Source organism: Oncorhynchus kisutch, linkage group LG6 (genome assembly GCF_002021735.2).
Source record: "Oncorhynchus kisutch isolate 150728-3 linkage group LG6, Okis_V2, whole genome shotgun sequence".
Lineage (NCBI taxonomy): Eukaryota > Metazoa > Chordata > Actinopteri > Salmoniformes > Salmonidae > Oncorhynchus > Oncorhynchus kisutch.
In genome coordinates this window covers 76,213,522-76,285,337 of record NC_034179.2, presented here as the reverse complement: position 1 = coordinate 76,285,337, position 71,816 = coordinate 76,213,522, and the positions used below count along the sequence as shown (strand labels likewise).

Sequence of the window (71,816 nt, the reverse complement as noted above, 5' to 3'; positions counted from 1 at the left end):
ATCAAAGGCATAATTTCCCCCTCAGTGTTCTGCTTCTTCATGTTGGGGTATGTTACTGTGAATGCCTCTCGGCGCTGCCTTTGAACTTTAGCCACACTGAATAACGTCTTTCATGCTGTTTATTTCTCTGGTTCTCATCTCAAGTTATCCCCTTATATACTCTCTCTCTCTCTCTCTCTCTCTCACTCCCACTTAGTCGTCGTCCGTCTCTCTCTCTCTCTCTGTCTCTCAATTCAATTCAAGGGGCTTTATTGGCATGGGAAACGTGTTATAGTTTTTCTCAAATGCTAAAACACAATTTCTGAAACCTTGCTCCATTTCCTGAAAACATTAAACACAAAACCTCATCTTCAAGCACTATTTACATAATCTCTAACTCCTCTTGCAAAATGAAACATTCGCCTCAAAACAGTTTTACCTGTGTTCAAAATCAAACACTGCTCTCAAATCATAAACAAAGTGATCAGGGCCTCCCGGGTGGCGCAGTGGTTAAGGGCGCTGTACTACCAGAGACTCTGGGTTCGCGCCCAGGCTCTGTCGCAACCGGCCGCGACCCGGAGGTCCGTGGGGCGATGCACAATTGGCCTAGCATCGTCCAGGTTAGGGAGGGTTTGGCCGGTAGGGATATCTTTGTCTCATCGCACACCAGCGACTCCTGTGGCGGGCCGGGCGCAGTGCACGCTAACCAAGGTTGCCAGGTGCACGGTGTTTCCTCTGACACATTGGTGCGGCTGGCTTCCGGGTTGGATGCGCGCTGTGTTAAGAAGCAGTGCGGCTTGGTTAGGTTGTGTATCGATAGTAGCTACTAAAACAATTGGATACCACGAAATTGGGGAGAAAAAGGGTTCAAATTAAAAATATATATATTTTTTAAGTGATCAAAAGCAGTCAGTAAACAATACACCGAAAAATAGAAAACACATTGTTCAAAACATACAATTCTCAGGGAGAAGTACATTTTTAATCTAAAAATATATTCATATTTTTCCGTCATTGTCTTTTGATGAACGAAAACATGTTAGAAAACACATTGTTCAAAACATACAATTCTCAGGGAGATGTACATTTTTTATCTAAAAATATATTTATATTTTTCCGTCATTGTCTTTTGATGAATGAAAACATGCAGTCAGTACTGTATCATAGTAGCTCAAAATTGATCAGAAATTACTACTCTGCTTTGCTCTTTGCAATTTTGTTTTTTGTTCTTCCTCCTCCTTGTACCCCTATTTTTAAAGTACTGTACCCTGCATCTCACTAACTTGTCCTTTGTCTCTGGAATACTGTAATTCTTGTTCTTTGTTGATATGAACCAGCAACCAGTCAAAATCTACTGAGCAGTCAGTACTGTTAATAAATGGAAAGCACAATGTTCAGGGCCATATAATTCATCCATTGTACAGTTTACAGCCTACAATGCACTGTACTACAGTATCCATTCTCAGAATTTCTCCTTCCCACCTTCAACAACCTGTTTGCTCTCTGAACTGGCTTATATTGGTTGTGTCGCATCATTTGTTCAATCAATGACATATGTTCTCTATTTGTATTTGATTGTTGCCACTTGTGTTTACCAGTATGGATGACATGTGCATTAGAGTGCAGAATGTGTTTTGAGAATGAGAATGTCTTTAGAGTTTTGCTGAAAGTCTAAGAGAGATCTACAAATTGTGTTTTATCATGTGAAATGGTTTAAGGTATTGACAACAGACTGCATAATTAGCTAAATGAGTCCAGGCAACTGAGAACTTTGTTCAGCCAATGGGTTTTAGTGTTTTAGCAATTGAGAAAAACTGTAACATTGCCAAAGCAAGTGAGGTAGATAATATACAAATAGTGAAATAAACAATAAAAATTAATAGTAAACATTACACATACAGAAGTTTCAAAACAATAAAGACATTATAAATATCATATTATGTATATATACCGTGTTGTAACAATGTACAAATGGTTAAAGGGGAAATAAATAAGCATAAATATGGGTTGTATTTACAATGGTGTTTGTTCTTCACTAGTTCACCTTTTCTTGTGGCAACAGGTCACAAATCTTGCTGCTCTGATGGCACACTGTGGAATTTCACCCAGTAGATATGGGAGTTTATCCAAATTGGGTTTGTTTTCAAATTCTTTGTGGATCTGTGTAATCTGAGGGAAATACGTGTCTCTATTATGGTCATACATTGGGCAGGAGGTCTCTCTCTGTCTCACTCTGTTTCATTCTTTCTATCTCTATTCTCTCTTTCTCCTCTCTCATAAATACCTACTATATTTGTTACAGCCAATGAACCAATTTACAAGGCACATGCAGTGTTAGTGTTGTTCACCTTGAATGTTCTTTGCTCTGCAGAGAGCCGTTAATTGAATTAACATGAATGCATACCTTCACCCATGCACACACAAGCGAACACACATACACACACACACACACACACACACACACACACACACACACATACGCACACACAAGCGAACACACATACACACACACACACACACACACACACACACGCACACACAAGCGAACACACATACACACAGAGACACCTTTTCCCTCATATCCTTCTCAAAGCTTGGATTCAGAGCCTATTTGTGTCTAGAAAGCATCATTAGCTCACCGTGTATACATGGCTTGGCATTGTTGCCATATGGTGTGTACGCCATCCCTCTGTCACAGGTCCAGGCTCTCAGACACAGGGGTATAAAGTAAAAATACTTGAAAGTATTACTTAAGTCGTTTTTGGTTTTTTTTGACAACTTTTACTTTACTACATTCTTAAAGAAAATTATGTACCTTTTACTCCATACATTTTCCCTGACATGCAAATGTACTCACTACATTTTTAATGCTTAGCAGGACAGGAAATTGTCAAATTGGTGCATTTAAAGAGAAAATCCCTGGTCATCCCTACTGCATCTGATCTGGTGGACTGACTAGACACTAAACCTTTGTTTGTAAATTATGTCTGTGTTGGAGTGTGCCTCTGGCTATCCGTAAATTTAAAAAAACAAGAAAATCAAGGCATCTGGTATTCTTAATTAAAATAATTTGAAATTATTTATACTTTTACTTTTACTTTTGATAGTTAAGTATAATTTAACAATTACATTTACTTTTGATACTTAAGTATATTTCAAACAACATACTTTTAGACCTTTACTCAAGTAGTATTTTACTGGGTGACTTTCACTTTTACTTGAGTCTTTTTTTATTTAATTTTTTTACAATTGGGTACTTTTTCCACCGTTGCTCTGACTTCAGGGCCCTGATTTTGTCATATCCAATTAGTGCCTGCGCTGAGGGGAAACACTCAGTCCAATCTAATAAGTGTCCTGGCTTTAATACCCATAGAAAGCCTTAAAGCCTAGATTACAACTACTGCTCTCTATCTATTCTTCTCTATCTCATCTCTTCAACTTGACCTTTTCAAACTTCAACCCTCCCTCACGCTTTCTTTCTCTTCAATTCTCTTCCTTTCTCTCTCTTTCTGTCCCCTTGTCCATGTTTCTAGAATCGACACGTTTCTGTGCTGCCTCATCCATGCACTGTGTGACTTCTCTTGAGATTAGGGTCACACTGATTTCCTAAGTATTGTGCACCCCAATCTGTTCAACCAGTCATGGTTACCATGTTGCTAAGAAGTGGTTCTTGTTATTGTGGTAGTGTAGGAGATGGATTGGGCGTTGAATGATAAGACAGTCCCCTTGTGAAGTGCCCTTTAAAACAAGCATGCTATCAGATCCCAAGCTGATCCAAACGGCATACTGCAGTGACTCACTCCTCTCATCTTCTCCCTCTGTATCTTTAATCCCAAGCTGATCCAAATGGCATACTGCAGTGACTCACTCCTATCTATTTCTCATCTTCTCCCTCTGTATCTTTAATCCCAAGCTGATCCAAACGGCATACTGCAGTGACTCACTCCTATCTATTTCTCATCTTCTCCCTCTGTATCTTTAATCTCCCGCTTCTTCCCTCTCTCATTTTTTTTCACAATTTGTGGTTGATTTCTAACTTCAAAGCCAAGGTCACGTTCAGGAAATCTCACTCTCTGTGTATGACATCCTGAATCTCAATGTAGATTTCCCTGTTTGTAATTCCGAATGTTGGTAGCAGCACAGCTATTTGCCAACCCTCACGTTGCTGCACACAAATGAACATGTCACACACGTCCACTCTCACTGGAGAGTTAAAAACCCAACAGGATTCTGTGACTCCAAGTACCTAGTAGCTATAATTGGTCAGAGAAAGGTGGTATTTATACATCAGGTGAATCTCTTCTGCCAGGCCTTCAATGTGGTAAGAAGGAGACAAAGTAGGATCTGAAGACACAATGTGAATCACAATGGCAACTGCAAGGCTATACAGTACCTTAAAATCACAGCCAGAAACCGTTTCCAATTTCAATCTAAATTGATGATATAAAAACATTGTATGTGAAACAATCTATTTGCATATATTCCTTTTATAGGTTGTGTTGAGGTATTTCTATTGTTCCAGTGTATCTTGTATCATTCACAGTAGGGCTATTTCTATTGATCCAGTGTATCTTGTATCATTCACAGTAGGGCTATTTCCATTGATCCAGTGTATCTTGTATCATTCACAGTAGGTGTAACGGTCATCGATGGTGGAAGAAGAGGAGGACCAAGGTGCAGTGTGCTATGTGTCCATATTTATTATGTGAACACGGAAATAACAAAAATAGCAAAGAGAAACGACCGAAAACAGTTCTGGCTGGTGCAGACACACAACAGAAAACAGAAAATAATAACCACGAAACACAATAGAAAACAGGCTCCCTAAATATGGTTCTCAATCAGGGACAACGATTGACAGCTGCCTCTGATTGAGAACCATACCAGGCCAAACACAGAAATAGCAAATCATAGAAAAACTAACATAGACAACCCACCCAACTCACGCCCTGACCATACTAAAACAAAGATATAACAAAAGAACTAAGGTCAGAACGTGACAGTAGGGCTATTTCTATTGTTCCAGTGTATCTTGTATCATTCACAGTAGGGGTATTTCTATTGTTCCAGTGTATCTTGTATCATTCACAGTAGGGGTATTTCTATTGTTCCAGTGTATCTTGTATCATTCACAGTAGGGCTATTTCTATTGTTCCAGTGTATCTTGTATCATTCACAGTAGGGCTATTTCTATTGTTCCAGTGTATCTTGTATCATTCACAGTAGGGCTATTTCTATTGTTCCAGTGTATCTTGTATCATTCACAGTAGGGCTATTTCTATTGTTCCAGTGTATCTTGTATCATTCACAGTAGGGCTATTTCTATTGTTCCAGTGTATCTTGTATCATTCACAGTAGGGGTATTTCTATTGTTCTAGTGTATCTTGTATCATTCACAGTAAGGGTATTTCTATTGTTCCAGTGTATCTTGTATCATTCACAGTAGGGCTATTTCTATTGTTCCAGTGTATCTTGTATCATTCACAGTAGATCTATGTCTTTGTCATTCTGTAATATGAGCAACAGGGGCTGCAGATCAAAATGAGCTTGCGCTAAATCCAGTGTAATGTATGAAATTTGTGCACCTTTGTGAAAACAGTCACATGCTCCCTCACAAATGAATGAATTCAATATTGTAGTTGTCATTCACACAGCCTAACATGGACATTAACACAACTGGCACATAACAACTTAAGTTCAGAATTTTGCCAAATACAGTTTTAGTCTAATTAAATATTTTTGAATGACCATTCAGTAAATAATTAGTGATATTGTCATTAATTAATTATTGTGATTCTCCCATAGAGTCAACTTGTTACACTGGTGTCTGAACTGGTTCAATGACACAATTAAGAATTACGTAACGACAAGACGCATACATTTGGGGGGATTATTGACACTATAGTGATAACTTATATTGATACTATAGCTTCATAATCAACGTAAGCTAAATGATAACTCTAACAGTGGCTTTTAAAGCTGCAATATGTCACTTTTTGGGCAACCTGACCAAATTCACATAGAACTGTAAGTTATAGAGCTGTCATTCTCTTTGAAAGCAAGTCTCAGAAGTGATTTAACTGTTTGTAATTCAAAATGTTGGTAGCAGCACATCTATTTGCTGTTCTATGTGCACTATTTCTTTGCTTCCCACTCTTAAATTTTGTTTTCACTTCTTTTACTTTGGGTTTGTACACCAGCTTCAAACTGCTGAAAAGACAATATTTTTGGTAATGGAAAATATATTTTACAGCGGTTTAGATTGTACAATGATTCTCTACACTATACTTGCTTGTTTTGTCACAAACTGAAATTAGGCGGACTATTAGAATTTTAGCAACCAGGAAATGCCGGAGCGATTTCTGCATAGTGCATCTTTAATTTTTCAATTATATATATTTTTTAAATACAGACCAATGGGGTTAAAGCATTGGTGACTTGTATCTAGCATGTTTGTAGTGATTTTAAATTGGATACAATTATGTTGATTAGCCTACTACTGACAAACTATAGGCAACACAATATCTGATCCACGCCCACATACAAATCAGTCCGATATTGTGAAAAGGATGAAAAAGATGTGAAGACGCTGTCTGCGCGACAATTCATTTTTAACAACAATGTGTATAATTCCGGAGCTGTGGTGCACTGCAGTGTTTCAAATTCTAATGCAAACAAATGACATATAATCCATGAGCCAGGGGGGTCGGTCAGGCTCCCTTGGATTGACGATATCTCATAGTGATTTTCTTGAAATGTCCTTTGAGTTGTAAAATGTGTGATAGCAGTGCAGCAATGGGAGCTTTCTCTGTGTTATCCCTCTTTCTTTCATCCCTCCATCCCATTCATTTCTCCCATAGGGATTTTAACCCATGACAATGTCAGTATACAACAAGTTCTTGCTCACGTATACCCTTTAATCATATATCATTGGAAAGTTTAGATCCACAGTTATCCATCAGACACCTTTTTCTGTGCCATTGACATTAGGATGCTGAAACCTTAGCTTATATCTGCCTCACTAGATGGAATTCTTTCAAATTACATATGATTTAAGGGTTTATGTGAGGAATAACTTGTTCTATACGGACATAGTTTGTCATAGGTTAAAATCCCTATTGGACAAATGTATAGGATTGAGGAATGAAAGAAAGAGCTCTCATTGCTGCACTGTTGCACATTTTTCCAACTCTAGGGACATATACAGTGCCTTGCGAAAGTATTCGGCCCCCTTGAACTTTGCGACCTTTTGCCACATTTCAGGCTTCAAACATAAAGATATAAAACTGTATTTTTTTCTGAAGAATCAACAACAAGTGGGACACAATCATGAAGTGGAACGACATTTATTGGATATTTCAAACTTTTTTAACAAATCAAAAACTGAAAAATTGGCCGTGCAAAATTATTCAGCCCCTTTACTTTCAGTGCAGCAAACTCTCTCCAGAAGTTCAGTGAGGATCTCTGAATGATCCAATGTTGACCTAAATGATAAATACAATCCACCTGTGTGTAATCAAGTCTCCGTATAAATGCACCTGCACTGTGATAGTCTCAGAGGTCCGTTAAAAGCGCAGAGAGCATCATGAAGAACAAGGAACACACCAGGCAGGTCCGAGATACTGTTGTGAAGAAGTTTAAAGCCGGATTTGGATACAAAAAGATTTCCCAAGCTTTAAACATCCCAAGGAGCACTGTGCAAGCGATAATATTGAAATGGAAGGAGTATCAGACCACTGCAAATCTACCAAGACCTGGCCGTCCCTCTAAACTTTCAGCTCATACAAGGAGAAGACTGATCAGAGATGCAGCCAAGAGGCCCATGATCACTCTGGATGAACTGCAGAGATCTACAGCTGAGGTGGGAGACTCTGTCCATAGGACAACAATCAGTCGTATGTTGCACAAATCTGGCCTTTATGGAAGAGTGGCAAGAAGAAAGCCATTTCTTAAAGATATCCATAAAAAGTGTTGTTTAAAGTTTGCCACAAGCCACCTGGGAGACACACCAAACATGTGGAAGAAGGTGCTCTGGTCAGATGAAACCAAAATTGAACTTTTTGGCAACAATGCAAAACGTTATGTTTGGCGTAAAAGCAACACAGCTCATCACCCTGAACACACCATCCCCACTGTCAAACATGGTGGTGGCAGCATCATGGTTTGGGCCTGCTTTTCTTCAGCAGGGACAGGGAAGATGGTTAAAATTGATGGGAAGATGGATGGAGCCAAATACAGGACCATTCTGGAAGAAAACCTGATGGAGTCTGCAAAAGACCTGAGACTGGGACGGAGATTTGTCTTCCAACAAGACAATGATCCAGTTTTTGAATTGTTAAAAAAGTTTGAAATATCCAATAAATGTCATTCCACTTCATGATTGTGTCCCACTTGTTGTTGATTCTTCACAAAAAAATACAGTTTTATATCTTTATGTTTGAAGCCTGAAATGTGGCAAAAGGTCGCAAAGTTCAAGGGGGCCGAATACTTTCGCAAGGCACTGTACCTTTAGAAAGTGTTCACACCCCTTACCTTTCTCCACATTGGTTGTGTTACAGCCTGAATTTGAAATGGATTCAATTGAGATGCTGTGTCACTTATCTACACACAATAACCCATAATCTCAAAGTGGAATTATATTTTTGGAAATATTTATAAATGAATAAAAAATGAAAAGCTAAAATGTCTTGAGTCAATAAATATTCAATTCCGTTGTTATGGCAAGCCTTAATAAGTTCAGTAGTAAACGTTTGCTTAACAAGTCACATAATACATTGCATGGACTCACGCTATGTGCAATATGTGTTTAACATGATTTACAACCTTATCTCTGTACCCCACACATACATTTATCTAGAAGGTCCCTCAGTCGAGCAGTTTTCCAATACCTCGCAAAGAAGGGCACCTATTGGTAGATGATGAAGTTATTCATTACACTTTGGATGGCGTATCAATACACCCAGTCACTACAAAGATACAGGTGTCATTCCTAACTCAGTCGCCAGAGAGGAAGGAAACCGCTCAGGGATTTCACCATTAGGCCAATGGTAACTTTAAAACAGTTACAGAGTTAGGAGAAAACTGAGGATGGATCAATAACATTGTAGTTACTCCACAATACTAAAATAATTGACATTCAACAGAAGGAAGCCTGTACAAAAGAATCCTGTTTGCAACAATGCCCTTAGCAATAGTGCTAAAAATGTGGCAATGCAACACATTACTTTTCATGAATTCACCTTTCAGCAGGACAATAACCATAAACACAAGGCCAAATCTACACAGGGTTGCTTACTAAGAAGACAGTGAATGTCCGAGTTACAGTTTTGACTTAAATCTACTTAAAAATCTATGACAAGACCTGAAAATTGTGGTCTAGCAATGATCAACAACCAATTTGACAGAGCTTGAAGAATTTGAGAAGAATAATGGGCAAATGTTGCACAATCTAGGTGTGGAAAGCTCTTAGAGACTTATCCAGAAAGACTCACGGCTGTAAATGCTTCCTAAGTTGCTTCTACAAAGTATTGACTCAGGGGTGGGAATACTTATGTAAATGCAATATTTATGTATTTCATTATTTGCTAACATTTCTAAAAACATGTTTTTCACTTTGTAATAATGGCGTGTAAGATGGGTGAGAAAAAAACTATTTAATCCATTTTGAATTTAGGCTGTAATACAACAAAATGTGGAATAAGTCAAGGTGTATAAATACTTTCTGAAGGCACTGTATTAAATTCCTTTTTATATGAGAAGAAAATTCAGAATTATTAAAGGCAATTCTCTCTTTCTCTCTCTAGGAAGTGTGCCAGTTACTAAATGTGTCAATAAAGTGACAGGTCAGTGTTGGAATTCTATTTCATGGTTGCTTGGCGATGGCAATTAAGGGGGATACGAAGGATTGTATGCAGTGTCACACATCTCACATGGTCTATCTGTCCAGACACCTTTGGTCTAGAACTGGGTGAGCTGAAACAAAGCTCCTCTCTTCCAGACAGTCCCATATGTTGATATTGGTTGATACAGTTGAAGTTGGAAGTTTGCATACACTTAGGTTGGTGTCATTAAAACTCGTTTTTAAACCACTCAACACATTTCTTGTTAACAAACTATAGTTTGGCAAGTCGGTTAGGACATCTACTTTGTGCATGACACAAGTCATTTTTCAACAATTGCTAACAGACAGATTATTTAACTTATAATTCAATATATCACAATTCCAGTGGGTCAGAAGTTTACATTCACTAAGTTGACTGTGCGTTTAAATAGCTTGGAAAATTCCAGAAAATGATGTCATGGCTTTAGAAGCTTCTGATAGGCTAATTTACATCATTTGAGTCAATTGGAGGTGTACCTGTGGATGTATATCAAGGCCTACCTTCAAACTCTGTGCCTATTTGCTTGACATCATGGGGAAATCAAAAGAAATCAGCCAGGACCTCGGAAACAGAATTGTAGACCTCCACAAGTCTGGTTCATCCTTGGGAGAAATTTCCAAACGCATGAAGGTACCACGCTCATCTGTACAAACAATAGTACGCAAGTATAAACACCATGGGACCACACAGCCATCATACCGCTCAGGAAGGAGAAGCGTTCCGTCTCCTAGAGATGAACGTACTTTGGTGCGAAAAGTGCAAATCAATCCCAGAACAACTCAAAATACCTTGTGAAGATGCTGGAGGAAACAGGTACAAAAGTATCTATATCCACAGTAAAACGAGTCCTATATCGACATAACCTGAAAGGCCGCTCAGCAAGGAAGAAGCCACTGCTCCAAAACTGGCATAAAAAAGCCAAACTACGGTTTGCAACTGCACATGGGGACAAAGATCGTACTTTTTGGAGAAATGTCCTTTGGTCTGATGAAACTAAAATAGAACTGTTTGGCCATAATGACCATCGTTATGTTTGGAGGAAAAATGGGAAACTGAAGGACACCATCCCAACCGTGATGCACGGGGGTGGCAGCATCATGTTGTGGGGATGCTTTGCTGCAGGAGGTACTGGTGCACTTTACAAAATAGATGGCATCATGAGGAAAGAAAGTTATGTGGATATATTGAAGCAACATCTCAAGACATCAGTCAGGAAGTTAAAGCTTGGTCGTAAATGGGTCTTCCAAATGGACAATGACCACAAGCATACTTCCAAAGTTGTGTCGAAATGGCTTAAGGACAGCAAAGTCAAGGTATTGGAGTGGCCATCACAAAGCCCTGACCTCAATCCTATAGAAAATGTGTGGACAGAACTGAAAAAGCATGTGCGAGCAAAGATCCTACAAACGTGACTCAGTTACACCAGCTCTGTCGGGAGGAATGGGCCAAAATTCACCCAAACTTATTGTGGGAAGCTTGTGGAAGGCTATCCGAAATGTTTGACCCATGTTAAACAATTTAAAGGCAATGCTACCAAATACTAATTAAGTGTATGTAAACTTCTGACCCACTGGGAATGTGATGAAAGAAATAAAAGCTGAAATAAATCATTCTCTCAACTATTATTCTGCAATTTCACATTAAAATAAAGTGGGGATCCTAACTGACCCAAAACAGGGCATTTTTACTAGGATTAAATGTCAGGAATTGTGAAAAACTGTGTTTAAATGTATTTGGCTAAGGTGTATGTAAACTTCCCACTTCAACTGTACCTATTGAATACAAGGCTTACTTAAAAGGCATAATCCATGTCGGTTCTCTGTCCCATTTGGCAATGTTATAAACTACACACATAATGAACCTGAGACTAAATAAAAACAAACCAGTGCACCCAGTTCCTCTTCTTCATTTGTTTTGTGCGGCAGGTAGCGCCAACACTGTCTTCCATAAAAAAGATTCCACTAAAGAGGAACAGTGGCATAAGATTCCAGCCTTATAATGAACTAGTGCCATTTAAATTGGTGTATAGGATAATGGATATCAAGAGTATAAATTGGTTGACTATACTAGATCTATGTCAGCAGATGAATTAGAGACACCTGTGACTGCTTTTAAATGTTAGCTTGTGTTCAGGTTAGGGCTGGGCAATATCGCTTAAAAACTCATATCTCTGTGTTTTCAAACTTATGGGCGATTAACGATATACAATACCAGTCAAAGGCTTGGACATACCTACTCATTCTATAGTTTTTCTTCATTTTTACTATTTTCTACATTGTAGAATAATAGTGAAGACATCAAAACTATGAAATAACACATATGGAATCATGTAGTAACCAAAAAAGGGTCAAACAATTCAAAATATGTTATATTTGACATTCTTCAAAAAGCCACCCTTTGCCTTGATGACAGCTTTGCACACTCTCTGCATTCTCTCAACCAGATTCATGAGGTAGTCACTTGAAATGCATTTCAGTTAACAGGTGTGACTTGTTAAAAGTTCATTTATGGAATTTCTTTCCTTCTTAATACGTTTGAGTCAATCAGTTTTGTTATGACAAGGTATATTTGGTAAAAGACCAAGTCCATATTATGGCAAGAACAGCTCAAATAAGCAAAGATAAATGACAGTCCATCATTATTCTTAGACATGAAGGTTAGTCAATCCAGAAAACTTTGAACGTTTCTTCAAGTACAGTCGCAAAAACTACCATCAAGCGCTATGATAAAACTGGCTCTCATGAGGACCGCCACAGGAAAGGAAGACCCAGAGTTACCTCTGCTGCAGAGGATAAGTTCATTAGAGTTAACTGCACCTCAGATTGCAGCCCAAAAAATGCTTCACAGAGTTCAAGTAACAAACACATCTCAACATTAACTGTTCAGATGAGACTGCATGAATCAGGCCTTCATGGTCAAATTGCTGAAAAGAAACCACTACTAAAGGACAGCAATAAGAAGAAGAGACTATCTTGAGCCAAGAAACACAAGCAATGGACATTAGACCGGTGAAAATCTGGCCTTTGGTCTGATGAGTCCAAATTTGAGATAAACTCAGCTAAAAAATATAATTTGTAAAAATCTAAATAACTTCACAGATCTTCATTGTAAAGGGTTTAAACACGGTTTCCCATGTTTGTTCAATGAACCATAAACAATTAATGAACATGCACCTGTGGAACAGTCATTAAAACACTAACAGCTTACAGACGGTAGGCAATTAAGGTCACAGTTCTGAAAACGTAGGACACTAAAGAGGCCTTTCTACTGACTGAAAAACACCAAAAGAAAGATGCCCAGGGTCCCTGCTCATCTGCGTTAACGTGCCTTAGACATGCTGCAAGGAGGCATGAGGACTGCAGATGTGGTCAGGGCAATACATTTCAATGTCTGTACACTGAGACACCTAAGACAGCGCTACAGGGAGACAGGACGGACAGCTGATCATCCTCGCAGTGGCAGACCACGTGTAACAACACCTGCACAGGATCGGTACATCCAAACATCACACCTGCGGGACAAGTACAGGACGGCAACAACAACTGTCCGAGGTAAACCAGGAACGCACAATCCCTCCATCTGTGCTCAGACTCTCCACAATTGACTGAAAGAGGCTGGACTGAGGCCTTGTAGGTCTGTTGTAAGGCATGTCCTCACCAGACATCACCGGCAACAACGTCGCATATGGGCACAAACCCACCATCGCTGGACCAGACAAGACTGGCAAAAATTGCTCTTCACTGACGAGTCGCAGTTTTGTCTCACCAGGGGTGATGGTCGGATTCACACTTATCATTGAAGGAATGAGCGTTACACCGAGGCCTGTACTCTGGAGTGGGATCGATTTGGAGGTGGAGGGTCCGTCATGGTCTGGGGCGGTGTGTCACAGCATCATCGGACATAGCTTGTTGTCATTGCAGGCAATCTCAACGCTGTGCGTTCCAGGGAAGACATCTTTCTCCCTCATGTGGTACCCTTCCTGCAGGCTCATTCTGACATGACCCTCCAGCATCCCAATGCCACCAGCCATACTGCTCGTTCTGTGCATGATTTCCTGCAAGACAGGAATGTCAGTGTTCTGCCATGGCCAGCGACGAGCCCAGATCTCAATCCTATTGAGCACGTCTGGGACCTGTTGGATCAGAGGGTGAGGGCTAGGGCCATTCCCCCAAGAAATGTCCGGGAACTTGCAGGTGCCTTGGTGGAAGAGTGGGGGAACATCTCACAGCAAGAACGGGCAAATCTGGTGTAGTCCATGAGGAGGAGATGCACTGCAGTACTTAATACAGCTGGTGGCCATACCAGATAATGACTGTTACTTTTGATTTTGACCCCCCTTTGTTCAGGGTCACATTATTCCATTTCTGTTTGTCACATGTCTGTGGAACTTGTTCAGCTTATGTCTCAGTTGTTGAATATTGTTATGTTCATACAAATATTTACACATGTTTAATTGCTGAAAATAAACACAGTTGACAGTGAGAAGACGTTTCTTTTTTTGCTGAGTTTATTTGGTTCCAACCACTATGTCTTTGTGAAACGCAGAGTAGATGAACGGATGATCTCCGCATGTGTGGTTCCCACCGTGAAGCATGGAGGAGGAAGTGTGATGGTGCTTTGCTGGTGACACTGTCTGTGATTTATTTTGAATTCAAGGCACACTTAACCAGCATGGCTACCAGAGCATTCTGCAGCGATAGGCCATCCCATCTGGTTTGTGCTTAGTGAGGCTATCATTTGTTTTTTTCGACAGGACAATGACCCAACACACCTCCAGACTGTGTAAGGGCTATTTGACCAAGGAGGAGAGTGATGGAGTTCTGCACCAAATTACCTGGCCTCCACAATCACCTGACCTCAACCCAATTGAGATGGTTTGGGATTAGATGGACTGTAGAATGAAGGAAAAGCGGCCAACAAGTGCTCAGCAAATGTGGGAACTCCTTCAAGACTGTTGGAATAGCATTCCAGGTGAAGTTGGTTGAGAGAATGCCAAGCGTGTGCAAAGCTGTCATCAAGGCAAAGGGTGGCTACGTTGAAGGATCTAAAATATATTTTGATTTGCTTAACACTTTTTTGCTTACTACATAATTCCATATGTGTTATTCCATTGTTTTGATGTCTTCACTATTATTCTACAAAAACCCTTGAATGAGTAGGTGTCCAAACTTTTGACTGGTACTGTATATCTACATTTAAAAAAAGGTTTTCTCTAAATAAGCTTTGTTGTACACTTAAAAGGTCAAATAGACTGCATTTAAAACAGTCAGCAATAATGTTCAAATTCAGAGCTTGTAAAATTATACATAGGCTGAATATATGCCTTCCACAGCCATAAGACACACTAATAATTTTATAATTTTATCAAAATATTTGTACGTGCTTTTTTTGTGCAATAATCACTGATCTGGTTTTCAGGTCTGTCTATAAAAAGTGCCTCTTTGTTACATTCACTAATAATGTAGCAGGCATTATAGATAATTAACACCGATCTCATAAACAATCTCTCAAGCAAAAGCCCACGCGCTAATATTTGTATTTCTAGTTTAGCCAAATCGGATCTAGGTATAATCACAAGATTTGAATTCAGCTAAACAAGGCAAAACAGTTTAATTGTTATGAACACAACCTTCTGTCCGTCTCCAACTGTTTCAACAGCATGCTTGCCTGTCCAGTTTGTTCAGATGTTGAAATCAAGTGGCCTACCATATTTCTCAGAATGAGAACGAGTTGCCAATTCATAATATAATTGTTTGATGCGTATTGTACATTTATAAAACACAGACTAAACAACTAACATAACAATCTTTATTTGATTAAAATGCTGCTAGCGATACCTCCGTGCTCTGCTCGAAATTTGAGGAGTTGAAACAGTGTGTGGTTCGAAAGGTTAACTTCTCAATTATTACAGTAAAATAATAATGCCACGTGTTTCGGTGTCCATATGATTGGACCAAACCTCAAATGCAAATAGCGAGTTGAACCTGTTTCTCAGAGTAAGAAGTGATCTCTCATATTCGTTGCTTTGAGTGAGAGAAAGAGGCGAAGCGAGAGGTTTCACTCTCTCCATAATCTGTCCAAAATAAGTCCATTGCGTTTCTATGCGCTTATTTTTTATTAACAAACAGTGTGTTCTTCTCAGTGTCTGGGAGACACTCTCCAGACGTCCATCAAAACTATGAGGGAGGATAAACATATTGAACGAATGCATGCAATGTACTCAATGCAGCACAGCACAGAGGGCTTTAACACAACACACAATCTGTATACATATACACAACAAGACAGTTCATGTATATGTATACATATACAGTTCACATATACAGACAGTTCATGTAGAATGCATACTGTGTGTTTGTCTGTCTATGTACTGCCTATAGTAAAGTCAAACCCCATCGAGGTAAATCAGTGCTAATTTCTTAACCCCTGTGTAATCCAATTATCCAAGTATTACTGTGAGCACACATACAGAAAAGGCTGGGCCTGTGACTCTTAAAAGATTTACATATTGACCTACTAATACTAACACCATGCTTTGACTTTCTGTTGCTTTTAAAGTTAAATGTCCGTGTTGTTTATGGAAAAATGGTTGTCAACAGTTAATTGTCTTTTAACTGTCTGTCAGACAGGTTATCACTAGGAGATCCCTAATCACATCAACTGTACTTAAAGAACCTCTTGAACTATAGCTTCCTGACGTAGACTAATGCAATTTCTATTCTAGACATTTCGTCGACATTGATTTCATCTGTGCACAGACAACAAAGTGAAAGACCAAGTGGCGTCTTCACAGTGTATCAACAGAAAATGCAATATTCTGTTTTCCAATGTTCTGTATGTAGTTACAGGATATTAGCTGTTTTTGTCACAGGTCAATAATTGAACATAGAATCCAGATCTCTCTAAAGGGGTCAAGAAATGACCCAGTCCTAGCCTCATCAACCCAGGTACTGTCTGAGAGGCTGATCCATATCCATGCTTCTGAGTCTTTCACATAAGGGTTTCTATAACTGGCCTGCCCTCAAAACCAGACCAGACCAGGGGTCTGGGTCAACATATCCAAGACTCAACTTGAGGAGCAATACGTATGACTACTTTTTTCCTCAGTAAAATCATTCATGTCAAAAAAGATCCAAATTATATGAAATATCTCTTATGAGACAAGGGCATATTGTCAACTTTGCTACCAATTCACCAATTATTGAAGTACTCATCCCCAGACCTCCATTATCAGGTACGTGATGAAGTACTGTATATGAAATAGCTTCCTTTAAGGGCTCTTGGTCTGTCCTGTACCAAAGGGTCCTAAATCTCTAATCCAGAATGTCCCCATTAACTGCAGGTCCATATTTGGCCACTTCACCATGCCAAGGTCAAGGTCAATGTCCTTGCACGTCAGAGCTCTGTGCTTAGACAGTCACGGTTAATTTACATTGACATTTTATGCATTTAGCAAATGCTCTTATCCAGAGTGACTTACAGTTAGTGCATCTTAAGATAGCTAGGTGGGAAATGCATATCACAGTCGTAGTAAGTACATTTCCCCATTAAATGGGCACCTTCCCATCTAATTATTCCCCATGGACATTAACATTTTTAACACATATTCAACAAGGAAAAGTCAAATAGAACACTACACCCTCCCCCCATACAGAGGTTTTGATTCATGCTGCTAATCATTACTAATACAAATAGCACTGGAGAAATGGATGGGGTAAAAAGAGTTTGATGTTGTATAATGATCTTCAGTGGTGCTACACTTAAACTGTACTGTCTAGAGTATAAACTATAGGGATTTGGGAATTATCTACTGTTACAGTTTGTTGTATTTGATCTAAAACAAATTTCAGAACTATGACACAGTCTTTAAAGACAGTCTTTCAAGACTCATCACATGGACCAGGAACGCAACCACATACAGACAATGTCGACTCCTTTGACAAGCTTGACACAGGTGTGCCAAGGCTTAATTGTATAAGTTAGTTAAAAACACCATATTGACCTGCCTCACTGATGTCCCCACCCCCTCTGATGTCCAGGAATGGAGGTGGGGGGAGGGTGGTGAAGGAGCTGGCTGACCTTTTTGGAGACCATGTGACTGGAAACCAGGAGACTGCAGGATTAAGAATCAGGGGTATTTAAACGAAGGCCGGATCCTTGTGTTCATTTTGCTCTTGGACTGACATGCAGCAGTAGCTCTCATTTCGAGACAGAAGCTCCTTGGAACGTTTGTGAAATTAGGTGAGGCAGAGACTTTTTATGCATTTATTTATTTAACCCTTATTTTCCAGGTAAGTTGACTGAGAACACATTCTCATTTACCACAACGACCTGGGGAATAGTTACGGAGGGGGGGGGGGCTCCTTATTGCTACTTTTCTTTATTATTCCTTAGAAATAATACATTATTACTACTTAATGACTTATTGCTAATATAGATGAATACATTAGTGCTACAGTATGAGTACACATAACTTGTAAAAGAAGTGTAAAGGAAGATTTCCAAGAGTATCAAGCAGGAACATCTAAGATTGTGATTGATTGACTCATGCAAATCTAACACCTGTAGCCATGATGCAGAATGTACATGCATATGTAATTGTAGCTCACCTGCTCAATTGAGAATTCTAGCATGATAGCAATGAGTGTGCTTTCAGATTGGGAAGTGAAATGTGGAATCCATGTGTGTGGTAGACAGAAGTCCACATAGCTACAAACGTGTGCATCTTGACTCTAAAATCATTGGCACATTAGAAGCAGCAAGTTCCAATGTCCATACTAGAGTACCATTAAGGCATGCCCAATGCATTGCTTCCCACTCAGTGGTATGCTAGTGTTGATATTGGAACAGCTGAGATGTGTTTTATAATAGTGCAGTGGGAACTAGGTGGGGAAACATTTGTTCCAATCAATTGATAAATGATGTGACTGTAGAAACAGTTGACCTGCAGAAATCAAATTCTGCTCCTTTAGGGGGAAATTTGAAAACTGCAGTGCAACATCAAAAAAGTTGTAAAACAATGACAGGATTTTCAATGTGCATCCAAAACGTCCAGTGGAAGGCAGATATCTGAGAGAGAGCAGACACCACATTCCTAGAGAGAGAGGCTAGACTTACCTGTTAGAAGCAGAGACTGAAATCACAACAACAGATGCTTTTGCACAGCTTTACAGATCTCTATCCACTCTGGATGGGTATTAGGCAGCAGCATAGGGAGAGCCAGATCTGTGATCTCATGAAGGTGCAGCATCTGTTGAGTTACACACCGTGTCCTGCTAAAGTGAGCTCCATCCACGTCATTATGTTAACAGGATTATGGAGCGCCCAGGTTCAGGGAAGGGGGTACTCAGGAGACAGATTAGGAGGATACTGCTTAAACGGATGAAGAAGAACAGGAACAAGGACAGAGTGTGGCCTCACCTGTTGTCCAGTATAGTGTCTGAGCCACTAAAGAGATTGGCAGGCCAGCCACTGCCGATCTCAATACCATCATTTACTGACGCCCGTCCCAACATCCTTACTAAGTCATAAGGATCAACCTTTTTTTCCCTGACGACATCAAAGGCCAATGGGATCTTAAATCAGATGCACAGTAGTGAAGATTTAATTTACATTAGTGTTACAATGTTATATGCATGTATATACATTTAGTGGGGGCTAGTCAATTCAATACTTTTGTAAAAATCAGACATCCAAAAAGAAGATGTCCATGCTAAGAAAGGAGTGTATCCAGAGTCAAGACAAAGTACCAACCCAAATGGGAAAGATGTTTTGAAAAATATATTATGGGACTGAGAAATTAAGGAGTTGATTTCCCCCCTCCCTTCGTGATCTAAGCAATTGCGTGTGACACAGAGGACATTCCTGGGATTTAAGAAGGGCAATTCATCAAATTGGGTTTTATATGGAATCAGAGATAATCTGGCTGTTTAGCCAAATCCCCCTAATCTATCCTGATTACCAGTAAGGTGGCTGGAGGGAGCCTGGCAGAGAGATAGAGATTAGCAGAAAGACAGCAGTAGAGAAGAAGAGGGGGGGGGTGGACAGACCTGAAGTGAAGTTAAACTAGCCAGGATAGACGTAGAAAATGGGAGTGAGGATAATACAAAATTGAGGGAAATTATAGATTTTCTGGCCAACACTATAACAGCGCACTCTCTCTCTTTCTAATGGGATTTATTGGCTTGGGAAACATGTTTACATTACCAAAGCAAGTGAAATAAACAAAAATTAGATAAATAATCAGAAATTAATTAAGAGTAATCATTATACTCACAAAAATGTCAAAAGAATAGAGACATTTCAAATGTTATATTATGTACAGTCTTGTAACAATCTCTGTTTCTCTCTGTGTCAGACCTCAGCAGAAATGAACACAGCTCCCCCTGCAGGAAGCGCCCTGGCAACGCCCGCCGGAACAGCTGGCCCCACCACCCCCAAGAAGGGACCCCCCAAGTTCAAGCAGAGGCAAACCCGTACATTCAAGAGCAAGGCCCCCAAGCCTGGCCAGAAAGGGTGAGAATCTCTCTCTGTCATCACACATTCACAGATACACACAAACTCCACACTCAACAGTTCCACATATTCACACGAACAAGCACTCAATTTTCTCACATTCTCATTCTCATGCATCATTTATAAATGCAGACAGACACATTCTAGAATCTGTAAGACACTAACATGTTTCCTTGTCAATTGCAGATTTGGTGATGACATCCCAGGCATGGAGGGTCTTGGCACAGGTAACTTTGATATTCCATCTGCAATCATCAGTAGTCATGTTTGTTCATCTATATATTTGTATTTCTACTTTCAGTATACAGCGCCTTCAGAAAGTCTTCATACCCCTTGAATTATCCCACATTTAGTTGTTACAGCCTGAATTCAAATAAATAAAACATTCTCACACATCTACATACAATACCCCACAATGACAAAGAGAAAACATATTTCGAGACATTTTTGCAAATGTAATGAAAATAAGTATAAGTACATAAGTTTTCACTCCCCTGAGTCAATTACATGTTCGAATCACCTTTGGCAGCAATAACAGCTGTGAGGTTTTCTTGGTAAGTCTCAGAGTTTTGCACAATATTTTCCAATTATTCTTTTCAAAATTAAGCTCTGTCAAATTGGTTGTTGATCATTGCTAGACAACCATTTTCAAGCAGATTTAAGTCAAAACTGTAACTCGGACACTTAGGAACATACACTGTCTTCTTGGTAAGCAACTCCAGTGTAAGTTATTGTCCTGATGAAATGTGAATTCATCTCCCAGTGTCTGGTGGAAGCAGACTGAACCAGGTTTTCCCCTAGGATTTTTCCTGTTCTCCATTCCGTTTCCTTTTTACCCTGTAAACTCCCCAGTCCTTAATGATTACAAGCATACCCATAACATGATGCAACAACGACTATACTTGAAAATATGGAGAGTGGTACTCAGTAATTGTTGTATTGGTTTTGCCCCAAACATAACACTTTGTATTCAGGACAAAAAGTGAACTGCTTTGCCACATTTTTTGCAGTTTTACTTTAGCGCCTTGTTGCAGATAGGATGCATGTTTTGGAATATTTTTTATTCTGTACAGAGGTCGTTCTTTTCACTCTGTCAATTAGGTTAGTATTGTGGAGTAAGTACAATGTTGTTGATCCATCCTCAGTTTTTAAAGTCACAATTGGCCTCATGGTGAAATCCCTGAGCGGTTTCCTTCCTCTCCGGCAGCTGAGTTAGGAAGGACGCCTGTATCTTTGTAAAGACTGGGGGTATTGACACACCATCCAAAGTTAAATTAATAACTTCACCATGCTCAAAGGGATACTCAATGTCTGCTTTTATAATTTTATAGGTGCCTTCTTTGTGATGACGAATCGGAAAACCTCACTGTTCGACTGAGGGACCATACAGATAATTTTATGTGTGGGGTACAGAGATGAGGGGTACAGAGATGAGGTAGAATGATGTTAAACACTATTATTGCACACAGAGTGAGTCCATCCAAGAAAATGTATTGACTCAAGACATTTCAGATTTAAATTTTTTATTAATTAGTAAAAAATTTGAAAAACATAATTCCACTTTGTCATTATGGGGTATTGTGTGTTTTAATCCATTTTCAATTCAGGCTGTAACACAACAAAATGTGGAATTCCTTCTGAAGGCACTATATATCGACAACCAAGACAACCAACAAGTGTACCTTGCCCTTTTTAATCAACTGGACAATCAATAGTAATTATTTCTCCCTCTCTCATTTTCTCTAGACATAGCAGTGGTCTGCCCATGGGAGGCCTATGGCGACATGGAGCTCAGTGATCTGGCCAAATATGGAATCATCTAAGACTGCTGTCTCCTGCCTTCCCTTAACCTCTACGCTCTTGACCCTTTCCTTCTGTGTTAGTCTGGCGCGCCACCATAAGGCCATCCCCCTAAAGTCGTCTCGTCACTCCACGCTGTTCTTAAGTCTGTTGTGGTCAGGCACTGCGGCCTGAAAGACCACATATGGTAGGCAGACGGAACACTGAACTGTTTATTTTTATTATTATCATATAATAGTATTATACTGTATTTTATACAGGACATAAGAGATACTTGATGTGATACAACAAGACCACCCCCACCCCTCTCTACATTAGCCTACCTCGGCTCCCCCTTCCCTCTATCCTTTTGTAATCACTCAGATCCCGTTAGTCCCCCAATTCCTCTGTGAACCATCAACCACAGAAATGGACGCAAGCAAAGACTAGCTATGACTAGCTTGTACTTGCTTATAGTCTACTACAGAACTGTAAATATGTCTCTGTTTCCAATGCAACCTCTACCTTCGTTACCCTCCCTTTTTACCCCAATCTCTTTTTTTTGCATTGTGTTTTTTACTTGTTGTTGATAAGGCGTGCTACTGTGAACACACAGGAAACGAAAGGGATGAGACCAGGGAGGAGGGTGTGTGATGCTTTGTCATAGATCATTATGGTGAAGGCATTCCCTGTTATCCCTGTGGTGCTACAACACCGCCCCCTTCTTAGTGTACGGTATGCCACCAAACAAAATATAAATATATTGATGTGTTACAAACACATTTATATTACGGAATGTGTATGTGTGATTGTATGTCCTGATAGATCCATTAAAGTTTTTATTTTCAATAATCATGTTGTCCTTTTTTTCTTCTGACATCTCTGAGAAAATATGAGAAAATACAACCCCTTCCATGATGGGGTATAAAATGAAAATCTGAGTATGTTATAATTTTCACTAACATCTAACATTCTTTTGAAGAACATTCATTAAGAACAGCAATGAACATTCATAAGCATATAATTCAAGCATATTTTTTCTACATTGCTCCACCATAACATACTGTAGTTTGAAACTTTAACAAATGTACAGTACCAATCAAAAGTTTGGACACACCCACTCATTCAAGGATTTTCCTTTATTTTTACTATTTTCTACATTGTAGAATAACAGTGAAGACATCAAAACGATGAAATAACACATATGGAATCATGTAGTAACCAAAAAAGTGTTAAACAAATCAAAATCTATTTTATATTTGAGATTCTTCAAAAAGCCACCCTTTGCCTAGATGACAGCTTTGCACACTGTTGGCATTCTTGCAACCAGCTTCATGAGGTAGTCACCTGGAATGCATTTCATTTAACAGGTGTGCCTAATTTGTGGAATTTCTTTCCTTCTTAATGTGTTTGAGCCAATCAGTTGTGTTGTGACAAGGTAGGGGTGGTATACAGAAGATAGCCCTATTTGGTAAAAGACCAAGTCCATATTATGGCAAGAACAGCTCAAATAAGCAAAGAGAAATGTCAATCCATCATTAATTTAAGGCATGAAGGTCAGTCAATATGGAAAATGTCAAGAACTTTAAAAGTTTCTTCAAGTTCTGTCACAGATGTCGTCTGGAGATAGAGAGGAGGCCCAAGATGCGGCGTGGTAAGTGTTCGTCTAATGGAAAAACTGAACACTACAAAACAACAAAGTGACAACCGTGACGCTAAAGAAACACTGTGCTAACAAGCAACATAACATAGACAATCACCCACAACCCACAATGACAAAACAGGCTACCTAAATATGGTTCCCAATCAGAGACAATGACTAACACCTGCCTCTGATTTAGAACCATATCAGGCCAAACACAGAAACAGACAAACTAGACATACAACATAGAATGCCCACTCAGATCACACCCTGACCAAACCAAACATACAAAGCAAACTATGGTCAGAGGCTTTGGACAGGCGGGCGGCTCAGGCGGCGCAGGACAGACGGGCGGCTCAGGCGGCGCTGAACAGACGGGCGGCTCAGGCGGTGCTGGACAGACGGGCGGCTCAGGCGGTGCTGGACAGACGGGAGCACCTGTAGGGAGGAGACAGAGAGACAGCCTGGTGCGTGGGGCTGCCACAGGACTGGGGAGACTTCCAGGAGGCTTGGTGTAAGGAGGAGGCACCTGAAGGACCGGGCTGTGGGGGAGCACTGGAGCTCTGGTGCGCAGCCTTGGCACCACTCCCCCAGTCTGGATAACTACTCTAGCCCGGACCCTCCAAAGTGCAGGCACAGGTTGAACCGGGCTGTGGGTAAGCACTGGAGATCTAGTGCCTACTACGCGCACCTCTCCCTTAGGCTCCACTCCCACATTTGCCCGGCATGAGCGGAGCGCAGGCATAGGACGCACTGCACCCTCCCAGCGCCCCGGAGACACAGCATGCAGAGCCGGCGCAGGATACCCTGGACCGAAACGGCGTACTGGCGACCAGACACGCTGAGCAGGCACCATACACCCTGGCTGGATGCCCACACTCGCATGACACTTTCGGGGGGCTGCGCTATAGCACACCGGGCTATGGGCACATAATGGCGACACTGTGCGCTTAACCGCATAACACGGTGCCTGACCAGTAACGCGCTGCTTATAATAAGCACGAGGAGTGAGCTCAGGTCTGCTACCTGGCTTAGCCACATTCCCCGTGTTCCCCCCCCCCCCCATTTTTTTGGGGGGGGGGGCTGCCTCTCGTACCTGTCGCGCTGCCGTGCTGCCTCCTCATATCGCCGCCGCTCAGCTTTCGCTGCCTCCAGCTCTGCTTTGGGGCGGCGATATTCCCCAGCCTGTGCCCAGGGTCCTTCTCCGTTTAAAATCCCCTCCCATGTCCAGGAGTCCTGAAATTTCGGCTGCTTTTGCTGCCCGTTACCACGCCGCTTGGTCCCTTTGTGGTGGGTGTTTGTTTCCGTGTGAGTGTTTGTCGCCACACGGTACTGTTTCGGTTTTTTGTTTTCATCACATCGTTTATTATTTTATATTTCAGTGTTCAGTTAGTTTTTAATAAATCGTCATGAACACTTACCATGCTGCATCTTGGTCCGATCCTTACTCCTCTTCAGACGAAGAGGACGAAGAGGAAATCTGCCGTTACAGGTGCAGTGATGAAAGCGCAATGATGAAACTGGCTCTCATGAGGCCCGCCACAGGAAAGGAAGACCTAGAGTTACCTCTGCAGCAGAGGGTAAATTCATTAGAGTTAACTGCACCTCAGATTGCAGCCCCAAAAATGCTTCACAGAGTTCAAGTAACAGACACATCTCAACATCAACTGTTCAGAGGATACTGCGTGAATCACGCCTTCATGGTCAAATTGCTGCAAAGAAGCCACTACTAAAGGACACCAATAATAAGAAGAGACTTGCTTGGGCCAAGAAACATGAGCAAGAAACACGAGCAATTGGATACCACGAAAAAGGGGTAAAAAAGACTGGTGGAAATCTGTGCTTTGTCTGATGACTCCAAATTTGAGATTTATGGTTTTGAGACGCAAATTAGGTGAACGGATGATTTCCGTGTGTGTAGTTCCCACTGTGAAGCATGGAGGAGGTGGTGTGATGGTGCTTTGCTGGTGACTATGATTTATTTTGAATTCAAGGCACACTTAACCAGCATGGCTACCACAGCGTTCTGCAGCGATACGCCATCCCATCTGGTTTGCGCTTAGTGGGACTATAATTTATTTATTTTATTTATTTTACCCCTTTTTCGTGGTATCCAATCGTTTTTAGTAGCTAGCTACCCGTACGGGGTCGGGAGAGACGAAGGTTGAAGGTCATGCATCCTCCGATACACAACCCAACCCAGGTTGTGTATCTGCACTGCTTCTTAACACAGTGCGCATCCAACCCGGAAGTCAGCCGCACCAATGTGTCGGAGGAAACCCTGTGCACCTGGCAACCTTGGTTGGCGCCATTGCGCCCGGCCCGCCACAGGAGTCGCTGGTGCGCGATGAGACAAGGATATCCCTACCGGCCAAACCCTCCCTAACCCGGGCGCTAGGCCAATTGGCGTCACCCCCACCGACCTCCCGGTCGCGGCCGGTTATGACAGAGCCTGGGCGCAAACCCAGAGTCTCTGGTGGCACAGCTGGCGCTGCAGTACAGCACCCTTAACCACTGCGCCACCCCGGAGGCCCTCTGTCATTTGTTTTTCAACAGGACAATGACCCAAAACACACCTCCAGGCTGTGTAAGGGCTATTTGACCGGGGAGAGTGATGGAGTGCTGCATCAGATGACCTGGCCTCCACAATCACCTGACCTCAACCCCAATTGAGAAGGCTTTGGATGAGTTGGATCGCAGAGTGAAGGAAAATAAGCCAACAAGTGCTCAGCATATGTGGGAACTCCTTCAAGACTGTTGGAAAAGCATTCCTCATGAAGCTGGTTAAGAGAATGCCAAGAGTGTGCAAAGTTGTCATCAAGGCAAAGGGTGGTGACTTTGAAGAATATAAAATATATTTTGATTTGTTTAACACTTTTTTGGATACTAAATGATTCCATAGGTGTTATTTCATCGTTTTGATTTCTTCACTATTATTCTACAATGTAGAAAATAGTAAAAATAAAGAAAAACCCTTGAATGAGTAGGTGTTCAAACTTTTGACTGGTACTGTATATATTTCTCACAACCGGTTACTATGTTAGGTTTTTCCCAAACATACTGTACATGTCCTTATCTCAGAACACATCCAACTGTCACCAGTGTGTTATACAACAACGTCTCATTCCCATGACATAACAACCACAAATATTGAGTAAGAATAATACAGTATGCCACTCTTGGAATATTCCAGACAATGTCCTGGGTGTTACAATCCCTTAGCACATGAAAGGAGGGGGAAATCAACTCCTTTATTTCACAGTCCCCCAAATATCTTTCTCAAAACGTCTTTCCCATTTGTGTTGCTACCTTGTTTTGGGTGATGCCCTGTGGTCATAGGTCACTCTCTGTGTCTGTGCTTTAATATTTATTTAGTAACTCTTGATAGTCTGCTGATACTGTATATTATTTTCCTAGGTCCCTGAAGCTTATGGAAATCCTATACTGTGAACAGACAAACTATCCCGGCCTTTGTGTCTGTCTCTATGAAAGCTTCAGTGTTGATCCCCTCTGCTCCATTTACACACACCTTACAGAACGTCCTTGCCTGTACAGACTTGAACCCAGGAGCTCAGCATGGGCTTGTTCATACAGAGACCCATTGGAAGGCATTCTCCCTCCCTGAGGGGTATCAATGTTGTGAGGTTATGTCTAAGTGGTTACTGTTAGTCTCAGGGACAGTTAGATGAGTCAGTTGTGTTATTCAGTCTCCTCCTCGGTCATCACTATTTACTACAGCCACAAAATTATAAACCATGTCTATTTAATAAACCTATATAATAAACCTACCTAAACCTATAATAAACCTTTAATAAATCTATCTAAAAATGAGATTTTAAACCTAACCTTAATCCTAACCACACTTATGTCTAACCCTAACCTTAAATTAAAACCAAAGAGCAAATTTTAGTTTGAATGAATATCCCATTTCTAGTTTGTGGTTGTAGTAACTAGTGGAAACAGTCCCCCTAACCTCTAACCTCTCTTTGTAACATAGCAACCAGCAGTGTGATTATTTATGATGACCTGGCATTCAAATCTGGGCCTATGCATATCATTTCCAATCACGTGGTCAACTCTCATAGCTAGATGTTCAACGTTAGCATGTCCTTGATACTACATGCGTGTGCATGTGCGTGCTTGCGTGCGTGTGTGTGTGCGTGTGTAACGGATGTGAAACGGCTGGCTTAGTTAGCGGTGGTTCGCGCTAAATAGCGTTTCAATCGGTGACGTCACTTGTTGTTGATGTGTGCAGAGGGTCCCTGGTTCGCGCCCGGGTATGGGCGAGGGGACGGTCTAAAGTTATACTGTTACACGTGTGTGTGTCAATGTGTATCAGTGCCTGTTCCATAGCGTCCAGGGATTCAAGCCCCACCTATACTTTGCTGTTTTGTGAGATACACTAAGAAAAGGAGAGTCAGAGGAGGGGAAGTCAGGGGTGGGTCAGTCCAAACTTCTCTCCTATCGCTTCACCAGTAGATATAATAAATAAAATCATCATCTTTCATTTCCAAAATAATTGACTCCCTCTCTCATTCCTCTCTTCCTGCTTTCCCTCCCTCCCTCTTGCACTGCCTGTAAATGATATGGGAACATCCTTGAGTTAGGAGGCACGTTCATACATAGATGACTGTCTGCTGATGCATCAGCTGAGAGTTTATTGCAAATCTCAAGTGGAACTACAAGTAGGATCAGAAATAACCACCGACCACAGAGGTGGATGCACTGAAGCCTCAGGATAAAGGGTAAATAATTCATGTTACTCATCTCTGTTAGTTTGAAAGTAGCTTGAATGGAGGTATATCCTACCAATTGTTTTGCCACAGGAAGAGTTTGTTGTTTTAAAGTAAAAATGTTGCTCACAAGATTAAAAGTAAACAGTTGAGGCAGCGATGCCGTCAAGTCTCCTGTTGTTGGATGACAATTAATCATTATTGTTTAGACTGTTGTTACTGTCAACCAATTCAACGACCCAATCAATTGAAAAACATTCAAAACAATTGTTTTATTAAATATTTGTTTGTGTTATATAACAAATTACCAACCACATAAACATGTTCCTGAAATAATCGGTAAAGATAGAGTTGTTAGAGATGTTTTAGTGACTTTTAGAGGTTTCATCGCCTGCCCTCTGTGCAAAACAGAGTTATCCTTAAGGGTTAAATAAAGGGGCCAGGGCCATATTTACCCAGCGATAAGCATATTAAATGTCATATTTGAATCTCTGACACTGAAACAAGGGCTATGTTATGAACTAGAGGAAGTGACAATCAACTATCAGGAGGGTATATCTCTGGCTTCTCTCTCTCACTCCCCCCCCTCCCCCTTGCATTTGTATTTCGCTGTCACGCTCACTCCCTATTTCCCTCTTTCCTGGTTTCACACGGCTTTATGAGTTCATGTAGTCTATATTTTTACTCTGTGTAGAGCAGGGATGGGCAATGGGACATCCCAATTTGTATTTATTTATTACGAAATCAGTTGGGGTTTCAACTTACTGCTGCAAGTTAAAATAGTGGAATATACAAGGTGCAATTTCGAAATGTGGTTGTGCATCAGCAGTTATTCTCTTGTCATGTAAAGCACTGATAGTCAGTCAATTAGCCCATGTCAGATAACATTTTTTAGATCCCTAAGTTAGTTTTGCAGCCAGCTATCTAAACTGTCCTGTATAAAATACAGTATAATACTATGATATGATTATGTTAGTCACTCAGACATAATAATTTATCTCCACCCTACGGCAAAATGTGTAGAATTGCAGGAAATGATCTGTAAAACAATGTGGGTACGCAGACCCGCGAGCAACTGCAGCCCCCCATGATGAGTTCAGATTTCCTGTGGCCCCGACTCCCTCCAAGCCCATCTCTGATGTAGAGTATCTAGAACCAATTCCCAATGAAATAATTCCTAATTCCTCTGTTCTTACCGTGTACACAAAGTTATTTCCCTGTCCTGGCATGTCTGTGGTCTGACTTCTCTCTCTTTCTCTCTCTCTCTCTCTCTCTCTCTCTCTCTCTCTCTCTTTATAGAATGTCCTGGGTGTTACAATCCCTTCGCACTCTCTCTCTGATCTTTATTCAAAAACACCTTAATTGATTTGATTGTCCTAAATACCGCTATGCTCTATAAATAAAGATATTCAGAGTCAAAAATACATGCTCTCATGGATGCTACTTTTTCCAGGTAGCAAAGGCCCATCTGAGCAGGGAGTATACCATCAAAACAGAAAACCAGAGAGGAAGGACACAACAACATGCAGACAAAGCAAAACAAAAGGATGGTCTTTCCATTCCAGACACACAAATCTCTTTTTCTCATCCTACTATTCAATGTCCCACTTCCCAGCACATGTCAGACCACACTGAATGCTGGCACCCTCAACCAAACCATCCATACCAGTGCTGCCACTAGCTCTAATGCTATCCCCAATACCAACACACACATTCCCACTGTAAAATCCACTATCAACCTAGGCACCACTTCCTTCCTCCAGCGCAACTCTTCCTCAAACTTTACTTCCCAGGATGCAATCCTGGGGTGTGGGGCGGATCTGGACCCCGTGTACTCCTACCTGTGTGACCGTCAGGCGGCGTGGGGTATCGTAGTGGAGAGCCTGGCCTCACTGGGTTTTGTGGTCAGTTCAGGGCTGCTGGTGGGGCTGCTGTTCTGGACCCTGTGGATGTGTGTGTCGTCCCACCAGCGCAGGGGCATCGGGGGGAGCGTAGCCTCCATGGCTCTGTTCCTGCTCAGCACGGCGGGGGTCTTCGCCCTGACCTTTGCCTTCGTCATCCGCCTCACCACCCAGACATGCCCCACGCGCCTCTTCCTGTTCGGGGTGCTGTTCTCCCTGGCTTTCTCCTGCCTGCTGGCTCGCTGCCTGGCCCTGCTGGGCTTCTCTGTGGCCCGAGGCTGGGGGGAGGCTGGAGTGGCCCTGGCCCTCTTCACCCTCCAGGTGGTCATCGCTACAGAGTGGCTGATAATCGTGCTGCTACGGGACGGCCATCCCTGCAAGTACTTCCAGGGGGAGTATGTCATGTTGCTCATCTACGTGCTGGTTCTGCTGGCTGCCGGCCTGGTCCTCTCCCTGTGGTGCCTCTGCCGCTCCTGTCTCACCTACAGCTACAGCTACAGCGGAGGCAGCCGCCGACAGAGCCAGGTCCAGGCCACGCTGCTCTGCCTCACCCTGCTGCTGTCTGCTGCCATCTGGGTGGTGTGGATCGCCCTGCTGACCCGGGGTAACATGGAGATGGGCCGGCGGCCGCAGTGGGATGACCCAGTGCTGAGTATAGCCCTGGTGGCCAACGGCTGGGTCCTACTGCTGGGTCAGGGACTAGCCCAAGTGGTTCTCCTCTGCAGGTGGGAGGCCAGCTCCAAGGAGGGCCCCCTAGACTTTGGCGGATGGACCAGTCCCAACGCCAACCTGCCAGGGCTGGGGAGCCTGAAAGAAGGGAGGGAGAACAGAAGCTTTGAGAACGACGGTGAGGAACGGAGAAGTGAGAAACAGTAGCACTGGAAAGGAGTAAAGCAGGGAAATGTACTGTACGTTTAGTTAATCAGCAACATAGCATTAGAAACACAGAAAATGGACTGGTGGTACAGTACTAATAAGTTAGCATGGAAGCTACATTATACAGTATATGGACTCACTCCAATGAATAAAATATGACATATGAGGTTAATTACACAATCTGTCACTTTAATACTCACTGTATGGAATCTGCAGATAATTGAGTCACTGTATCGTGTTCTCTTCCCCAGGCAGAAAACAAGACCCCATTTTCCAATCACCATATGAGTCTGGATTCTCAATGACAGTGAGTAGGTCTCAAAATGGCTCTGGGCTTACTGGGTGATTAATAGGAATGACAATCAGCATGTTGTAATAAACAAAAATACATGCTTAATCCAGTATAAGATAATGTATAGAATTGTACTTTACAAGAGACAAAATTCACAAATTCTACAGCACAAGTGTAGAGTCATGTCTTAAGTGTAAAACTAACAATCAATATTCGATGCCTTCTGGGAATGCTATTAATAAATTGTTGTGGGCGGAGCTAGAAAGTTTGCGGTCTGAAGTATTACAATGTAAATGTACTTTTAATCCGTCTGTCTGCATATTTACTAAACTTTACTAAAAATCTGGAAATCAATCAATTCACCATCATTAACACAATGGAAAAATCTATTTATTATTTCAACATTGAAAACACATGGGCTACGGAGAGAAAGAAAATGGTGCAGTTTCAGGCCATGTGGAGGAAAGTGATGCGGGCGCTGGAGATGGGGTTGTGTGCTCGTGGGTCTGGGCAGGTGTAATGTAGATGTGGAGGAAAGTGATGCGGGCGCTGGAGATGGGGTTGTGTGCTCGTGGTTCTGGGCAGGTGTAATGTAGATGTGGAGGAAAGTGATGCGGGCGCTGGAGATGGGGTTGTGTGCTCGTGGGTCTGGGCAGGTGTAATGTAGATGTGGAGGAAAGTGATGCGGGCGCTGGAGATGGGGTTGTGTGCTCGTGGGTCTGGGCAGGTGTAATGTAGTTGATGTTTGTATGACGTTGTCATTCGTTTGTTTATGTTGTGTATTGTTCATAAAAGATAAATAACATCTTACAAAAGAATATGACCCTTGCCATTACAAGCCATGTATATGTAATGCTGAACAACTAATTGACATTATTTACTACACTAATGTTTTAATGTTTCACTATGTTTGTGTTTCAGGAAATAGATCCTGACAAAGATTACTCCATCCCTCGTCCTCAGACCACCAACATCAGCGAGCCCTATGATGTATACTATGGACACAGCCTGTCTGATTAAGATCACATTGCTCTTCATGTACACACACCCACACACAAAGACAAAAAAATAAAATAAACCTTACACATATTAGCAGATGCTATTGCGGGTGTATGTGACTAATACAATTTGATTTATACACGCACTCTCACATGGCCCAGAAATGTTTTGGAAGTTCAGCTACAAATGTATATTTCTTGAATAGAACCTGCATTGCAACATGATTCCCATAATTACGTGACTAAGGCCCCAATTGATTAATTTAATGTTTCTTTACTCAGGCTGGATCCAGATAGAATGAGCTTACTGAATCTGACCTAATGTGACAAGTGTCTAATAGTCTCAGGCAGGAGGAGGCGTGAATCTGTCTGTATCAGGGTGCCAAACTGCAGGGATGGGCAGGGGCAGCGCCAGGCATGTGTGAAGGAGAGACAGGACCTGGCAGCGATAAAATAGACCCTTGTCACCATGTCTTAACATCTTAACATCTTTTTACATCCCACTTTAGAAATACATGTTTAAATCAATGTTATGATATGCATATTGTGCAGTTGAAAAAGTGTTATTAAAATGGAATGTTAAAAGGTATATTTGTTAGTCATATCTAACAGCAGGGGGCTGATTCATTCTCACAAAAAGAAGCACAAGCTAGACTGAGTGGTACTACAGTTTTAACCACTAGATGACACTGTACAAGATGTGAATTATTGTTGGTGGGATTCAATTTACCTCAATGTTCATACCATTATTGAGCCACCAAATGTAAACAAATGCATTCCATCATGTCATTTCCCCATGCAAATAGCAGTTTACTGATATTAACGATAGATCTGTAGCGCTCTAGGAATAACATGAGAGCAATGTAACGTTCTACTCTGCCTGCCTATAGCCATCATGGTCATCTCATAGTGGGTGAGTCAGTCGGGTCAAAACCTCAATAATTCAGTGGATCCATGTGCTTTATTGTTTCACTGATCAAACAGCCCTCAATGCAATCCTTTCACTTAGTCCTACTTCAATCATCTGGAAGTGCATGTCATCAAATTGGCAATTAGCCTCTTGTGCATTAGAGCAATTAACAGGGATATGAGATTCCCTCCAAACTCAACCCAGACATTCACATTAACTTTAGATGCAATGTGAGATTGGTTAGAGAAAATGAGCTACTTTAGAGTTTAAGTTGGCATAGTTGCCACCAGCTCTACTACTAGTGAACAATAGGTATGGCCTGTGTGGCCATTCCATACCCTATGATTACATACAAAAAAATCTACCAAGCATTTGACCTAAATAAGGAGTTGAAAAGAAGAGTATAAAAACCAAACCGTTTATTATGTACATTCAATAACAATGACAGGAAATAGAAGGCAAACATGAAGATGGAAAAAATGAAGAGAAATACAAGCCACTTGAAGAAAATTAAAAAAATATCACTTGGATCAATGAGCTTAGCAATGCACATGTGAAAACAAAAAAGGCACATGCAATTCCAACTCATGAAATCCCTGTCCAACAACTCCCACTAGGTTGACTTCAGCACAGTGCAGGGGTAAGTCGGACACACATCTGGGTCTAAGGTGATCACAGCAGCCGTGAGAGGGCACATGGGAGTCTCCACTGCTGGGTAACGAGTGGAAGATTATGGAGGGATGGTCAGTTGCTGTGCCATAGAGCAGTCTTGTGCTACAATGCAAGGCATTGGAAACAACAGTTCAGTCTGTGCTGGACTGCTGTGTGCATGGTGGGACAACATCATTGGTTACTTAACATACTTCAAAAGGAAAAACTGCAGGGGTTCAACATTCCAAATTAAAATTGAACTAAGAGATATAACTGGTAATTCAAATGATACCATGACCACAGAAGAACATAGATAACACAGGCATAAACTTAAAACAGGCAGTATTTTACATAACATTATTCCCCCCCCCTCAACTAGAAACAAACTCAAGTGGACTATGTTGAAACCCCTCTCGATCCTGCCTTCATATTTCACATAGCCTCCTTTCCATAGAAATTGTTTTGATTCATGCAACAAATTAAATGACATTTGACCCTGTCCTTCTCACAGAAACATGCATACTGATACTTAATACTTTTTAAGAGAAGTTCAAAATTCGTATTGTCATGATATCATGGCATAAATACTCAACAGAATAACTAATGCAACTGTATGCATCCCTCCAGGCCTGATAACACAGCTAGTAACATGGTAATCATCATGTCAACAGGCGGTTTATGGCTCAGCTCTCTACCTGGGTCCTCCACCCTACAACTGATCCTGAACTACACTCACTCCCAAATGGAAAAAGGAGGCATGTGGGAGGGGGCTCTTTAAAATGGTGTGGAATAGAACACTTTGTTTCATCATCACACTCACTCTAGTCTGACATTTATTCTCTATCAAAATGCCAAATTCCCCTCTCAAGTCTACTGTGGACTCCTAAATGTTATATTTAAGGCAGTGTAAAATGTTGGGTTATCATCTGCCTGGGACCACTTCATCAAAAGCCCTCGGCACATTCAGCAGCTATGTTTTAAAAGACCAACTTTGCCAGTTCCCAAATGTATTTTGGGGATTTTAAGTTTATTAATCTGTTGCTATAAAATTATGTAAATAAATTCATGTTTGCCCCTATCTTCCCTCTCCACTTCTCAGATAATATTTTCTAGGACACGGTGCTTTTAAAACACCAGCATCAGCAAACTGAAAGGGAGCACTTTGAACCCACCATAAAATAGAAAAAGAGCTAAAATAACAGCAAGAACAATCAGAAAAAGTATAATAAAATGTGTACACTTGACCAACAAATGTGCTTTTAGAGAATCTTTGGAACCAAAAGACAAACGATAGCAATAACATATCCGGAGTATATGGAGATACATAATAGGTCAAAGACTATTTATATATTTTTGTAGGTCACTTCCTGTACCTTAAAGTAGCATTGAGGCAGTGACTTTAATACATACTGGACTAGAACATTCCCAAAGACAAGGAAGATTGCATTGGGTGAACATTATGTTGTTTCACTTCCCGCGTGTCTGTATTTGTGTCAATTTGACAAAAAATATATATTAAAAATGGTGAAACCAAAAGTAACATCAACTTGTAGTGTTTGTAACTCTCATGTTTCCTACCATCTGGTTTGTTCCCTCAAACCCCTAAGAATTCCATTCTTATCTGTAAATAGCTGGGTCCACCTTGCATGACTGGTTTCTACAGCATGTTAACTATGCCCAGACACTTTCAATGTTTTTACCCCGTTCAGTCACCATTCTGATGCTACACCTGGAATGTCATATAGTCTAGTAAAGAGAACATGTATAAGGAGTTGGGTTGCACAATATTCTCAAAAGGAAAAATGAAGACAATGTAGGTATATAATAGTAAGGATACATGATACAGATCAAAAGATGTGTCATTATAGTTTCAACTACAGTAAGAATCATCATCATCATACTTAGACCAGCAATAACAGTATTAATCAACTGGAAAATGGGAAAATTATGATGATAGTGGATGTAATTTCATTGCATCCACATTATATAACAATAATCATTTTAAGCAATGCTTTTTCATAGACAATTATAGAAAAGAAAAACTGAGGTAATGCAGAACAAAAACAAGTCATTTTGTTTCTTTTTCCTTGTCATTTCACACCGTTTATCTTTTTTTGTCCTTTACAGTTGGGTTGGTGGTGTAATGTAATGGTAGACTGTTTGGATTTCTCTAAATCATTTTCAGAGCAACAGCTGTCGCTCAGCTTTTGTAGTTCAGATTATGGACTTTTTGCTACTTTTGCATTTCTTCATTCACCTTTTTGTTGAACAGGTTCTTTAAAAAACAACTTGGATAACATTGTTTAACTGATGGGATTCCACCACTGGGCAGGTTGTCAATGTAGTGTTTCATATAAAGGACCTAAGATTTTAGGCTAGTGATGGCCTACTTTTAGGTCGTACTAACACATTGAGCTGTGTACATATGTGTGCATTTTACATTTGAGAATTATTACCACAGACTATTTATTAGGAGCAAAGGTTTGTAGTGATGTAGTGTAAAAAGTTACTGGTGGGCAGCAATTTCTCCATTCATGTCCAATAGTGTTTTTTATGGAACCATTCTTGTTCTTCCCACAGTTGTCTTCAGTTATTGTTGCCAGTCTTGAAATTCACAGGCAGTTTTCATTCGTTCATTACTATGTCACTGAGTGTGACCGTTGAAGCAAGCCAAGTTACAGTTGAGTTTATCTTGAGTGGATGACCTTTTTCCAAAACACATGGGTTAATACTACCACCCGTAGAAAATGGAGGGGAGCTCTTCCCAAATGAAGAGGTTCAGAAATGTGGAATTCCATGGTGCGAGTGCTGTTTAGTACGGCGCAAACCTACTGTATCCAGCCCGATATAAACTAGCCTGGAGGAGAGAGAAAGGGAGAGCAATAAAGAGAAATTAGAAATAAGGAAAGGAAAATGTAGCTGTTTTTAAACAACAGACAGCAGTGAAAAAGATGTGCGAGAAGTAAATAACTACATTTACATAAAGTGAAGATAACTCAGTTTCCAGCCTGTTGTTGTAGTGTTGCGGCTGGGGGGCTCTTACCATGGCACCGACTCCATAGGCAGCTGCAGCAGGACCTAGAGCGTGGTAGGGATCTGTAGTGTACACTCGCCCATAACTGTCCCAGAGGAATACCAACACATATGTATTTCAGCTGCACATAGTTACAGTGAGAATATAACACACACCTTGCACTGACTCATAGATAGGCTGAGATACTACAAATCACAAAACAAAAGACTTGTAAAGATCAAGTGTATCATAAATACCCACCAAAACTAAATAACATCTACTATGAGTCATAGCCTAGCATGTTATTGTGTAAAAGTCTGGCCACATTATTGCATTTCAAGGCTGCTGCTTTTTGAGTCCTCAGACGATCCTCCTTATTCTTACCTGTCACTGTAAGCAGCAGCTGCCGCGGCAGCAGTTGCCCCGGTTACAGCAGTAGGCTGAGCAAAGCGATAGGCAGCGGCAGGATAGCCTCCCTGGGAGACAGAGGGACAAATGGAGATTATTACCATGGTACAGCTGAGGTAGACAGGATCATTACCGAGGCAGAGTTGTGTATGTGCAGAATGAGTTAAAGAATCACACAGTACAACAACCAAGTTTAGAACATTTGTGGTTAAAGATGAATATATTAACACATGTAAAAAAACTAAACATAATAATTACAGTGGAGGTTGTTGACAATCGTCAATAATGCAGCATATCAACGATTCAGAATTATAGAGAAAGATAAGTAACATTTACACGAACCATCCATATTATCGTTGTGATCTCTCATATGCATATAAGACAAAGAGAGAGGGGGAAAATAGAGATGCCACACTCAAACACACTCAGTGTCACCTCCTGGCATTGAAACAGCATGCTTGCCCCAATTCAATGCAAATCTATTTGAACACACCACTGCATTTGGACCTAATCATACAGAACACAACCCAGAGCATTCCCCTGGAAACCTGCAGTACAACTAGTGACAGGACAGAGGGAGGGGGCTGTAAGAGAAGGTAAGGGGGAGAGAGAAAAGGTATGCCTGTAGAGCATGCAGACGTGGATCAGCATGCTTCAGTAATTGTAGCTCCAGAGAAGAGTCCAGACCGGGAAGGGGTTGGGGACAGGCTTTAGTAATAAGAAACCGTGTTCTCCTCGTCTTTATTTTCAGCCCCACAGGGCACTGCTGCTACACAGATAGAGTATCTTCCAGCTCATCTCTGTACCTGTTCCAGCTATGGATGTTACTCAGCATAACGGATGTGGTAACTTCCAATCATAAGAAATGGTGCTGGGAACATTGGTGTTTGTATGAAATAAGAGGCTCTCTGCCAGTGACTTCAAGACAAATACAACTGCCGCCTTTCATGTTATCTCTGCCAGCAGTCTACCTTTCAGGGACCAGGTTCTCTTTGAACAAACTGGCAAAAAACACACGCTGTTTAGTAGCTTAGTAACAAACCCCTTCCCCACAATCCACCTGTGCAGATGTCAGTGAGTTAGTAGGAAAATGAAAAGCAAGTTACCGTTTCAAAACAACATCAAAAGATCATAATCACCAGAGGGATAATAAAAATACACACGGTGTTTGGTAATGACCCTACCTGAGGCAATCTGCTACTAATGACAGAGTCCTGAAACACTATTCTATAGAGAGAACAGAAACAGCCATTGTCAACCTGGACACATGCTGACAGACACGCGCCCTGACACAAGCGCACACAGAGCGGCCCGGCTACCCATGTTGGAACCCCGTGTTACAACACCAGACTACAACACCCTCTGTTACAGTCTGTCTTCTGGGAAAACTCAGACCCACAGGTGTGACCCCATGCAGCGGTGGAATGGTAAAGTACAGAGTGTACCCCTTAGCATAATTCAATATTTGGGCAGCTCTTTGCAGCGCATTTAATTATGCACATGCAGAAACGCACAGAGAGAAAGGAGAGAGTCGTGAGGGAGTGTGAGGAGTGGGAATCTACTTACGTATAAGTCTGCAGCTCCATAAAACCCACCATCCTGATACACCACGCTAAGAGAGAAAGGCAGACAGGGGAGATGGCAGACAGGGGAGATGGCAGACAGAGGAGATGGCAGACAGAGGAGATGGCAGACAGAGGAGATGGCAGACAGAGGAGATGGCAGACAGAGGAGATGGCAGACAGGGGAGATGGCAGACAGGGGAGATGGCAGGTGAAGAGAGGGGTGGAGGGAGGAGATGGCAGACAGGGGAGATGGCAGGTGAAGAGAGGGGTGGAGGGAGGAGATGGCAGACAGGGTAGATGGCAGACAGAGGAGATGGCAGGTGAAGAGAGGGGTGGAGGGAGGAGATGGCAGACAGGGGAGATGGCAGACAGAGGAGATGGCAGGTGAAGAGAGGGGTGGAGGGAGGAGATGGCAGACAGGGGAGATGGCAGACAGAGGAGATGGCAGACAGAGGAGATGGCAGACAGAGGAGATGGCAGACAGAGGAGATGGCAGACAGAGGAGATGGCAGACAGGGGAGATGGCAGACAGGGGAGATGGCAGACAGGGGAGATGGCAGGTGAAGAGAGGGGTGGAGGGAGGAGATGGCAGACAGGGGAGATGGCAGGTGAAGAGAGGGGTGGAGGGAGGAGATGGCAGACAGGGGAGATGGCAGACAGAGGAGATGGCAGGTGAAGAGAGGGGTGGAGGGAGGAGATGGCAGACAGGGGAGATGGCAGACAGAGGAGATGGCAGGTGAAGAGAGGGGTGGAGGGAGGAGATGGCAGACAGGGGAGATGGCAGACAGAGGAGATGGCAGGTGAAGAGAGGGGTGGAGGGAGGAGATGGCAGACAGGGGAGATGGCAGACAGAGGAGATGGCAGGTGAAGAGAGGGGTGGAGGGAGGAGATGGCAGACAGGGGAGATGGCAGACAGAGGAGATGGCAGGTGAAGAGAGGGGTGGAGGGAGGAGATGGCAGACAGGGGAGATGGCAGACAGAGGAGATGGCAGGCGAAGAGAGGGGTGGAGGGAGGAGATAGTGAGGAACAAAGGAGGGAGGAACAGGAGCGTGTGTACAGTGAGATGGTCCAAGACCAGAGTGGCAGGAATGATAGCCAGTGTGGAGGAAAGTAAACAGGGAGATGATTGAGGGGAAAAGTGAACGCACAAGGAGAGAGATAGAACAGTTATTTCACACACATGCAGCATGCAGAGGAAATACACTACCATTTATTTGTTCCATTACTGCTGAACCAAGTGGTATTATCAACATGACTGTATTATAGGGTACCATCCTCTATCAGCATCCCCCGGGGAGAGGGAACGGAGGACCATTTACATTGACGAGGACAAGGTCCTGGACAGACTGAGGACAAGTCAGCCAGTCGTTTGTTTGAAGTCAGGCAGTAGTGGATTAAATATGGAAGAGCCATTTCCTGCAGCACTAGTTTAAAAAAAAATCCAGAATATCACAGCAGTTGCATCCCCATTAACCAATTGGCACAGCCCAGCAACATGCAGTACAGTTTCTAGTGGAATTACTGGAACATAGAAAAATAGAAAGAAAATGTGTGCAGTGTGACGCAGATGGTCAAATTATTGTTCTGCTCAGAGGGAGTTTGTGTCTATACTACAAACTAATGACATTACACTTATTGGTATTTATAGTAAAGTCCTGAATTTACTGAAGGAACATATATAAATGTTAAGTGTGTCCGTTCAGAGGATGGATTCTGTAGTTGAATCCCTTACCCAGGGTAGGCAGGGAGGGCAGGCTGCGGCACCGCCGCACGCACAGCGCCGTACACTGGCCTTCCCCGGCCCCTAAGGTGGGCACCACGGAACGCAGCTGCCGTGGAGGCTGCCGCTGCCGCAGACGGGTAGGGGAACCCCGGAACTGAGGGAGAGGAAAGGAGAGAGAGGATATGAACATCCAATGCCTGGGGGCACTATGAATTAAGGATGTTTAAATGAAGTCAGATTTGGGTGAAATGAAGGGCATGAAATCTAAGAGGAAGACGAGGTTTACCTGCATAGAGCTCTGGTCCGTACATGGCCTGCACCATTGGGCTTAGCTTCCATCCTGCTGAGAAGCAGAGAGGAGGCAGAAACAGGAGGGTTTCATATAGATAGGGGATACACAGGGAGATGGGCAGCTGACTAACAGTTAGGGATCATAATGAGGCTAATGGAATAGTTTGCATCTGGTTACCATATGGCAGGGTGCTAAGGGCCTCTCCGTTGGGGTAGGGGCTGACCATCTTCTTATTGGTCATCACCCTGGCCGTGGCATTGTTAACCTGGGGAGTGGGAGGAGGGACAGTGAGCACAACGTTTGGCCCGTTCTATTCAATTGAGGAAACACACACAAGCACTCTGACACAAAAGACAATAACACAAGTGGACCAATATTAGACATTTACATGTGATAGCAATTCATAAAATAAAGCATATCTAACTCTGACTGTGTGACTAATACAATGGTAATAACACTCCTGTGGTCTAAGGTCAACAGACCATTTGCCAAGAAGATGGTGATTGTGTGTACACATACAGGGAGGCCACAGTTACAGTCTGCTCCCCATTCACCATCACTGGATCATTCACATCAATATGGTGGTGGGTTTGATGCATCACATCGTTAACTCCTCCCTGCCAGGCTGCCTCCTCCTCAGCCAGTTATACGACAGCTGACAACATCGCTTATGATGAAGTAGTCTCTGCTCTCCCTGGCGGTGTTTGTGTGCGCGTGTGTACATGAGTGGGTGGAGGATTGTTAGGGGGGAATCTTAGTCATGCAATTAAAGTGTTCTGCCCAAGAGGAGTGTAATCGATGACTCATTGTGGAGACAACTAGCTACACTGAGGGCCAGTGGTTGAGCCCAGCTTTGAGAGGAAGAGAGAGATGTATAGGTAAAAGAAGAAAGGAAAATGGAGCGCTAAGGTGAAGGAGAAGAGCTGAGATACGTGGCACTGCAGGAGAATAATAATATGTGTTTGCAGGTGTGTGAACAGAGACGGCTGTTGAATCAAGATGGCTGCTAGCTAGGCTAATCCCCCCACTGAACTTCAAAGGGCCATATTAGGCTCCCTTAATCTTTATCCATCGCCTTTGATGGGGTTTATGAGAATGACTGTTGTGTCGTGCAATTTCACAGTTTGAGTGTGCCGTTGCGCCATGTCAAACTTTGTTGTGAGCTACTAATGACCTATTGGCCAATTGGAGAGCTTTGAGACTTCTATGTGACAAAGTTCCACTTAGAAGGCCATTATGGATTCAGCCACCTTCAACACCCCACTAGTCATACTCTATCACTGCAGCCCTCATTCAAATGGAAATGACAATTACCTAATTTTCCTTCATTGCAAATGAGATGGTCAGCCTTGAGTGATTCAATTAGCTGACATAATTGTCCCTGTGAGTGAAGACACTAAAATAAAACGAATAAATCAGCCTAATGAATCAGATTAATGCTGATAATCTTTTCATATCACAGCATTCATATCCGGGTCATTTATAAACCTCTATTTTGGGTGTGATAACTGGGCAATGATGCATTTCCTTATGTATAGTTAGTGGTGTGTCAATACCAGGGGAGGTAATGCAATTTGATCAATCTCACAGAGAGGTAAACATGCAAATCAAACAGAGACCAGTGAGAAACACATCTGCATGGGTTAATAATAAACATTCAACCCCATCCCACCCCTCAACTTAAGCCCACAGCAGTACCAATAGAACTGGACCAAAGTAACCCAAATCGCCCCAAAATGAAACCAAACTTGTTGGGGTTTTACCTAAAAAGAAATCAACATCAATACATAAAAAGGGGGAGAGAAAGAGGGGTGCAAAAAACATTTGTTGGACAAAATTAATACATTTTATAAGACAGAAATTATACGCAGCCAAATATGGGCGCATCACATGACCAAGAGTGAGAATAAAGAACCAAAAAATGTAATTCAGCCAATCAGCAAGCGTCGGATGCAGCATAGAGACCAATCAAAACAATCGCAGCACTCCCATATCAAACACATACAGAGACAGATGGGACAGGTAAGGAGTTCAGGAGAGGGATGCAGGTGAGAAAGAGAGAGAGATAGATAGATACAGAGCCAGTCCACATACAGAAACAGGGAAACACAAAGATGGTGTAAGGAAGAGAGAGACATCGTCTACATAAGCAACAACAAAAATCAACAATTATTTTCTCAAAAACAAAAATAACAAATACCAAGGTGCGTCATTCAAAAAAAGCAATTAGATTCTGTGACCATTCTCCCAAAAATCTCACTAAGTTATGTGGAGGAATAGAGAGACAGAGTACCAAAGGATGGAGGGAAGAGAGAGAAGAGCAATCCTCATACCCCAAAAAAGAGAGAAATCAAATAATACATGAGACACTGCCAGGCATTATTACTGTGTGTCACAAACTAAGACCAGTACACACACACACACACACACACCATTCAATAAAGGAAAACCAAACCAAAGGGAGGTTAAAAGGACAGCAAAAGACAGACCAAAGGATCACCCAGTTAAACCCAATGTGTTTATATACAGTTGGTTAAACCCCTTATCTTTTCAGGCTACTCTAAAGAGGAATTCACAGAACAGAATGAATCTCTGTTCTTTTAACTCCTGGTTGTTAATCCCATTACTAGACTCACGACAGAGGTGAGTTATTGCTGTTATAAACTTTATTGATTGAGTATTCCCTTAAAGTGCATTCCATAAGATTCCCTGCTGCTGCTCGCAATGTGAACTTTAAAAAATCCTCAAACTTTAAGAGCAACACGATTAACGCTGCTTATCATTGTGAAGAGAAAATATGGACAGATGGATGAGCTATCTTTTCTAAACAATTACAATTTCACCTACTCCTGTAACAGATATACTTATGATGACTGCTGAATGGACAAAAATTGGTGGGAGGGCCTGCAGGACCAATCCAATCTGATTGGGTGGGTCTGGCAGGGCCTGGTTCCCCAGTGGGTGGGCCTGTGTCCACCCCACAAATGCCTATGCCCCTGTGTTAATCTATCGGTTTCCATGAGTGATTCTCCCTGAAGTTTCAAAATGTGAACTACATAAGCATATACACTTTAGCGCAGTATACTTTCACATTTAGAACACAGAAAAACACATAGAATTAGGAATTAGAATACTAGAATTGACATTAATATTTTTATGATTGGATAAAGGTCAGCCATTTTGGTCAGGGAGTTGGTCAACTATGGTTTGCCAGTGCTGTGATAAGATCATGTAAAACAGGGCTGAGAAACTGGTGGCTTCAGCCCAAGGATATGAATTTTTTTTGGGGGGGAGGGGCTCAGTCGGGGTCACAATTTACTATTGCGAAGCAGAATACAGAAGGTGCAATTTCAAAATGTCGTTGAGTTTTCATTTTATGTCAGTCAAATTAGCCCATGTCAGCTAACATTTTTTAGATTGGTAAGTTAGTCTAGCAGCCAGTTATCCAAACTTCTAGTAATCAAGGTCGAATTAGTGCCCCATTGATTGTGTTAGTCAGTCTCACAGATATTATATTAAAAACTGGAAACATCGCTCTCCACCTTATGGCAAAATGTGTAGAATGGCATGTAATTAACTCTAAAACAAAAACAATTGCATGGAATTAGTTCTAAAATTGGAAAATCTTCTCTCCACCCCACGGCACATTTCTTGGAATTGCAGTAAACTAGCTTTAAAACAGCAACATTTTATCTACGCCCCATGGTGCCCATCCCTGATATAAAATAATGAATTTGAAGGATTTATCTGCCCTGTATGTTTGTTAGCTAGCAAGCCAGCCAGTTTTAGAGGAATTTTCCGTAGATTTTTTACATTTGTATTAACTGCCAATATGCCAACATTCCATTCGAACAATGCAGTCAATCCACAGCCATACACTGGCTGAAATCAGTTGATGATAGGACTTAGACAAGTTGGAAATACAAGAAGTAATGCTATTACATCATATAATGGCACTCAAATTCCCATGAAAACAATTTTTTTTAACATGTATGGTTTACAAACATATATTTTAGAGGCTATTTATACGGAAAATTGGTATAAACCTTTAAACTGTATTTATAATTATATTACAATATTTTAGGTTGACAATAATTTGATTACACAATTTCTGATATATCACATGCATTACTTAAATTTTCCTGCATAAGTAAAATCTGGATTATGCCTTAGCCATTAATTCCAATTAGACTGGTTTGGATTTCTCCCTGACCACTATGGGCGCCATTTTAACCCCATTCTGGAACTTTAGAGGGCTTATGAAATAGCCCCTCTAGTAATTGAATAGGATCTCTATGGAAAAACACACCATGTTGTAGGAAGCAATGCTGTGTTCTAATCATGTCCTCTACCACGCGAGCGAGAATTACCATTCTGTGTGCAAGTGCAACTTGCAGTGATGATTGCACTTTCCAATCAGCATAACTGATGGGTCGTGTTTGAAAATGTATTTATTTATTTTATTTTACTAGGCAAGTCAGTTAAGAACAAATTCTTATTTTCAATGACGGCCTAGGAACAGTGGGTTAACTGCCTGTTCAGGGGCAGGACGACAGATTTGTACCTTGTCAGCTCGGGGATTTGAACTTGCAACCTTTCGGTTACTAGTCCAACGCTCTAACCACTAGGCTACCCTGCCGCCCCGTAACTGTAATTTCTGTACTACTTTCTGTGTGCTTGAATGTTGTGCATTAGGATTTAAAACTGCAATCCACATGTTGTGCATTAGGATTTAAAACCGCAATATGTAACTTTTTTGACGACCGGACCAAATTCACATAGAAATGAATAGATCTGCCATTCTCAATGAAAGCAAGTCTAAGAAAAGGTAGATATTTTCCATGTGCACCATTTCTATGCTTCCCGTTCTTAAAACTTATTTGGGATAGGGGGCGGTATTTTGACGTCCGGATGAAAAGCATGCCCAAAGTAAACTGCCTGCTACTCAGGCCCAGAGGCTAGAATATGCATTTAATTGGTAGATTTGGATAGAAACACTCTAAAGTTTCTAAAACTGTAAAAACAACATCTGTGAGTATAACAGAACTGAAATGGCATGTGAAACCCCAAGGACAAACCATAAAATAAATAAAATAATTCAGCATATCACTGATTTCAATGGCTGGCACTTTTATAATAGGGCGAAATCGTTCCCGATTGCAGTTCCTAGAGCTTCCACTAGATGTCAACAGTCTTTAGAAAGAGATTCAGGCCGTTTTTTTGATGCCCAGCGTCGTCCGGGTTAGGCCGGCAGGGATATCCTTGTCTCATCGCGCACGTGCGACTCCTGTGGTGGGCCGGGCGCAGTGCACGCTGACCAGGTCGCCAGGTGTACGGTGTTTCCTCCGACACATTGGTGCGGCTGGCTTCCGGGTTGGATGTGTATTGTGTCAAGAAGCAGTGCGGCTGGCTAGGTTGGGGTGTGTTTCGGAGGACGCATGGCTCTCGACCTTCGCCTCTCCCGAGTCCGTACGGGACTTGCAGTGATGAGACAAGACTGTAACTACTACCAATTGGATACCACGAAATTGGGGAGAAAAAAGGGGGTAAAAAACAAAAACAACACCCAATAGTCAAAGGTATATGAAATACAAATGGTATAGAGAGAAATAGTTGACGCGTCATAATTCCTATAATAACTACAACCTAAAACATCTTAACTGGGAATACTGAACCACCAGCTTTCATATGTTCTTATGTTCTGAGCAAGGAACTTAAACGTTAGTAATATAATGTTTTTGCATTATTTAAACCAAATTGAACATGTTTCATTATTTATTTGAGACTAAATAGATGTATTGTATTAAGTTAAAATAAAAAAGTGTTCATTCAGTATTGTTGTAATTATCATTATTACAACTATATATATATATAAAAAAAACGTCCGATTAATCGGTATCGGCTTTTTTTGGTCCTCCAATAATCGGTATCGGCGTTGAAAAATCATAAATTGGTCAACCTCTACTTCAAACAGCTGAAAATACAATATTTTTCCATTATTGAAAATATATTTCACAGCGGTTTAAATGGTATAATGACTCTCTACACTATAGGTCACTTGTTTGCCACATAAACAGAATTTTAGCAACCAGGAAATGGCAAAGCGATTTCTGCATATTGCACCTTTACACAGGCCCACCCATGAATCTGAAACCCATCCAACACTGGAGACAAAGAAAAGTTATTCCCAAAAGTTATGACAGATTTATTTTCCCCTTAACTAACACTGACTGAAGCAGCTGAAAGGATGATAACACAATTGAACAGGAGCTTCCCAGAGAGCCATGGGTTATTGTCATTACTGGGGATGACAATTCATTAGGAAAAATATACATACAATGATGCATTAATCAAATGGGTTCTGGTAAGCCATGTCATTGCAAAGAGGAGGATGATTAAACTTGGACATTCCGGGGAGGTGTTAATGAGAGGAGGGGAGGGGGGTGGATCCATTATTATTACTAGTTGGACCAGGCTGTCAATGGGCTGTGTGTCTGTGTCTGTCTATGTGTGTGTGTGTGTGTCTGTGCCTCGTCACTGCTACCTTCCCTATCAATACAGGCCCCATCATAAAAGGGACTTATACTCTAGATAGCTGGGAGATCAGAACAATGCTAGGCTACCATACTTCAAATTGATTTGTAATATACAATACAAAGATGCTGTGGACATAACTAAAGCATGCAACTACTGTACGTCTTGCTCCCAGCATCTACTACCAATAAGCTAATTGACCGATTGGAACTACCAAATTAACGGTTCCTTTAGGAATATTCAAAACAATGTGTGATTTTGCATCTAGTGCCTTTTTCAAGGGAGGGGTGGGGGTCAGATCAGCGATTATGTCATTTATACACAACTTACCGTTGCCGAAGAAACAGCGTGAGGACACGCGAGTGGTTACCGTGGAGACTGACAACACACATAGAAGTCATCAGGGAAACAGAAAAAATATAATAACAAATAAATAAACCAACAAACAACCCAATAAATTAAAATCCCCCCAATGTGAAATAAAATGGGGATAATAGTTGAAAGCAGTGATACAGTTTTTGAGAGAGAAAAATCATCCAAAAATTAGTTTCTGCTCAATGCATGAGCATCTTTCCATTTCTAGAGAGACACACGGACTGGAGGGATGCTTCTTTCAACATATGCAAATTATAGTGGTCATAAGAGAGGAGTAAGGGACACAAAAGCCAGGTCGACCACTTTTGTATTAAGAGATTGGCTTAATTGCGTCTGAAAATATGGTCTCCCACAGTCAGGAGTGGCAGTAAAAATACTAAAGTGAATTGTAGCGTAAAATGATTCTTAGTAAAAGCGACGTTGGCAGGATTCATATTTTGATCTGCAGAGGGGGGTAGTTGTATAAAGAAATGACTTTGGAACATTTAGTTCCGCTACGAAACACAACAAAATAACTTTAGGGGGAAAAAAATGAGATAAAAAGAGAGAAGGATGAGTTAAAGGACTAAAGACGAAAATATAACATGTGAAAGGAAATACAACGAGACGTATTACACACACAGGTGCACATATACAAGACAAGAGGGTGAGGACTGGGGAGTGTCACACAGGGACAGAGGACTGGGGAGTGTCACACAGGGACAGAGGACTGGGGAGTGTCACACAGGGAAAGACATAACAGTGGAGAAACAAAGGAAGACAAACTTGACTGGCTTGGAGAGAGAGGGAGAGTGAAGGAGAGAGAGAGAGGGAGAGTGAAGGAGAGAGAGAGAGGGAGAGTGAAGGAGAGAGAGAGAGGGAGAGTGAAGGAGAGAGAGAGAGGGAGAGTGAAGGAGAGAGAGAGAGGGAGAGTGAAGGAGAGAGAGAGAGGGAGAGTGAAGGAGAGAGAGAGAGGGAGAGTGAAGGAGAGAGAGAGGGAGAGTGAAGGAGAGAGAGAGAGGGAGAGTGAAGGAGAGAGAGAGAGGGAGAGTGAAGGAGAGAGAGAGAGGGAGAGTGAAGGAGAGAGAGAGAGGGAGAGTGAAGGAGAGAGAGAGAGGGAGAGTGAAGGAGAGAGAGAGGGAGAGTGAAGGAGAGAGAGAGGGAGAGTGAAGGAGAGAGAGAGGGAGAGTGAAGGAGAGAGAGAGATGAGCAGCCTGTGGTCTGGGAGAAAGAGGGAGGAGTGGAAAGGGAACAGTTCATACTCCCTGTCCCCTTTTCTTTTGCCCTCCTCTCACATAAACACACACAACCACACCAATCCATTCACAAGTTCACCTCTTTTTCTCTGTCAATCATGCAAAGTATCTGAAACAAGCAACAACCATGACTAAATCCAAAGCTAAGCCCAGTTTATCACAAACAGCCCATTTCGAGCAGTAATACTGTTCTGGGGAGCAGAGTGATCACAGCCTTCTTTTGATTTGAGCCAATTCACATCTAAAGCTCAAGTGAAAGAGCTGGTGTTGAAAAAGGATCCAAATCAATGCCTTTCAATTAGGTTGATGCGGAGGTGAAATGTCAGGATTAAACATCCAGTCTGATTGGCTTTCTTGAAGAACATGACCCTTTTCTTTAAAAGGACAGACAGAACTGTTTCAAATGGAGGCTGTGGGCGGTTTGCCACCTGCAGTAGTATAGCGTACATCTATCACTGAATGAGAACGGATCAGCCATGCAGGATCAGATGAACAGTCCCAGTAAGTTAGTCCTTATCACACCCAGCTCTCTTTAGTCAGAGACTCAGGTTCATGCAGTGGTGACATGGTTGGTCTCTGAGTGAGGAGCTCTCCTCCCTGTGACCTTGTGTCTGATGAGATGCATGCAGACTCAAGAGCACCAGGAGACTCGTTGCTCGTTCTCATTACCACCACTACTGGGGTGATAGACTGCACCTTCATATTCTACTGCATCTAATGTCTGTCTAAAACTCTGCGCCACGGAGCAATCACTTCCCATCACATCAACAAGAGCGGCATGCGGAGAGAGAGACACACCTACATGTTCAATACACTGTTACTACTACAGTACCTCAGGGTGGGAACTGTGGTGTGACAGCACAGTGACAAGACTTAAAGGGATGTATCCGTCCAATGTCGGGGTATCCCACAGTCAAATGTCTTAAATGTCACTTTCAAAACATCAGTGTGATGAGTTGCTTGATGGCATATAATTGTCACTGCCTGGAAATTGATTAAGCGTCAATGGGAGGGCTCTCCAACCCTGTTCCTGGAGAGCTACCGTCCTGTAGGTTATCTAGCACACTAGATTCTAATAATTACCTGGTCGAAAGGCTGAATCAGGTACATCGCAACTGGGGTTGGAGTGAAAACCTACAGGAGGGTAGCTCTCCAGGAGCAGGGTAGGAGCGCCCTGGTCTATGGGTGGTGATGTCAATGTCTTTAGTTTGAGTGCTTTTTGTGGAATACCCTTTGACATGAAGAGGACTCAAACAAACACAGACTGATGGAGGAGATGCATGGTGTGTGTGCAGACCTAGACACACACAGACTGATGGAGGAGATGCATGGTGTGTGTGCAGACCTAGACACACACAGACTGATGGAGGTGATGCATGGTGTGTGTGCAGACCTAGACACACACAGACTGATGGAGGTGATGCATGGTGTGTGTGCAGACCTAGACACACACAGACTGATGGAGGAGATGCATGGTGTGTGTGCAGACCTAGACACACACAGACTGATGGAGGAGATGCATGGTGTGTGTGCAGACCTAGACACACACAGACTGATGGAGGAGATGCATGGTGTGTGTGCAGACCTAGACACACACAGTAGTGTGGAGTGGAGACACAAACAGCAGGAAGACAAGTGAATCGGACCACTTACATGGGTACATTGGACGCGCACGGGAAACTGACTTCTTCATAGCGCAGAGTTTTATTCCAGACAAAAAGAAGTACACTTCGATGTAATAGAATAGGCCACCGCAGAGATCAATACTACACTCTGTGTAGAACCAACAGCCATGCACACTCAGGGTTCCAAACGGACTAGCTAGGAGAACATTCGCTACAGATCCCCATGCACGGACAGACTTTAGTCAACAACATGAAATAAAATATTGAATCCAATCAACAACTATTGCCTTTTTCTGTTTTATGGATAAACAGACCTTCATAAAGGTATTAAGGCATTTGTAACTTTGAGAGGATGTCATGCTAAACAACCAAAAGTCCACATCACTAGCACCAAAAATCATCTAGTCTTAACTAAATAGGCGATATAAAAGACATGCAAGAAATCCCAGACTGTCCGCACTAGCGCTGCAGTGACAGCCATGTTACAACACCATAGTATTATCATGCACACGTACTTCCAATAAATCCCATGCAAAAGGACAGCAAACAGAATATTCACACTTCTGATTTCAAAAACAATCTGGTCAAACACTACCATGGTATATCTTTCAGAGTTTCCTAAGCAAAACAATGGGTTATCTAAGCCTAGCCTAGTACGGGACCATTCCTCATGTCAGAGCATTGCCTCTAAGCTTAGCCAGTTTTAAATTAGTGTCTTCACATTTGTTAGAATAACAGCCAGTTAAAAAAAAACTTTAATTATATGACCAATGACTAAGCTATAGGGTTGCAAACAACTTCTAGGAGAGAGAAGAATCGTCACAGCAGTGCCTCAAAGGAATGCTGGGCTTTTCCTCCGCTGTTGAATGAGTGTATAAATACAGAACAACCTTTATTTGCCCTTAGCCTGTACGGCTGTTCTATCCCATGCACTAGTCAAACACAGACAAACCTGATGACAGACACTCCTGTTGACCCCATGCAGATTACAAAGGCCTGGCCACAGCTTCAGAGAGATCAACTACTGTCACACATGCAGCAATGATAAAAGGTGAAGAGAGAGAGAGAAACGGCCTTACAATTAAAGTGATAACGATCATGCATGAAACAAGAAGATACTCCAGAGACTACAGACACAGAGGTTACTGAACCACCAGGGCCAAACAAATAGGTTGTTGATTTATAGAAGTTTAACTGATGTGGGTTTTCATTGGGCTCCATCAGTATCCATTCAACTTGCTGATTGACTGAAGGTGAAATGTGGGGTTTTACAGACCATTGGATGCAGGTGTCATTCAGAACCAGACGTTGGAGAGCTGAGATGAAACCCAAGCGGGTCCAGCCATCACCATCATGCAGGACACAACTACCACAGTTAACCACAGCAAGGAGGCAGGAGCCCATGCAGAATCGTGATTGGCTAAGAACCTGGCTTAAAATAGATCTGCTCCAGAGATGGGTAGGATATCACTGGCACGCAAACGGACAATATTTCAAAGAAAAACATGCATCTTCTCAGCTTCTCCCCAACTCTGAAACAGTCACATATGAGCCAAAGCTTCATTAAAAAAATGATAGTGAAAGGAGGGAGCTTAATATCAAGGATATGGCGTAGTTATTTTACAGATTGAGAGGAGAGCACTGTGCTACATGCTGGAGGCCAGGAGACATGAGCTTGTCACTACCACTTTGCAGCACAGGGGAGGGGGGAGGGCATTCTAGACTAGGAACTAAGATATGATCAACCTGGCTACAATCGGCCATGCATCATCGTCTCATCACGCTCTCCTAATGTCCCGCGGTTCCAGCAACAGAGAAAGATGATTTAGATTGTATTTTGAAATCAAAGCAGTGGAAGCTATAATAAGAAATAAGAAATGGTGCAAGACAGAACTGAGACCTAAATGATATAGAGAGCGAAAACTTCCCAGCATGCCTTGAGGTTTCAACTCTCCCCCCACCCCAAATGAACCAGGAAACAAGAAACACCCGAAAAAAAGGCAGCAAACCATCTGGGGGGTACCAGCAGAGACCACATCAGAGCATGTCAGTGGAAAAGGATGGCAGCTAGCGGAATCAGTGTACAGGCAGAGGAACGATGGTAGGAGGAGAAGTTGGGTTAAATTACCTCTATCTTGCGACCTTCCACTAGCGTGCCGTGAAGCCTTTCCCGGGCTTTCTCCGCGTCGGCGCTGGTCTCAAACGTGACAAAGCCAAAGCCCTGGGGTAGACAGACAGAGGGGAACGAGGAGCACCACAAAGACAGCGTAAGGAGAGGGCTGGAAGAAACATACCAGTTGTTCTATAGAAAATCAAAACCCTTTAATTTAGCTAGTTTGACTCATTTCATTACACATTTACTGAACAGGCACACAGTTGTAATCACTGGTTAATACTGTTTGTTCTAGAGCTGATACGGTGGTTACTGATTAGTGAAGGGTTGGGCAAACGGAATGTCGAAATTCAACAGAGGGCCGCACAGATTTTCATGGGACAGTTTGCAGTTATTAGAAAATATATAGGTCCATTATAATTTTGACTTACTTTCAATCTAGTTTCAGACGTTCAATAGTGGCCTGGAGTTCTTTAAAACCATAATACTACCCTATTGTTTATACTACCAGTGGAGGTAAGTAGGGCACAGTGTGTGTGGAAAATGTAGCATTGAGACACAGTCAACACTTTACTTTTTCATCATAATGTCCACAGCGGTGGGACTGAGGACATGTTTACCATCTCACTCACCTTTGAGCCCCTCTCATTGAAAATGATCTCAACATCAATAATCTTCCCAAATTGCTGAAAATAAACAAACAAACACAAGAAATTAGGATACAAACAAAAAGTCAACTTGCATTATGTAATTCATTGACAATCAGGGGTGAACTACACCTGCAGCACACTAGGAGGCAGTATTGTACCAAAATAAATTCAATCAAACTACCTTCTATTGTCTATTTTTCTATCCCTTTGTAAGTACACGCCTTCCTATCCTCACTCGTTCACTAACTACTGACTACTTCTCTGTGGCTCTCATGGCCCTGTGATAGAGTACATCAAAGGACATGAGTGTTCCTCCCTTTGTGGCTGTCTGGCCCTTTGTTCTTGTCAACACCCACTCTGACACCAACCAACAATTAAACAACAGGAGGGTTAAACTGATTTACTCCTCATCTCAAAGTGCAGCAAGGAAGTTCCCAGATTCTTACCCCAAACATCTGCCTGAGGTCAGGGTCTCGGAAGCGGAAGGGGATGTTGGAGACATGAAGTCGTTTTGGGGTTCCTTTGGCCTCTGCGGAGTCAGCCCCGGATACTCCTGCTAACTCTACTGCCACGCACTGCCCCACTCCATCTACCTGACCTGGGGACGCTTCTGTCTGCTGGGGGACAGGAGAGAGAGGAGGGAGAGAGAGAGGGAAAGGCTGATAAATGGAATGATCCAAGTAATCTTGATCATTGTCAGGACAAATGCAGAGTGAGCCTTAACAACAAAACCAGCCACAACACTGACCGGGGTGGGTAAGAGTTGGATGTGGTGGCTGAGCCATTTTGTTCCAGCCCCTGAATCCGAAGGCCCTGCCCACCAGCACCAAAACAAAGCACCACCAAACTCTGTCCCCAGGCCGTTCTGCGGAGGGGTGGTGGAGGGAACGCTGAGAAGGGCGGGGGGCACCAGCCCCTCCTGGCCCCCGTTGAATCTTGAGAACCTGACAGAGGAGAAGATGGGGTTAATACTAGTAGGCATTACTGTACTGTACGTTGGCAGATGGGAGGGCAGGGAGAGACTAGAACGAGGGTAAAAACACAGCTTCAATTCTCTCTCTCTCTCTCTCTCTCTCTCTCTCTCTCCTCTCTCTCTTTCCTCTCTCCTCTTCCACTTCTCTCTCTCCCTCCTCTCTCTCTCTTCTCTCCGTCTCTCTCTCTCTCTTCTCTCTCTCCCTCCTCTCTCTCCTCTCCTCCTCTCTCCTCTCTCTCACTCTCTTCCTCTCTGCTCTCTCTCTCTCTCTCTCTCTCTCTCTCTCTCTCTCTCTCTCTCTCTCTCTCTCTCTCTCTCTCTCTCTCTCTCTCTCTCTCTCTCTCTCTCTCTCTCTCTCTCTCTCTCTCTCTCTCTCTCTCTCTCTCTCTCTCTCTCTCTCTCTCTCTCTCTCTCTCTCTCTCTCTCTCTCTCTCTCTCTCTCTCTCTCTCTCCATATCTCTGACAGCAGAGCGTTTCAGTCAGCCTACCATGAAATATTCACTGCAACCACATCTATTATTGACAAATCACAAAATCTGATACACACATTGCTACACAAGCCTGCTCACTATCCATGTACACACATATCCAGAGATATTTACAACAATGAGTACCTGTTATACCCCGTGAACAGATACCGTTATCCTTTTTAGTTACACTTGATATGAATCAGAACCAGTTGAGTTGGGAGACGGCTCCAAGCCATTGCCACAGCACTGTTACTATACGGTCTTCATGATAAGCCCGGTAAGGGATTGTAGCGCCGGCCGGTCACGATTTAAAAAAGGTGTCAGTTATGTGTTGTGGTATGGTGACGCTGTGATATAGCACTCCTCAGTCACACACTCAAGGACATCCTGTAATAACTTCAAAAACACCCCAACTGTGTTCAGAAAGAGCAAAGCTTGGAGGGAGGGAGGAATGGGGGGGGGCGCCATTTTGTTTCGGGCCATGAAACTGCTTCGTGGCCTTCCAGGCGTGATGACAGCATCCAATAGCATTAAAACGGGCCAGTCAGTCAGTCGGCCAGCCAGGCCTGGGCGAGGCAACACCCAGGCTCCAGACAGCCTTTTTAATTACCAGGGAAACTAAGTTGCGGGGCAGTAAAGCAAATGAGGATTCACTAATCCCAGAGACTGCAGACTTCTCATCTTGAAACGACAGTGGAAAGAACCGTCCCGGCTACTGTTAAATCCCCTCTACTTGATAAGGAGGACTGAGCTCTCGGTTCTGTGCCTCCAAGATAACGAGAGCAACAAAAGTAGGTTTAATTCAGAACAGGGTGGAAAACTCTTCTACTGCTATATTCCACCAGCCTCTCCTTATGTATTCTGGTCCATATGAATCGCTCATGAGGCTGACTGCAAACTGCATTCATTGTAATGTCATTAACTTAATAATACCAATAGCACATAAGTCCTGCATAAAACGGGGAGGATGATTAAATGAAGGAGGATTCCAAATAGGTTAAATGTAGGGAATCAAAGACTCCTGTAAAGACATGTCATCCATAAACATGTAGAAGTCTGGAACCAGGCAGTAAAGGGTGCTCCCCATCATCTGAGTCACAGTGACCAAATCCAAATCTGTGTTGGAGGCTCAGAGGATGGGGGAGGGGTGGAAGTGTAGTGGGTGTTTCTAACAGTACAGTATCTCGATCATGTGAGTACTGGAATGGATATTTAGGCTACTCACTGGTATCCACTGAAGGATGGACAAAGCTAAATAGTAGAGAGAAGGTACTGGCTGAGGGCTGGTAGTACTCAACCCATTGGCCAACTGGACATTCCTGCCACACTCACTGAGAGGCAACAGTAACAATGCCCTAAATGGCAGTATTTCACACACAGAGCAGAGAGCGAGAGAGAGCGAGAGAAGAGAGAGAAGAGAGAGATGTGAGGGAGAGAAGAGAAAGAGGAGAGGGAGAGAAGAGAGAGGAGAGGGAGAGAAGAGAGAGATGGAGAGAGGCTATTATAAAAAGGGAGTAATTCTGTGTTGCAAAAAGGAAAGAATGAACTCATGTGGAAAAACATTGTATTACAAACGGAAACATCAACTTGTTTACAAATTTCAAGAGACAGAGGGGGTTGTACAGTCATATTGTATAATATTTCACATGTATATTTGTATACAATATCATATATATCATAACTCACTAGTAAGCCACTAGGTGATGTTCAAAGGCAATGCAGGAATGAATAGAAAATAGTCTAAGCATAACAAATCTCATTTGACCACAAGGTACCCTTTCAAAATAACTTCAGATTTACTGTTCTGCATGAACGTATAACACAATATTAAACGCACCATCTGAATTACGATAGGCTAAACTCTGCATCCCTCTTTCTCTACACACTCGACAGCGGTAGTACAGAAGTGTTACCTGAGACACCATAGGTTTTTCCATACACCAAGAGGACCGGGAGGGGAGAGAGAGGGCTTGCAATGTGGGTCAAAATATTCAGCGAACGTTGCGAGAGTGCATGTGTTAAAATGTGTGCAGTGACTGCAGCGCAATGAAATAATTTGAATTCAGTTGCACAGTACAGTAGACAGTCAGTGAAGAGTGTTAGTAGACTACAGTAATCTCTTTAACCTGCTAGTTACTCTAATCCCAATCCGAGTATCATGAATGAATAACCACTATGAAACTAATCTACAGCCTACTGTGACGCATTGCTTTGCATTAAATATGCCGGCTCTTCCCCCCTCTCTCTCCAATGCAGTAGTACGCTCCTCTTCCTTTTTCTGCAGCTGGAGAAATAGATATGCTTTCCCTCTCCTTTTTCCTCTCCTTCTTTCTCCCTCCTCGCTTGATGAAATCCAGACGAGGGTTTCTACCTCCGCCCCGCCTCCCCCAAGTCAGTCAAAGCCACCGCCGCTATGAAACGTGACCCACGGATCCCAAGAGCCAGTCAAGCATGACGCTGTAGCCGCCTCCCATCTCCATGTAAGGGCGCCTATGTACTGAAACCCTGTCACTCCTTCAGGGTTGTCAACCAATGAAAATCACGACACATAATATACAGCCTATCCCTCCACGGTACATTAACAGCTAATTGGCTTAAACCCTACAGGCACCACAAGCAAAATAACACATGGCATTGCATTTAAAGGTAACAGAGCATTAGACTCTTAACAAAAGAGTTGGTCAGTTTCTAAAGGTCCAGTGGTAGTACAGGCTATTGTATTCACTGACTCAGTCAATATGACATAAACACACCAAATAGATCAGAGGTTGTTGTTGGCCATGAAGGATGGGACCACGCAAGGGCAGTTGGAGGTTCAGCCGTACCAGACTGATTCTGAAAGCCTGGCTGGACCCGTCTCACAGGACATCTTTAAAAATACTTCCCTCAGCAGCCTCCCCATTATATACTCCTACAGACGGCCCAACGTGAGCCACGTCCACTACGGCACCAACACCATGGTGGCCATACACGCTCCCAAAACTCTGAAAGATGTCTGGTATGGTGGAGGAGCAAACCTCCTCCCTGACACTTAACCTTTGCCAAGTTCACTGACATGACCCTCCTAATCCTTCGGTCTCTCTATGAAACGCTGCTCTATGCAGATAATTGCAGAGGGAAACAACCCAGCACCCTAAGACCTAGCCTGCTGTAGGGGGACGAAGCAGTCTATTTGGGAGGATTAACATCATGCCCAATCGCTGTTAAAGTTTCCTCACAATATTTGATTGAGTCAGCCACCAACACTAGTGAGGATTTCTTCTCTTTCAGCCCAGAGAAAAAGACAAGAGAATAAACGTTGCTGCGCCATGTGTCCATTGAACTGAACCAGCTCCGTCAGCCGATAGTGGGGGAAGGGGCTTAAGGAGCCTCTGAGACTCAACACTGCACTGCAGCAGAACTGGCCATTGTTTCTGTCAGTCACAATAGTGCATGTGTGCAAATTAACATACTTGCTGTGCGGTCTATTCAAAGCTCAATGCTTTTCTGCACGTCCCTTGAGCCAGCTGGATTGTCAGTACTGCAGGTTTAGATGGGCAGAGTGAGGGGCAGCAGTAAGCCTGTAGTGGAGACAGATGTCTCAGAGTGCATTAGTGCTCTAATACTGTCTGCCAGTTCTGCAGCAGTTTGTTTGGTGCAAATGTGAAGCAGCAGGTAAGTCTCATACCCCTGGGGGCGAACACTTGGGTGGGGCTCCGCAAAATACTTTCAATCCCTGCCTTCCCTCTCTAAACCAAGCAGGGTGCTGCAGTAATGGAGGTGAGGCAGTAAAATACACCACAATCCCTGCCTTCCCTCTCTAAACCAAGCAGGGTGCTGCAGTAATGGAGGTGAGGCAGTAAAATACACCACAATCCCTGCCTTCCCTCTCTAAACCAAGCAGGGTGCTGCAGTAATGGAGGTGAGGCAGTAAAATACACCACAATCCCTGCCTTCCCTCTCTAAACCAAGCAGGGTGCTGCAGTAATGGAGGTGAGGCAGTAAAATACACCACAATCCCTGCCTTCCCTCTCTAAACCAAGCAGGGTGCTGCAGTAATGGAGGTGAGGCAGTAAAATACACCACAATCCCTGCCTTCCCTCTCTAAACCAAGCAGGGTGCTGCAGTAATGGAGGTGAGGCAGTAAAATACACCACAATCCCTGCCTTCCCTCTCTAAACCAAGCAGGGTGCTGCAGTAATGGAGGTGAGGCAGTAAAATACACCACAATCCCTGCCTTCCCTCTCTAAACCAAGCAGGGTGCTGCAGTAATGGAAGTGAGGCAGTAAAATACACCACAATCCCTGCCTTCCCTCTCTAAACCAAGCAGGGTGCTGCAGTAATGGAGGTGAGGCAGTAAAATACACCACAATCCCTGCCTTCCCTCTCTAAACCAAGCAGGGTGCTGCAGTAATGGAGGTGAGGCAGTAAAATACACCACAATCCCTGCCTTCCCTCTCTAAACCAAGCAGGGTGCTGCAGTAATGGAGGTGAGGCAGTAAAATACACCACAATCCCTGCCTTCCCTCTCTAAACCAAGCAGGGTGCTGCAGTAATGGAGGTGAGGCAGTAAAATACACCACAATCCCTGCCTTCCCTCTCTAAACCAAGCAGGGTGCTGCAGTAATGGAGGTGAGGCAGTAAAATACACCAAAATCCCTGCCTTCCCTCTCTAAACCAAGCAGGGTGCTGCAGTAATGGAAGTGAGGCAGTAAAATACACCACAATCCCTGCCTTCCCTCTCTAAACCAAGCAGGGTGCTGCAGTAATGGAGGTGAGGCAGTAAAATACACCACAATCCCTGCCTTCCCTCTCTAAACCAAGCAGGGTGCTGCAGTAATGGAGGTGAGGCAGTAAAATACACCACAATCCCTGCCTTCCCTCTCTAAACCAAGCAGGGTGCTGCAGTAATGGAGGTGAGGCAGTAAAATACACCACAATCCCTGCCTTCCCTCTCTAAACCAAGCAGGGTGCTGCAGTAATGGAAGTGAGGCAGTAAAATACACCACAATCCCTGCCTTCCCTCTCTAAACCAAGCAGGGTGCTGCAGTAATGGAGGTGAGGCAGTAAAATACACCACAATCCCTGCCTTCCCTCTCTAAACCAAGCAGGGTGCTGCAGTAATGGAGGTGAGGCAGTAAAATACACCACAATCCCTGCCTTCCCTCTCTAAACCAAGCAGGGTGCTGCAGTAATGGAGGTGAGGCAGTAAAATACACCACAATCCCTGCCTTCCCTCTCTAAACCAAGCAGGGTGCTGCAGTAATGGAGGTGAGGCAGTAAAATACACCACAATCCCTGCCTTCCCTCTCTAAACCAAGCAGGGTGCTGCAGTAATGGAGGTGAGGCAGTAAAATACACCACAATCCCTGCCTTCCCTCTCTAAACCAAGCAGGGTGCTGCAGTAATGGAAGTGAGGCAGTAAAATACACCACAATCCCTGCCTTCCCTCTCTAAACCAAGCAGGGTGCTGCAGTAATGGAGGTGAGGCAGTAAAATACACCACAATCCCTGCCTTCCCTCTCTAAACCAAGCAGGGTGCTGCAGTAATGGAGGTGAGGCAGTAAAATACACCACAATCCCTGCCTTCCCTCTCTAAACCAAGCAGGGTGCTGCAGTAATGGAAGTGAGGCAGTAAAATACACCACAATCCCTGCCTTCCCTCTCTAAACCAAGCAGGGTGCTGCAGTAATGGAGGTGAGGCAGTAAAATACACCACAATCCCTGCCTTCCCTCTCTAAACCAAGCAGGGTGCTGCAGTAATGGAGGTGAGGCAGTAAAATACACCACAATCCCTGCCTTCCCTCTCTAAACCAAGCAGGGTGCTGCAGTAATGGAGGTGAGGCAGTAAAATACACCACAATCCCTGCCTTCCCTCTCTAAACCAAGCAGGGTGCTGCAGTAATGGAGGTGAGGCAGTAAAATACACCACAATCCCTGCCTTCCCTCTCTAAACCAAGCAGGGTGCTGCAGTAATGGAGGTGAGGCAGTAAAATACACCACAATCCCTGCCTTCCCTCTCTAAACCAAGCAGGGTGCTGCAGTAATGGAAGGTGAGGCAGTAAAATACACCACAATCCCTGCCTTCCCTCTCTAAACCAAGCAGGGTGCTGCAGTAATGGAGGTGAGGCAGTAAAATACACCACAATCCCTGCCTTCCCTCTCTAAACCAAGCAGGGTGCTGCAGTAATGGAGGTGAGGCAGTAAAATACACCACAATCCCTGCCTTCCCTCTCTAAACCAAGCAGGGTGCTGCAGTAATGGAGGTGAGGCAGTAAAATACACCACAATCCCTGCCTTCCCTCTCTAAACCAAGCAGGGTGCTGCAGTAATGGAGGTGAGGCAGTAAAATACACCACAATCCCTGCCTTCCCTCTCTAAACCAAGCAGGGTGCTGCAGTAATGGAAGGTGAGGCAGTAAAATACACCACAATCCCTGCCTTCCCTCTCTAAACCAAGCAGGGTGCTGCAGTAATGGAGGTGAGGCAGTAAAATACACCACAATCCCTGCCTTCCCTCTCTAAACCAAGCAGGGTGCTGCAGTAATGGAGGTGAGGCAGTAAAATACACCACAATCCCTGCCTTCCCTCTCTAAACCAAGCAGGGTGCTGCAGTAATGGAAGTGAGGCAGTAAAATACACCACAATCCCTGCCTTCCCTCTCTAAACCAAGCAGGGTGCTGCAGTAATGGAGGTGAGGCAGTAAAATACACCACAATCCCTGCCTTCCCTCTCTAAACCAAGCAGGGTGCTGCAGTAATGGAGGTGAGGCAGTAAAATACACCACAATCCCTGCCTTCCCTCTCTAAACCAAGCAGGGTGCTGCAGTAATGGAGGTGAGGCAGTAAAATACACCACAATCCCTGCCTTCCCTCTCTAAACCAAGCAGGGTGCTGCAGTAATGGAGGTGAGGCAGTAAAATACACCACAATCCCTGCCTTCCCTCTCTAAACCAAGCAGGGTGCTGCAGTAATGGAGGTGAGGCAGTAAAATACACCACAATCCCTGCCTTCCCTCTCTAAACCAAGCAGGGTGCTGCAGTAATGGAAGTGAGGCAGTAAAATACACCACAATCCCTGCCTTCCCTCTCTAAACCAAGCAGGGTGCTGCAGTAATGGAGGTGAGGCAGTAAAATACACCACAATCCCTGCCTTCCCTCTCTAAACCAAGCAGGGTGCTGCAGTAATGGAGGTGAGGCAGTAAAATACACCACAATCCCTGCCTTCCCTCTCTAAACCAAGCAGGGTGCTGCAGTAATGGAGGTGAGGCAGTAAAATACACCACAATCCCTGCCTTCCCTCTCTAAACCAAGCAGGGTGCTGCAGTAATGGAAGTGAGGCAGTAAAATACACCACAATCCCTGCCTTCCCTCTCTAAACCAAGCAGGGTGCTGCAGTAATGGAGGTGAGGCAGTAAAATACACCACCATCCCTGCCTTCCCTCTCTAAACCAAGCAGGGTGCTGCAGTAATGGAGGTGAGGCAGTAAAATACACCACAATCCCTGCCTTCCCTCTCTAAACCAAGCAGTGTGCTGCAGTAATGGAGGTGAGGCAGTAAAATACACCACAATCCCTGCCTTCCCTCTCTAAACCAAGCAGGGTGCTGCAGTAATGGAGGTGAGGCAGTAAAATACACCACAATCCCTGCCTTCCCTCTCTAAACCAAGCAGGGTGCTGCAGTAATGGAGGTGAGGCAGTAAAATACACCACAATCCCTGCCTTCCCTCTCTAAACCAAGCAGGGTGCTGCAGTAATGGAGGTGAGGCAGTAAAATACACCACCATCACGCCATTTCTCAGAACCCGGCATTCATATGGTTGGTTGCTGTGTTTGCACTTTGCTTGGTTGCTGAATAGCAAAGCTGTAAGTTAAATTGATGGGGTAGCAAACAGCATTTATAACCCTAATGCACTCACACGCATACACTTTAAATCTGGTATTTTCTTAACCTCACTTCTCACTGATCGCATGGGACAGTGGATGATTGGTGACACCTTTAAAATCCATTCACACTTGAACCCCCCCCCCCCCCAAACATCCCCCATTTGGCTGCCCGTGCCCTTTGAGGAGAAAAACGTGTTTAGGTAACAGCTGCTGATGCCTGAGGAAAGAGAAACAGCAGAGAAATGGGTGAGAGGGCAGGGTCGAGCTCCAAGTCACACAGCCCTAGAAATGCATGTGCTGGAGTTAAAAGCACTTGGGGAGATTCTGCTAACTGCTAACTGTCCAATCAGCACCCAGAGCACAGGACCTCACAGCACCCCATCCACTATTGTGGCGGGAGGAAAGGGGAGGCTGGGTCGTACCAACAGAGAAGGAGTGAGGGGAAGGAGTCACAACTGTTTCTTGGCACCTGTCTCTTTCACTCAGAAAGGGGGGGGGGGGGGTTAAACAGCAAGACAGCTGGGAAGACAACAAAGAATTGCTGTAGCACCACGTTCTCATTCCAGCAGCCCCCCACCGCACCCCCTGGACTAACATGTTCTGTACAGTCAGCATGGCCGCAACGTGCGACATACACACAGCTCAACACTGCTAATTTACAGAGACATTTGCAGAAGCCTGGACCTCCTTAAGGGCCCTGAAGCACAGCCAGGACCACAGAACATGTTGGGGCAGCAGGCTCATTAGAACATGTACACAGTTAACCCCTCTTGCTGCCAGTAACACATCTACATATTTAAATGATAAAAAAACAAGTGACGTTACATAAGTCGTTACACAATACTAGTCACAAAACACTGAGCGTTCCTCAATGTGTAGGCTATGTGCATGTGTTTGTGGTAAAAGAGAAACAGTATAACTCCACGTAGTAATCTGAGGCCTTAACTTATGCAACGTATCAAAACTAGCTTGGTAAACATCAGTCGAATCAACTGCATATTATTTCAAAACATGTGGAAAAGAGCAAAGCATTTTGTTCTTTCGGTGTTCCAGGTCTAAACTTGCTATTCTGGAACGTACAGAAAACTGGCTATGACATGAACGAACTCACCGGCAACACCGCAGGATAGTACAGCCCCATCATTGTCTGCACGGGAAGGAAGAGTCTCTCTCTCTCCCTCTCTCTCTATTCCGCTCTGAATGTGGTCTGTTACCATCCGCCGGGAAGCACCTTCTGTCCACGTCTCTCACAGATTCAAATTCTCCCTCGCTCTCCGCCAGTGTTCCCCCTTGCCTTAGCACCACGCAAGCCTTGTGTCCTTGTCACTCTCCCCCTCTTCTCTGTTTGCCCCTTGTCAGTTCTCTCCTCTTACAGCTCGTGTCTCTTCTCTTCTTCCTCTGACGTGTGTCACTTCTCACTCACACTACCTCTCCTGCTCTGCTCGGTCATGGCTTCTGCATGTTCCATCCCCCTTCAAACTTTCCCTCTCTGTGAGCCTGGCTGGGTCCCTCCTATCCATCAGTCTCTCCATCCCCTCCCCTCTCAGGCTAGGTACTGACAGGTTAGGAAGGAAGGAGCTGCTGTTTGGCAGCCCTGAGAAGAAGACGCTCCGTTTCACACTGTAACGCTACCCACTGCATTGCAGGTTTTTTTAATCATTTATTTATTGGATGGCAGCTTGTCAACCCCATGTTAGGCTGGCAGGCAGGCAGCTCCCCCTCACCTCCCCATGTTCATTACCCAGAGAGGAAACAGCTTCAAACTGCTACGGACCAATTCTACACCTTCACAACATGTATATTTATTACTCTGCATTGCGCTTTTTCATTTCCTACACTACAGTACTGTTGGGGTTCGATGGGAGAGGAGTGCAGTTCCCCTGCACTTCTTGTTTTTTTCTCCCATTTTCTGCCCTGCCTGCAAAACGTCTATGCCAGTATGCAGACATCTGCTGAGGTTGGCTACTACAGAGGGGAGAGAGAGATGGAAAGAGGGAGGGAGAGAGGGACCAAAAGAGGTGATGGGAGGTGGTGGGAAAGGGGTAAGCGAGAGGCTGAGAGAGGCAGTGGATGCGAGCGAGAGATAACAGGATAGAGATAAAAGGATAAAGGGATGGGGGAAAGAGCGAGGGATGATGGGATTAGGGTGTAAGTGAGGAGGATGAGAGGATGAATGGGGGATGATCTAAGGATTAACTACACAGACTGAACACACTGATAAACACACAGATGCACAGCCATATTTATTGTGCACCCTGGCAGGCACACAAACGCTTTCAAACAAAGGGCTATTTCCATCACACTCTCTCTCACACATACATTCAAACAATGCCCCTCCCCCACAAACACAGATCATCATAAGGCCATGCATATAGGGATGCACTGATATGGGCATTCTGGGCTGATGCAATAGTCCTAATCAATATTTTATTGTCCATGATGGATTATATATCGATATGGCAATATTAATCTGAAGGCCAATGCATGCATTCCTACATACCAACAAACAATACATAGCTCTACTAATTAAGTAGATTGAATTTATTTGACTATTAAAAGTAGCAGGCTTGTCCAGCCGGAGAGGTAATATATGTCATGATAAGCTGCAGACCACACTATTTACCAAGACACTTTTCATCTATATTTTCTCTTAGTTGTCTATTTACCACCACAAACCGATGCTGGCACTAAGACTGCACTCAACAAACTGTATAAAGCCATAAGCAAATAATACTCATCCAGAGGCAGCGCTCCTAGCGGCCGGTGATTTTAATGCAGGAACACTGAAATCCATCTTCCACAATTTGTACCAGCATTTAACCTGTGCAACTAGAGGTGAAAAAAACTCTATATCACCTTTACTCCACACACAGAGACGCATAACAAAGCTCTCCCTCCCCCTTCATTTGGCAAATTTGACCATAACTCTATCCCCCGGACTCCTGCTCACAAGCAAAAACTCAAATAGGAATATATTCCGGAACTCATCCGATAGTATTGAGGAGTATACCACATCAGTCACTGGCTTCATTAATAAACGCATCGATGACATCTCTACAGTGACCGTACGTACATATCCCAACCAGAAGCAATGGATTATAGGCAACATCCACACTGAGCTAAAGGCTACAGCTGACGCTTTCAAGGAGCGGAACACTGACACAGACACATAAGAAATCCCACTACACCCTCCGATAAACCATCAAACAGGCAAAAGCATCAAAACAGGACTAAGATCGAATCCTACTACACCGGCTCTGATGCTCGTCGGATGTGGCAGAGCTTGCAAACTATCACGGACTACAAAGGGAAACCCAGCCACGAGCTACCCAGTGAAGTGAGCCTACCAGACGAGCTATAAATGCCTTCTATGCACTGAACCATGCGTGAGGGCACCAGCTGATCCGGACAACTGTGAACACACTCTCTGTAGCCGATGTGAGTAAGCCCTTTAAACAGGTTAACATTCACAAGGCTGCGAGGCTAGACAGATTACCAGGACGCATACATGCGCTGACCAGCTGACAAGTGTCTTCACTGGCATTTTCAACCTATCCCTGACCTGGTCTGTAATACCAACCTGTTTCAAGCAGACCTCCAGAGTCCCTGTGTCCAAGAATGCCAAGGTAACCTGTCTAAATGACTATCGTCTCGTAGCACTCACATCTGTAGCCATGAAATGGTTTGAAAGGCTGATCATGGCTCACGTCAAGACCATGATCCCAGACATCCTGAATCCACTCCAACTCACATACCACCCTGACGAGATCCACAGATCTTTTCCCACTTGGACAAAATACACATCTACGCGAGAATGCGGTTTATTGACTATAGCTCAGCGTTCAACACCGTAGTACCCTCCAAGCTCATCACTAAGCTAAGGACCCTGGATATCCTGACGGACCACTCCAGTTGATGAGGGTTGGCAACAACACATCCACCACGCTTACCATTAACATGGGGGCCCATCAGGGGTGTGTGCTTAGTCCCCTCCTGTATTCCCCATTCACCCACAAATGTGTGGCTGCGCACGACTCCAAGACAATCAATAAGTTTCCCGACGACACGATGGTGGTAGGCCTGATCACCGACGACGATGAGTGTGATGCCTGGACAACAACCTCTCCCTTAAAGTCAGCAACACAAAGGAGTTGATCGTAGACTACAGGATACGGAGGGTCGAGCACGTCCCCATTCACATCTACTGGGATGTAGTGGAGCGGGTCGAAAGCTTTCAGTTCCTTGGTGTCCACATCACTAAGGATCTATCATGGTCCAAATTAGAGGTCGACCGATTATGATTTTTCAACGCCGATACTGATTAACGGGCGGACAAAAACGCTGATACCGATTAATCAGCCGATTTTTTTGTTGCAATAATGACAATTACAACAATACCGAATGAACACTTATTTTAACTTAATATAATACATCCATAAAATCTATTTAGCCTCAAGTAAATAATGAAACATGTTCAATTTGGTTTACATAATGCAAAAACAAACACAACGACAGCAGCCACCATCGAAGCAGCGTTACCCATGCAGAGCAAGGGGAACAACTACTAGAAGGCTCAGAGCGAGTGACGTTTGAAACGCTATTAGCGCGCTAGCCATTTCACTTCGGTTACACCAGCCTCATCTCGGGAGTTAGTAGGCTTGAAGTCACAAACAGCGCAATGCTTGACGAGATAATATCTAGTAATATCATCAACCATGTGTAGTTAACTAGTGATTATGATTGATTGTTTTTTACAAGATGAGTTTAATGCTAGCTAGCAACTTACCTTGGCTTACTGCATTCGCGTAACAGGCAGTCTCCTGTTATTGTGTTGGACTAGTTAACTAAGGTTGCAAGATTGGATCCCCCGAGCTGACATGATGAAAATCTGTCTTTCTGCCTCTGAATGAGGCAGTTAACCCACCGTACCTAGGTCGTTAATTGAAAATAAGAATGTGTTCTTAACTGACTTGCCTAGTTAAATAAAGGTATATATATATATTTTTTTTTTTAATATATATATATATTTTTTTTAATCGGCGCCCAAAAGTACCGATTTCCGACTGTTAAGAAAACTTGAAATCAGCCCTATATGTACATATCTACCTCAATTACCTCGTACCCCTACATATCGACTCAGTACTGGCACCCGTTTTATAGAACCAAGTTATTGTTACTCATTTTGTATCTATTATTACGTGTTTTATTTTTATTTTATTTCTCAATTGTCTTTCTCTGTATTGTTATTCAACTGGGTAGCGTGGCCGAGTGGTCTAAGGTGCTGGATTTAGGCTCCAGGCTCTCTGGAGGTGTGGGTTCCAATGCCACCTCTGCCAACGTTGATGTTATCTTGGGTGGCAGGTAGCCTAGTGGTTAGAGTGTTGGGCCAGTAACCAAAAGGTTGCTAGATCAAATCCCCGAGCTGACAAAGTAAAAATCTGTCATTCTGCCCCTGAACAGGCAGTTAACCCACTGTTCCTAGGCCATCATTGTAAATCAGAATTTGTTCTTAACTGACTTGCCTAGTTAAATAAAGGTTCAATTAAAAAACTTTATTTTATTAAGGGCCCCCAATGTAAGCATTTCACTGTTAGTCCACACCTGTTGTTTACGAAGCATGTGACGAATAAAACTTGATTTGAGACAAAAATACATACATATGAATTAAAGGATGAAAACACAATAAAGCCATTGTGGTCCTTAAGTATGGATGTGAATTTGCTGCAGTAAATGCACAACCCACAACTGACCCCACAGTCAAACGTATTATTTTCTATATCATCAGAGGCAGATACAGCACTGTGTACTGACTAGGATCATCATGGCTTCTGTAGCCTAAACGTTATGAGGAGGGGCACTAGACTCATACTACAGGACCCTACCAACCTCCAGACAAACCAAAATACGTAGGGGTTCGGCTAAGCCACCCTGCATAAACATTGTCCCTATTGACACAGCCAAACCTACAGCCAAATCAACCAACACACAATAGCCCATAGGAACTCCAGCTAGAGTGTAGGTAAGCTACACTAACTCCTCCAACCCTTTGCATGTCAACCGGCTCAACTCCTATGTATACCCGATTACATCACTAAGAAATAGCTAGCATTAAATCATTTAAAACACTTGTTGTATATTTGACTAGTTTTGAATCAAATAAGTGATGATCCAAACAAACACATGAGAACCTAACTATTTTAACAACCTTACCAAATGCATGTTATTTCAGACGTTTCTAGCCCAATGGTATTCAAGCTTCTTCAGCTGGGACCCAAATCCCTCAGCAATCATTTCTGGCTTCCCCATTTTTTTTGCAAGAATTTCTCACCAAATCTAACATTGTACAATTATTATAAACAAATAATCTTCAATTAGTTCCATTTTCATCTCAATAAAATAGTATAAAAAATTTTAAAAAACTGCTTTCTCTAAAATATTTGTATATTGTCCTATACAATAAACCAGGCACTCTTTAATTTTTATAAAAAATATATATTTTGGCAACCCCACTGCAGTTCCCCCGTGACCTCACTTCGGGTCCCGACCCAACTTTGAATACCACTGGTCTATATTACCTCCCCACAGAAAGGTTAACTTCAATATGGTGGCTCACTTGCTTCAGTCTCTATCCTCCCCTCCTCTCGCTTTCCCTCTCTCCTGCCTATTTTACTTTCCATCCACCCCTCCTCCCCTTCTCTCCAGCACAAGCAGCGAGAGAACTGCATTCCCAAGAAAGGAGATGGCAGGGGTAGAGGAACGCACATTGGAGGAAAAAACACATAATGGAGATAAAGCTGTGGAGATCCATCATGTTGAGAGGAGTGGGAGGGCAGGCAGACCAACACCCCCCTCCTGTGGCTCTGCCAGAGACCTGCACTCACATCTCACAAATGACAACAGACAGAAGACACATCACTGTGCTGCTGCTCCCAGGAAGATAAGGGACTGTCAGAAACAGCCCTGTCTGGCGCACATAAGGTACTCATTACTGGAACCGATATTTAAAACCCCGTCCAAACCCAGACAACGCTGGGCCAATTGTGCGCTGCCCTATGGGACTCCCAATCACGGACGGATGTGACACAGCCTGGATTTGAACCAGGGACTGTAATGACACCTCTTGCACTGAGAAGCAGTGCCTTAGACCACTGCGCCACTCGATATGGAGGGAGAGCACAAGAAACTAAGAGAAAGAAGGGGAAAGAGAGCAGGGGAATATGGATTGTGGAAAAGTGTGCACAGCAGACAGGCAGATCAAATTGTTTCAGAGAAAATGTTGTCACAGTTTCTGTAGGCGGTGTTCGTGTTGGGCCTTCTGAAGTACTATAATGGTACTATAACGTGTTTCATGAAACTCCATATATCCATCAATTATACCTAAATTAAAGGAGACTTCAGTAAGATGGTACTCTTACCTGGCTGTTAGGTGGGTATCCAAGGAAACCTGGGGTTAAAGGGTCGTTGTTCTATAAAAAAAATATTTAAAAAATAAAAAGAGAGAGTTAAGGGTTTGGAAAATGTGATGTGATTCAACAGGAGTCTAACATTTTGCAGTGATGTGTTCACCCCTAACAAAGTAATATGCTCCAGAGGAGAAACAGCCTAGCTGTTACTTGTGATGGGGGAACAACGTATACAGTAAAATATCAGGATATCATTTTTGCCGATCGCATAATTTTGACAATTTCGCAATATTATGTTTGTACCAATTTTGTACCAATACTCCAGTATTTTTCCTTCAAAGCTTGTTTTCCAGCTTCTTTTCAGCAGTTTTATCAAAACTCTCTCTAGTCCCTCTGCAGCAGACGTATGGTGAGCAATATGTTTGGAATCGCAACACATGGAATCGCGAGAGTCGCAATACATATCGCGTCGGCACCTAAGTATCGTGATAATATTGTATGGTGAGGTCCCTGGCAGTTCCCAGCCCTAGCTGTATACCCTACAGACCAATACATTTATGAAAATACGTATGGTGCAGGAAAGAAGCGGGGAAATTAAGGGGGCACATTTCACAAAGGATTATACAAGTTAACATGATGACTCTTTTGGTTTAGACCCTGAGCGCTGCCTCACCCATTTAGAGCAGCTGGTGAATCATTCTGCAGCCAGGCCAGGTCCTTATTCAGCCGACAAAACAAATTGCACTCCGCAACAACAAAAAGAACAGACCCTTCCCCTGTCCATGCCCCAGAATCTAGTGTTGTGGTTAATTGATCTGTAATTACTTCTAATTAGATTATTTCTGTCACCCCTCCCTCTCCCTCTGGCAGAAGACCCATTGTTCATGGCAATGTAAGAGGAGGGAAAAGAACAGGGGAGGGGGGGCGGGATAGAGCAATAGGGGAAAGTTAAACCAAACAGTGATATTGACAACAGTAAGGAGAGAGGATTCCAGCGATCCCGTCTGATATACTAGCAGTACACTGTGCAGGGAAAAGAGTAACAAGTCTCCGGCCTTTTCAATCAGGGGAAGGAGGGTGGAACAGCCTACACGTGTTAAAAAGGGTGAATATGTTTCCATTGTGCTTGTATTAAAAGACGAGAGTCAGAAACTCATTATAAATTCATACATTATCTCCATTAGCTTCCATTCAGTGAGCAGCCAGTGCTGGTGTACTGTAGTAAAAAGGTGGTCGTGGCCTCTTCATTGTAAACAGACATAGGTAACCTCCTGGTTCTGCCCCAACCTGCTTCCTGGGGGAATTAGTCCCTCCCTACTATAATTTTTTCCACCAATCGTGGGAAAGGCCTGACTCGGGATGTCATGGCGACAGCACGGGAGAGATGCCCTCTCAGAAAGCTAGCTGTGTTGGCTGT

The 71,816-nt window shown here is 43.1% G+C and overlaps 3 protein-coding genes and 1 long non-coding RNA gene across 7 annotated transcripts; 3 read left to right on the top strand and 1 right to left on the bottom strand.

The window, feature by feature from the left end:
- Positions 1–17,975: 17,975 nt before the first annotated feature.
- Positions 17,976–23,006, top strand: LOC109892262 (retinal cone rhodopsin-sensitive cGMP 3',5'-cyclic phosphodiesterase subunit gamma-like). Its single transcript, XM_020484710.2, has 4 exons — positions 17,976–18,101; positions 20,218–20,375; positions 20,562–20,602; positions 22,122–23,006. Exons 2-4 carry the CDS (start codon positions 20,230–20,232, stop codon positions 22,196–22,198), a joined length of 264 nt encoding a protein of 87 aa, XP_020340299.1. The 5' UTR covers positions 17,976–18,101; positions 20,218–20,229; the 3' UTR covers positions 22,199–23,006.
- A 5,329-nt stretch (positions 23,007–28,335) lies between these two features.
- On the top strand, positions 28,336–33,185 carry LOC109892263 (G-protein coupled receptor family C group 5 member D). Of its 2 annotated transcripts, none has more exons than XM_020484711.2 (4): positions 28,336–28,541; positions 29,983–31,277; positions 31,558–31,613; positions 32,520–33,185. In XM_020484711.2, the coding sequence occupies exons 2-4, from the start codon at positions 30,053–30,055 to the stop codon at positions 32,616–32,618; spliced, it is 1,380 nt and encodes a 459-aa protein (XP_020340300.1). In that variant the 5' UTR covers positions 28,336–28,541; positions 29,983–30,052; the 3' UTR covers positions 32,619–33,185. The 2 variants fall into 2 exon arrangements, with proteins under 2 accessions (XP_020340300.1, XP_031683470.1); XM_031827610.1 differs by having other exon boundaries at positions 29,829–31,277.
- A 720-nt stretch (positions 33,186–33,905) lies between these two features.
- Positions 33,906–54,630, bottom strand: LOC109888018 (RNA binding protein fox-1 homolog 2-like). 3 transcript variants are annotated; one of them, XM_031827612.1, is made up of 12 exons: positions 54,440–54,581; positions 54,138–54,305; positions 53,674–53,727; positions 53,057–53,149; positions 48,024–48,071; positions 41,337–41,424; positions 41,154–41,210; positions 40,877–41,021; positions 39,145–39,190; positions 37,555–37,646; positions 37,138–37,276; positions 33,906–37,014 (listed from the first exon to the last, which is right to left on the bottom strand). In XM_031827612.1, the coding sequence occupies exons 6-12, from the start codon at positions 41,398–41,400 to the stop codon at positions 36,970–36,972; spliced, it is 588 nt and encodes a 195-aa protein (XP_031683472.1). In that variant the 5' UTR covers positions 41,401–41,424; positions 48,024–48,071; positions 53,057–53,149; positions 53,674–53,727; positions 54,138–54,305; positions 54,440–54,581; the 3' UTR covers positions 33,906–36,969. The 3 variants fall into 3 exon arrangements, with proteins under 3 accessions (XP_031683472.1, XP_031683471.1, XP_031683474.1); XM_031827611.1 differs by lacking the exon at positions 48,024–48,071 and having other exon boundaries at positions 37,201–37,276; positions 54,440–54,630; XM_031827614.1 differs by lacking the exon at positions 54,440–54,581 and having other exon boundaries at positions 41,154–41,207; positions 54,138–54,273.
- Positions 39,315–39,757, top strand: LOC116374467 (uncharacterized). Its single transcript, XR_004210414.1, has 3 exons — positions 39,315–39,399; positions 39,448–39,527; positions 39,704–39,757. It is a non-coding gene; the product is annotated as an uncharacterized LOC116374467 (long non-coding RNA).
- Positions 54,631–71,816: the final 17,186 nt, after the last annotated feature.

Excerpts from the sequence above, each read along its gene's own strand:
- LOC109892262 (XM_020484710.2), top strand. The coding sequence starts at position 20,230 with ATGAACACAGCTCCCCCTGCAGGAAGCGCCCTGGCAACGCCCGCCGGA. Across the intron at positions 20,376-20,561 it reads CCCAAGCCTGGCCAGAAAGG|ATTTGGTGATGACATCCCAG; the intron begins GTGAGAATCTCT and ends TGTCAATTGCAG. Across the intron at positions 20,603-22,121 it reads CATGGAGGGTCTTGGCACAG|ACATAGCAGTGGTCTGCCCA; the intron begins GTAACTTTGATA and ends CATTTTCTCTAG.
- LOC109892263 (XM_020484711.2), top strand. The coding sequence starts at position 30,053 with ATGCAGACAAAGCAAAACAAAAGGATGGTCTTTCCATTCCAGACACAC. Across the intron at positions 31,278-31,557 it reads CAGAAGCTTTGAGAACGACG|GCAGAAAACAAGACCCCATT; the intron begins GTGAGGAACGGA and ends TCTCTTCCCCAG. Across the intron at positions 31,614-32,519 it reads AGTCTGGATTCTCAATGACA|GAAATAGATCCTGACAAAGA; the intron begins GTGAGTAGGTCT and ends TTTGTGTTTCAG.
- LOC109888018 (XM_031827611.1), bottom strand. Across the intron at positions 41,022-41,153 it reads CGGACCAGAGCTCTATGCAG|TTCCGGGGTTCCCCTACCCG; the intron begins GTAAACCTCGTC and ends CCTCTCCCTCAG. Across the intron at positions 37,647-39,144 it reads ATGGAGCTGCAGACTTATAC|GGAGGCTATCCTGCCGCTGC; the intron begins GTAAGTAGATTC and ends TCTGTCTCCCAG.